The sequence below is a fragment of the Neltuma alba genome, unplaced genomic scaffold (assembly GCF_004799145.2).
Source record: "Neltuma alba isolate B1F8T4 unplaced genomic scaffold, ASM479914v2 tig00006401_pilon, whole genome shotgun sequence".
In the NCBI taxonomy this organism is placed as follows: Eukaryota; Viridiplantae; Streptophyta; class Magnoliopsida; order Fabales; family Fabaceae; genus Neltuma; species Neltuma alba.
The window spans coordinates 24,786-96,874 of record NW_021634452.1 but is presented as its reverse complement, the minus strand read 5'-3'; the positions used below and the strand labels follow the sequence as shown (position 1 = coordinate 96,874).

Here is a 72,089-nt window from a genome sequence, read left to right as displayed (position 1 = left end):
TCCACTTTATGCGGTTGATGATCCTTATCAACCATCTTTATTTATTCCCAACTGGATCATCATTTTTGGACTGTAAACTCTTCTTATACTTAATTCAATCTACTATAGTGGTAATCAGTACTTTGTGCCATATAAGGTTCCACAAAAAGTTGTTTATATGGTAGAATAGTAGCTATTGTCACAGGTAACATCTACCTTTAGCAGGCGTATTAGCATCTTTAACCATTTTTCTTTTTGCCTTAAAGGTCTATGTTCCTACTTTCCCTTTTCATTTTACCATTAACTTGCCTAGATGCACACGGTTCTAGACTTACAGCTTTTGGCCCAATTTGACAACAATGGTATTTGTGGAAAAATCAAGGGTACTCTCTCGGTACTAGTTAACCACTGGAGCAAGTTTTTGTATCTTAAACTCATCCCTGGTCACTATCAAGCCTTATGAGAAATCACCCTCACGGCTTTAATGTATCAGGCCTAACAAGGAATCACCCTCAAGGCTTAGCGTGTCATCCCATGCTTATGCGGTGAGAGGTACCGTTGCCTCAGCTTAATGTGCAACCCCTTTCTCACGTCTCAAGAGGTATCATCCTCTCAGTTTAGTATCTTCCCTTGAGGCTTGGTCTACCATGACCTTAAGAGCCACTGCGCTCCTTCATAAGCCTCTTTAGGATCTACTATGATCTTGAAATATTACCATTGCCAACTTGCCATCTTAAGATCTTTAGAAGATCTTAAACTACGGCACTGAGTAATAAAATAAGTCACCTCTACTTCGTGGGTAACTTGACTGATTATTCCCCAAGATTGATCACAGACACCCATATTGTCTTCTTGGAATTTGCTAAGCCTTTCCTGTCGACTTTGGAATTCTTAGGCCTTTCATATTTCCTTAATCCTTGAGGTGGTTACTTTAGGTCACTTCCCTTTCATGAGTCTCTAGGCACTATCCCTCCTCTAAAGTCTATTAGCTTGTCATCATATTAATGTCAATCTATCTTGTTTTACGACTCCGCAGTCCTTACTGCTTCTTCTCAACTTAGACAATACTGAGAGAGGGTTTATATTATCACGATCTCATTATCTGTCATGATGCTACGGTGCCTGTTATGTTTGAGGAGTCACACGCATTTACCTTATAATACCTTTCTAATATGCTTGGCTAGTTTCGCTCTCCTCAGGTAAGATTTACTCCGCACTTTGGTCTGGCAGCTTCCTGTTATCCTCACTGGAGAATTGGCCCTCGTGGGCAAATGCCTTATTCGTGCCAAAGAAATTAGCCGTTCACCATTTCTAGTACCACTGATAGAGGATATATCACTATCAACTCCATTTAGGTGGTTACTGCAATCCTTGCTAAGAATGGTTTGCCCTCACGAGTGGAATATAACTTCTGCGACGGAGTATCATGCCCACTTTTAGAGAAGTACTTCATAGCCAAGACTTTCCTGTGCTCAAGTCCCGTTAGGGTACACTCCTGGATTCCATATCCCTATTAGGAGGGAGCCTCTCCCTTAAAATTAATGTGGTTCCATAAGCACTGGCATTCCTTACTAGGAACCTCGTTTCTCAAAATTTCACGTTAGCCTGGGTGCCATGGTGATATACTCTTAATTGTTCCAAGGATACCCAGGGGTACTATATAGTCCTTAACATTATCAACTATCTAAGCATCCTTGGGCTTTAGGCACCATCGATAACTCATTCGTCTTTCCTTTCCTATCAGTTCATAGTGTTACCATTAACCATCATATGCTCATCTATTTCTATCCATCTCTATCCTCAAGAAGGATCCTATCTGACACAACCTTTTTAACTTCTTTACCTTTCTGGCCAATTGTCCCCATGGTCAGCTATTAATTATTATACATTAGTCATACTACATAACAATAATTTAACTACCTTGTTGTGTCATATCCAATCAGGCATCTAGCTCATTATTTGTTCTTCACTTAACATTATTCAATTTCTATCCTTCTTGGCTTACTATTCCTTAGGAATTTTACCACTAGTCAGGGGTTTAACAACCTCAAACATTTTGTCCTATTACCTTGCCTATTTCGAGGTTATATCGATTAGTTAAAGTTTGAATTGTCACCCTATTTTCTTATTAGGGTATAGGCTCCTACCTTCTTCAGACCTACCCTATCTTAGCCATTTTATTAGGAGTTGTGTAGATGGGAGTCTTTGAAAATCAAGCCCCTTTTTGGCATCCTCTCAATCACAACATCTACTTTCTTTGTTCTGGTGGAGGTTCATTAATCTCATATGGGAGTTTCTTCAAATATTCTCTTATCAACAGTGTTTTCTCTATTTCCACTTCTATTTTTGCCTGCACTAAAGAGTTCTCATGACAGCATACTTACGTCACCATACTTACCTCGTCATAGCATATATTCTCAATCTAACAGTGCCTACGTCCTTCATCCAATCATACACATGTTACTCATCTATTAAAACAATCAGTAATACTTGCTTCAAAGTAGGCTTGACCGAGTTCTCACTGCTGGTCCATGATTCATTACAAACTTATAACGAAGTTCAATAAAATACAACATAACCTAATACATTGTCATAAAATCTCCATGGCCTCACTAGCTCACACCAATTCTTTGTCCTTATCCATACTTGGTCCACTCCCTATTGTTACATAATTTAACATAAGGGGGAATGAGATTTCATAGAAATTTCAGTAGCAATGAACTATAATCATCATGTTAATCAAGTAGTGCATAATGTGATTTGTCATAAAACTTTAGACATCCTCAAGTCACATAAAATCACATTTTTCATCAAATCAAGAGAGGAATCAAACACACTTTCACATTAACATATTATTATGCATTTGGCCAAAGCATATCAAATGTCATGAAATCAACAATGCCACAAAATAAATTCCTTACTTCAAGCAATCCACAAAAGCACATTACACAAGCAAGATAAACAATCAAATTACAATTCAATGCTACCTTTTATCACTTGATTAACTTGGTCTCCTCAAGGAACAATGATTCTCCTTGATTCCTCATCACAAAGCCTATTAGTTCAAGCATAAACATAGGCTATATTGATAACCAAACGACTTAAACATAACACTTTATTTTTAACTTAACAATTTTTCCATTTTTCTTAGATTTTTAACAACATAATTCCTCCTTTAGAATCAATAGCCTCATGACTCATTCCGACACAATTTTTCATGAGGAATCCAAATATAAAATTAGATTTTCAAAAATCAAACTCCTTCCCCTTCAAGTTGAGTTAGCCGAATAGGGGGTATTTATTTCCAAAAATTTCATTTTTGATTCCAACAATTTTAAACACTTCCAAACAATATATCCTTACAAAAAAAATACATTCTCAACTCATTGGAATCATCAAATCAAGTCAAAACAATTTCCTTCTGCATGAACAGTGCTAGGCCGAAACACACATATATAACCCTAGGTGGATTTTCTTCCAAAAATTAATTCATACACAACTTATACATACTTATTCCGCTTGGTATTTAAAGTCTCTATCCTTCCCTAAACCTTCCATGGTCCACCGAAAATTTGGCAACATATACCCTTAATTTTTCAAGCCAAAAACTCTTACTAATCAAGCTTGAAACTTAGGAATAAGAGGGCTTAAGCATACCTTAATGTTTTCTTGATGTAAGTTGGATGATTTCTTGTCCAATCTCCGGATTTTTCCAAGCATTTATCTCTTAATTTTGTATTTATTTTAATTAATTCTTGGAGTAACCAGAAAGCAATGAAATTGGGCTCTTATTGGGCTTAATGTGGGCCCCACAAATGGTTTGGGCTGGTTCAAAAAGATGGCGCACAATCCAAATCAAAATCTCAAATCAATTTGGAACTTTATTAGTTACTATTCACTAGTAACATTTTATAATTTTTTTAGACCTCTAAAAATTCATTTCTCTCCATGATAATTCACCTTTTAATATAAGAACATGATCTGAAAATTTTTAGAATTTTTCACCACCTCTAAATATTTATTTTGAATTTTCTTCGATTAGACCTCTATTGGTGTCACTGCGGGAAAATAAATTCCTAAGCTTCCAAGGCCTAAAACCAACTTTATAAATTCAAATAAATATTTAGATGATTTATCTATCTTTATTTCAAATTTATTGAAGCCTCTAACTAAACTTTTTGGTGCCCAATATTTTTTGGAGTAAATTTTGCTGCTAAAATTACACTTTAACCCTAGAATATATATATATATATATACACACACACAATATAGTGTTTTGATGCAAATTTTGAAGTATTTATCTTATTTAAAATTCTAAATTATGATAAAAATGCAACATGTTTTATTTTTCATTTTTTTAAGTATTTCTTTGCTTTCATATTGTCTTGACACATTTAGCACATATTAAGGAAATAAAATGAAATGGAAACTAAAATAATTTCAAAAATAAATAATAATTAATAATATATACGGAAAGTATTATAAAAGGGAAAAGAAGGATACGTTTTTTCTTTCACTACTAACAAAAAGATCTTTTACACTGGTTAGAATGGGCATTTGACATACGAAAGATGACTAGTGTAGAAATGGGTGGTGTTAAAAGTCTTCACTTTTTACATCAATTAGAAAACCAATGTAGAAAACTATGATTTTAACAGTAGTTATTATACCAACCGGTGTAAACATTAAAAATTTAAATAAAAAAATCCACTTCTTATAGAAATTCTTGAATGACAAATACTTGACAAAGTTCCTCATCTTGTTTAATGGACCAAAATATGGCACGATGCCTTAAGCTTTAGATAGCTTATTGCAACTTTTAATAGACAAATTAAAAGTTGAACTCAAACAGAAAGAGTCTATTGCTGTTTAGGCAAAGAACTCAATGAAGAAATAAAATAGCGATGATTTTACCTACAATGAGAATAGAACAGCAATGACAATGGCAAGTGGTGAAAGATGACCTGAGCGCACTCCACACCATTTCCATCTTTCTTTCTGAAAGCGTGCCTCTTTGTATTCTGATAAGACTGTGAATTGAAGGCAGGAGGGTCTGGTTGACATAAAAACTGGTGTTGAAAACTCATTTTGCGTTGAACATAAGATAACCGGTATAAATCTTAAATGTTACAATGAATTTGACTACACCCGACATAAAGACGCCTAGAAAATAACTAGTTACAAATTCTTCTCTTTCTTTACACCAGCAAAAAAAAAAAGACAACATTTTTATTAATTTCATGATTCATTGTTAAAGATCAAGAACAAAAAATTACATTAAAAGGAACAAACACAAGTGTAGAAGAACATCACAAAATATCATATATATATGTACATTTTTATTTGGTTCCGTACCCCTTTTACAAAATGTTTTAAGAAATACTACATTTTTACAATAAAAAAAACTAACAACCGGAGAAGGATGAGGCTTCTTCATTAGATGACGGGCAACAAAGGGGTCATCATGTCGTTATACTCGATGTGCCTGTCATCGAGTAGGAGGTTGACCTTGTTGTTGAGGGTGTAGAAATGAGACACTACATGGTGGAGGTTACAATCAATTGCCGCTATTCTTGAAGTAGCTGGTCGAAAGGAGGTAGAGGAAGGGGAGGCGAGGGAGGCGGGAGAGGATGGTGGGGAGGGAGAGGAGGGAAAGATAAAGGATGGGTTAGGACTGTTTTCTACCATTTTGTTGTTGTGGGGCTCCTAGCAATAACAGACAAAGACGATAGATAACGAGAAGGATAGCTGGCTTCTGAACTTATAGAGACAATGATAGAAAATGGCTGATGACCGTTCAAGTTTAGATTACTTTTGGGAAATGAAAAGGCTAGAGATAGATTGATGTAAATATTAGTAACAATGGTTGTTTACAATTACCAACATCATTTAAGTACCATTACATCGGTTGAGTCAACGTTTAATGTAAAAAGTAATAATGACACTAGTCGTGATAATAATCAATGTAAATATTGTATCGTTATTACAAAAATACCAACGCGTCATTTCTTACCCTGTTGGCATAGTAACCAACATAAATTAGGTCGTGTAAAAGGATGTTTTTCTAGTAATGTTTATTAACTTTGGGTAATATTGTTTTATTGGAGGCATGTTTAAAATATTATTGGATATTAAATGCAAGTACTTTTACCATGTTATAAAAGACTCATTTCTTTTGTTAGACCCAGCCTTGATTTATTGATAAGGATAGTCCACTCTTCTTGTATGATGCTAAATGAGATTTGAGAATTAAATTATTTTTATGTTCCACATGTCACATGTGGGTATGCCTCGAATTGCCTAGTCCTTCTAACTTTTTCGTGGATCTATTTAGGCATAGAATTATTAATTATTGAAAAAAAATTTAAAAAAAAACTGAAGTTTTATTTCTTCTTTGTTAGTCAAAAAATGTGTAATGTAAATAGGAATTAATTACCTATAAAAAAAATAGGAGTTATCAGTAATCATATCAATCAAACAAACAAACACTCTAATACTCAATATAAGAATCGATTGAGGAATTTGATTTGGCTTTGATGAGTGTAAATGGGTATGACTCGAATTGCCTAGTCCTTCTAACTTTTTCGTGGATCTATTTAGGCATAGAATTATTAATTATTGAAAAAAATTTAAAAAAAAACTGAAGTTTTATTTCTTCTTTGTTAGTCAAAAAATGTGTAATGTAAATAGGAATTAATTACCTATAAAAAAATAGGAGTTATCAGTAATCATATCAATCAAACAAACAAACACTCTAATACTCAATATAAGATCGATTGAGGATATTGATTTGGCTTTGATGAGTGTAAATTCTAATCATTTTATTTTTTGAATTTATTATTTTTTTCTAAATTCTTTTTATTAATTGCAATAGACTATAATATATGTCTAGTCGTCTAAATTACATCAATTTGCAGTTTAACTCTTTAAATTAAATAAAAAAAATATTTTTTAAATCATTTTATATTAACATTGTAAGTTCCATTTAATAGAAAATATTGATTCAATAAATATAAATAGTAATTTAGTAATTAAATGCTGACAAAATATACTCTAAATTTAATTTTTAATAAATTTTTTTTTATAAATGAGAGTAACCGTGTTACAATTAAGAGACAAAACACTTTTGATTTTATAATATTTTGGATTTTATCATTTATTACTATCTTTTAGAATATCTGCATTTAATTTTTTTTAATTATAGAATGTTCTGCTATTTGATTTTTAGGAGTAGATTGAGGCGTATAAATAGAGTCTTAACAAATTTGCTTGATACATCTTTGATTGAAGTTGATTTAAGTATTGCATTTGCCTCTCTACGAGTTTCTCTCTTCTCCTTTATCCTCTCTGTATATCTTCCCTCTATTTGTTCTCTTTCTCTACACGTATACTGCATGTGCCACATGTTTAGATTGTATTTTTTTTTGTCACTTTTTGCTTTTGCACTTGGGTTCTAACATTCTCACTGCTAGAAAAACTGTCACTTCACTTCGATTGGTTAGAATGGGCATTTGACACTAGAGTTAGGCTTGGTGTAGAAACAATCAATGTTCAAAGTCTCCTCTTGATACATTTGATACATCTGCAGTTTTGTAACTGTTGTTAAAAATGTCACTTTTAAGACCGGTTGTCATTCCACTAGTGTAAATATTGAAAATTTATTTAAAAAAAAGTTTCACTTTTTAGACTGGTTATGTTTGTTATAACAGGTCTAAGAAATAAACTTTTTTCAATTAATTATTTTTTCTTATACAAGCTTATGGTTCTTATGACAACTTTCAAGGTTTTTTTGCTTGGTTGCTCTATTTTGCCACCTCCAAGGTGGGGTTAAACGATTTTTGAGTCATGGATTTCATGGATGTAATTTAATCTAACATCTGCCTGCAATTGAAGCTCAATTCATTTTGCTTCGCAACTCTTAGACTGGGTGCTATTGATCAATAATAATAGATATTTTGATCATTGATGTTAAAATGGAACATAATTGTTTGAGGCTGCAAAAGGGAAGAATCTTATTTAATAAAAATTACATAATAGACTAGCTTCCAAATTGAATGTTTTGCATGATTGACTATGACCGAGGAGAGCAAGTTTGGTTGCCAAGGAAACCAAACTAACAATCTTGGTTTTCCTTTTTGTTTCCTTTACAATTAAAACCCACCCCACTCGATCATAATTCAATTATACGAAATGTCTTATTGCAAATCTGAAACTAAGTCTCTTATGCAACTTATATCTTTAAACAAGCAATCTTCCTCTTTGCCGCACCAACCAATAGTTAGAGACATCTACATGTTCTGGTTTAACCCTACAATGATCTAAATGCCTAAGATTAATGAGCCTAGAACCCAACTGGTAGCAACATTTTAGTCTTAGTGATGCTCGCAAAAGGAATTGAACATCTGCTGCAAGTAGATTTCATGCTTAAATTTCAATTCACATACTCCCAACACTCATAAAAATCACTCAAACCTCTCTCAAGTTAGGGATAGAGCAACCAAACAAAAAAACTTGGAAAAAAAACCAAATATAATGCAACTTAACAACAAACTAGTATTCTAGACCATAATGCAACTTAACAAAATATAATGCAATGAACATAGAAAGAAGATGCCAGCAATAAGTAGGAAACCCAATCAAACTGCAAGCTATTTCTTGTCCATAAAACCATGCTTCTAACAACTAAAGCAAGATAACACAATATTAATCAGATGAGGCTGATAATAAACATACAAACATCAACATTAGATCTTAGGGTGAGCTTTATAAATGAAGAAATGAGTTACCTAAGCCAAGGGAGTGCATTATACGGTCGATGAGAAAACCCCTTAACATCGATGACGATATAATGCACTCCCTTGAGAGGAGAGAACGTCGAGAGATTGTTCTACAAGAGCACAAAACTAGACATGCAAGAAACTGTATATAACTAGGACAAACTTTTAACACTAGTTAAGCCTAGAAACTAGTGTGCATATTACATGTTATACTGGATCTCTAACTACATGTAAATTTTTATAATACATCAGAAGCTACAAAAAATAGAAAATGAAAAATAAAAAAAATGCACAAAGATCATCATAAACAAAAAATATTTGTTTCACTAATATTTATATTTAGTAGGGGGCTCAGAGGCTATTACAAAATATTAAAAAAAATTACATACCAAATAATAAACAAAAAAACTCATATTTCTCGTTAACCGAAGGAATAAAAGGAGAAAGGGGCTTCTTCTTCTTCTTCTTCAGAGGACAAGTAGAAAAGTTGTCCGAACATCATACACCATTTCTCGTTCATCAAATAGGGAATTGACTTTGTTGTTGAGGGTATGGAAGTGGGTAGTGACTGAAATAAGACTTTCACTTACACCTTGAAGTCAAATTCAAAATTAAAATCAAGGATTGTACTATAGGCACAACCTCAGGTCATCTCACTTGTTAGAGCCTTAATTATTGATCCTAAATTAACTAAATGTCATGATAATGTACACTAACTAGCAAAAAGTTAGGGGTTTTCATTAAAATTATTAATTGAGATGAAATGTAATATAAATATATTTTTGGATTTTTGGGAAGTTAGGATGGAAGATGGAAAATGAGTTGAAAACAATTGGATGAAACCTCTTGAAAATAAATCTTTGGCAATCATAGTTTAAAATAATTTTGGAAGTGGAAATCACTAAGTTTTCTAAATAGAAAACCTTAAAGTACCCTTTAAGCCTAGTATCTTAATCAATAGTCACACATCTTATAAAATCCTATTAGGCTCACTTAATGTGTGTATTAGGATTAATTAATGCACTTGGTTTGATGCAAATCCAGATTAACTCAACTATCAAACAATACCATGAAAGAAAAAGAGTATCAAAAGAATTGTATAGAAACATATATGTAATCACATATATTGAAACTCAAACTCAACATCAATTAATCTAATACACAAGATAATCATCCAAAATTGATTACAACCATAATCAAAATGGTTCAGTCACAATCTACAAACCCTAAGACCTAGGAAGTCAAAAATAAATAACTAGAACTATGGATGAAGCTAACTCCCCTTTAAAGCTCTTAGAACTCATGCCAATCAACCTATCTTCAAGAAAACAAAAGCTTAGCCACACATTGGAGTAGAAAGCACCATTAGTAGCAATAATTTTGAGCTACCCAGGGTGGAAAATGAAGAAGAAATGAAAGAAGATGGAGATTTAGTGAAGGAGAACGAAGAAGATGAGAGAAAACAAATGGGAGAGGTTGTCAATGAGTGAATGTGGCTAGGTTTTCAAAAATACAATAGCCTTAGGGTGTTCTAGCTGGGTCTAAGTCGGATTTTGAGTGGGCAAACTGTTTAGAGTCGGATCTTGTAAGTAAAATGTGCAGCTTCATAAACGTGCCAAGCACTATTGCAAATGTGTCCATCCACCATGGCGGATTTCGCAGAACTACTCTTCCTCCATTTAGTGCTAGGTTGTTTTTGGTCTTTGATCTTGGCTCTATTTTTCTTGTGTTCTGCAATCAAAATCAGTCTAAATGAAGTACTAATTGTCTTGGAAATTAATTAATAATAATTAATTGCTAATTATAACAGTTTTGAGCCCAAAAGACATTAACTCTATGTAAAGGCATCTAAACCATATCAAACACAAATTTGTACAATTATGCTTGTAATAACCCATAACAACCCATGAAATGATATGAAACAATACATAATAAATAGGTTAGATTAGTGACACGACATAGGGTGCCTTCAATGATAGCTAGTTGATCTTATGGAGGCAGGGTAGACAGGTGTGTAAAAGGAGGTAATGGAGGACGCATTCACCATTGTGGCACTACTGGTGATGAAAGAAATTGATAGTGGAGAAGAATAGTTGGGTTTTGAGCTTAATAGACGGTAACTGACCTTTGAGTTTAGACACATTACTTCAGGAGAACAAAAATGAAAGAGATAGGCTTGTTTCTTCGATTTCTTATTGTTCATATTGTTAACAGCAATTATTTACCATAACCAATGTATATAACCTATGTTTACATCAATTTTTTGAATGCCTACTGTAAATAATTATTATTATACTTGGCGCATGCAAAATTGGTGTAAACATTATATCATTATTTATAAAAATGCCATAATCTTATTTATTACATCGTTGGTGCAATAATCGATGTAAATAAGGCAGTGTAAAAAGTGATTATTCTATTAGTGTTTGGACTTTCCTCAAGACATGAATCATCAAACAGAAGCATATTTGGTGTAAGTTCTTGGCAAAGTTGTTGGCAAATTTGGATATGTTTGTATTGCAACAAGTATGATTCAAAGGGAAAAAGGTTTGAAGATTTCAATATGACAATACAAGCTGAAAATTATCAAGCAAGAATCAAGGATTAATCAAGGTATGTTCAAGCTTTAATTTGGCTATGTTTCTAGCTTGTTTCAAGAGGAGTTTGGTGGCAAAATTCCAATTGTATCTTGCTGTCCGGATTTTAAAATAATGAGAATGGATTAAGGTCAAAGATAGAAACCATGATTTAGAGCTTGGAATAACTTGCTTGGTTGATGTTTGGATTGATTTTTGAAAGAATTCCAAGTTCCCTAACTATTGCAATAATTCGGCCACTTCAAGCTCATGGGGTTAGAGATTGTTTTAGTTTAATTTGATGATTCTAATGAGTTTAAAATGTGTTTTTGTGTGGGATTATGTCAAGAAAAAGTGTTTGAAGGGATTGGAATCAAAAATGAAAATCCTAACCCTAAAAACACATATAATTCGGCCAAGAGAGAAATGATACCCTAGGGTTTGATTTTTATTGTTTTGATGCTTCCAATGGATTTAGAAGGTGATTTTTGTAGGCATATAAGGAGAACATGAGTTTGGAAGCATTAAAATTGAAAGTGAAATTTTGAACCCTAAGGTATCGATTCGGCCAAGCTCATATGGATAGGGAGGAGTTTGTTTTTGTTAAATTTGATTTGATATTTGAATTCTACATGAAAAATTGTGTGAGAATGGCCCAAGAGATTGATCAAAACAAAGGTGAAAATTAAAGTCAAAAAGTGAAGAGAGAGAGAGAGAGAGGGTTATAGAGTTATATTGATACCTAACGGTATTTTATGTGTTATGGTTGATAATATGGTATGTATTTATACATGGATTGATAGGAATTGAGCAAGAGAACAAAAAGGAACATTAAGGGACCAAGGAGGCCGAAATTCTTGGATTAGAAAGAGGTAGCATGGAATTTACAATTTTTAATGTTAACTTGCTTGATTATTATAGGATATTATCCTTTGAATATATGTCACATGGTATTTGAAATTGTGTGATGGTAATGTGGTTGATTTGTTTGTATGGTATGCCTTGGCATAATGCACTAAGATATTGACTTGGAATGATTTGATATGGTTTTATATGGCAAAGAGGTAGAAAAATGTTTTATGAAATTGATTGTAATATATCTTGCATGTTTAACATTATTGTTGTAATGTTTTTGCTGCTGAGATTTTTTTTTTCAATTTTTGCTCAAATCATTCTATTAGAATATGTCAATGTAATGACCAAAACAATGATATAATGCTTATTGGTTAGAAGAAGCCATTCAATTTGGGTTGATCTTCTTCTTGGCATTTGTCATCTGAATGTTATGTAAAAAGAAAAAAAGAAATATTGTTACAAAATTTTAAGTTTTACTCATGCCCAAAAGTGGATGTGCATATGTAAAGTCAAAGATGTTAAATATTAAGCATAAACTTCCATCATTCATTACCCAAGCAAACATACTAGATAGTGTGCAAAACTACACAAGACACAAAAATAAAACCAATGACATCTTTGTAACAATATGATACACATAGGAAGTTATTGACCAAAACACGTTTATAAGTGTTGCATGAAAATCTGTTTTCCCTTATTACCATGAAGCAGATGAACAGCATATACTCAATTGTGTAATGGGTCAGGGGAAGAGGGAACTTCTCGCTCAATCTCTGCTGAAGAGTGTCCCCCTAGTCCCCTCCCGTTGTGTATGGGGTCAGGCAAAGAGGGAACTTTTCTCTCAATCCCTGCAAATGAGCCTCCACTTGTCCCTATCCCGTTGTGTATTGGGTTAGGAGAAGAGGGCACTTTTCTCTCAATCCTTGATAAAGACCATCCACTTAATCCTATCTTGTTATGTATGGGGTTTGGCGAAGAGGGAACTTTTCTATCAAGCTCTTGAAAAGAGCCTCCGTTTGGTCCTATCCCGTTGTGTATGGGGTTAGGCGAAGAGGGAACTTTTCTCTCAATCCCTGCAAAGGAGCCTCCACTTGTCCCTATCCTGTTATGCATTGGGTTAGATAAAGATAGGACTTTTCTCTCAATCTCTACATAAGAGCCTTCACTTGTTCCTATCCCGTTGTGTATTGGGTTAGGAGAAAAGGGAACTTCTCTCTCAATCTCTCCTGAAGAGTGTTCATTTATTCCTATCCCGTTGTGTAAGGGGTCAGGCGAAGAAGGAACTTCTCGTTCAATCTCTGCAAAGGAGCCTCTATCTGTTCCCATCCCGTTGTGTATGGGGTTAGGCGAAGAGGGAACTTTTCTCTCAATCCCTGCAAAGGAGCCTCCACTTGTCCCTATCCTGTTGTGCATGGGGCTAGGTAAAGATAGGACTTTTCTCTCAATCTCTACATAAGAGCCTTCACTTGTTCCTATCCCGTTGTGTATTGGGTTAGGAGAAAAGGGAACTTCTCTCTCAATCTCTCCTGAAGAGTGTTCATTTGTTCCTATCCCGTTGTGTAAGGGGTCAGGCGAAGAAGGAACTTCTCGTTCAATCTCTGCAAAGGAGCCTCTATCTGTTCCCATCCCGTTGTGTATGGGGTTAGGCGAAGAGGGAACTTTTCTCTCAATCCCTGCAAAGGAGCCTCCACTTGTCCCTATCCTGTTGTGCATGGGGCTAGGTAAAGATAGGACTTTTCTCTCAATCTCTACATAAGAGCCTTCACTTGTTCCTATCCCGTTGTGTATTGGGTTAGGAGAAAAGGGAACTTCTCTCTCAATCTCTCCTGAAGAGTGTTCATTTGTTCCTATCCCGTTGTGTAAGGGGTCAGGCGAAGAAGGAACTTCTCGTTCAATCTCTGCAAAGGAGCCTCTATCTGTTCCCATCCCGTTGTGTATGGGGTTAGGCGAAGAGGGAACTTTTCTCTCAATCCCTGCAAAGGAGCCTCCACTTGTCCCTATCCTGTTGTGCATGGGGCTAGGTAAAGATAGGACTTTTCTCTCAATCTCTACATAAGAGCCTTCACTTGTTCCTATCCCGTTGTGTATTGGGTTAGGAGAAAAGGGAACTTCTCTCTCAATCTCTCCTGAAGAGTGTTCATTTGTTCCTATCCCGTTGTGTAAGGGGTCAGGCGAAGAAGGAACTTCTCGTTCAATCTCTGCAGAGGTGCCTCTAGTTGTTCCCATCCCGTTGTGTATGGGGTTAGGCGAAGAGGGAACTTTTCTCTCAATCCCTGCAAAGGAGCCTCCACTTGTCCCTATCCTGTTGTGCATGGGGCTAGGTAAAGATAGGACTTTTCTCTCAATCTCTACATAAGAGCCTTCACTTGTTCCTATCCCGTTGTGTATTGGGGTAGGAGAAAAGGGAACTTCTCTCTCAATCTCTCCTGAAGAGTGTTCATTTGTTCCTATCCCGTTGTGTAAGGGGTCAGGCGAAGAAGGAATTTCTCGTTCAATCTCTGCAGAGGAGCCTCTAGTTGTTCCCATCCCGTTGTGTATGGGGTTAGGCGAAGAGGGAACTTTTCTCTCTATCCCTGCAAAGGAGCCTCCACTTGTCCCTATCCTGTTGTGCATGGGGCTAGGTAAAGATAGGACTTTTCTCTCAATCTCTACATAAGAGCCTTCACTTGTTCCTATCCCGTTGTGTATTGGGGTAGGAGAAAAGGGAACTTCTCTCTCAATCTCTCCTGAAGAGTGTTCATTTGTTCCTATCCCGTTGTGTAAGGGGTCAGGCGAAGAAGGAACTTCTTGTTCAATCTCTGCAAAGGAGCCTCTATCTGTTCCCATCCCGTTGTGTATGGGGTTAGGCGAAGAGGGAACTTTTCTCTCAATCCCTGGAAAGGAGCCTCCACTTGTCCCTATCCTGTTGTGCATGGGGCTAGGTAAAGATAGGACTTTTCTCTCAATCTCTACATAAGAGCCTTCACTTGTTCCTATCCCGTTGTGTATTGGGTTAGGAGAAAAGGGAACTTCTCTCTCAATCTCTCCTGAAGAGTGTTCATTTGTTCCTATCCCGTTGTGTAAGGGGTCAGGCGAAGAAGGAATTTCTCGTTCAATCTCTGCAAAGGAGCCTCTGGTTGTTCCCATCCCGTTGTGTATTGGGTTAGGCGAAGATGGTACCGTTCTATTAATTTTGGCGAAAGAGCCCATATTTGTCTCTTTGTTGACGATTTTTATCCACCCATGAAATTCAAGTACATGCTGTTGCTCCTCTTTTATATGCCGAGCTTTTGAGACTTTGTGGTTTAAACCTGAGATAATTAAATATATTAGCAAAAGGACACATCATTTGAATATTTTGAAATATGCACTTATCCCCCCTCAACCTTAAAATACCATGCGGATTCACCTTCTGAGGTAATTTAACTCAAACACTGATGAGAGAAATTTTATACTCCACATAGCGATTGCAGCGACATACACATCGAAGGAGCAATCTCAAACCTATTTTCCATAAATTATTTTGCATTTATTCTTCTATCTTTCTCTTTCTAATACATTGAACAATAGAAGGGATTGAAAATCAAATCCTAAATCATAAATTCATAGCTGGAATATGGTTCATTGATGAAATTGAAATTTCAATAAGTTGTTGACCAAAACCATAATAAATTGAACATTTGCCTATCATATGCCTTTTACTGATGCAGTAGTTTTCTTATATACCCCTTCTTTATATTAAAGTTCTTCTTTTCATGCATGACTTCTAGTTAGGTATAGTGTTGACATTAAATGACAGATTCATCTTGAATGAGTTGAAGCATTCAAATTCTAGGAAGAGTGAGGTGACTATATGTAATCGAGAATAAATACTTATAAATTTACCTGAGATCACAATGAGAAGAATGAAGATAGTTTGTGTGAACGTTATCTTGCTCATTTCTAAATAATAATACGAAACAAAAACAGTGTCACAAATCTCAACCTTTGTGGTTTGTGTATGCAACCACATGGAAGCATAGGTATATATAGGATTCCATGGTAGTTCAGTATGTTAATTTGTTCTTCTTCTACAACTGTCACTTCTCTCGGAAAACATATTTATGCTTTTAATAAGTATTGTTGTTAATTTTTTCAGTTCAACAAGCTATATTAATACTTTCTTGTTATTAGATTGATGCTTTTAACTATTTGGATGTCGTTTAGTTTGTTAAAAATAGAATGCAAACCAAAATCAGTGAGATCAGACACGTTTACATCTTTGATGTCACTCTATTTTTTATTTTTTCCATTTTTGGTTCCCCAATGCAAATATTTTCAAAATTACATGTAGAATTAACGCAGATAAATTTAAAAATAAGTCCAACGCAAAAATTTGCTCATCCGATATAGATTCAAATCACAGTCTACAAATTGTTGGCAAACTTGCTAAGCAAATTATTGAACTACCATGTCGGGAAATGAATTTGAAATAATAGAGTAGACATCGATTTAGAGACAAATAAATACATCTGAAAAATAATCACTTCAAAACTGTCTCTAAAACATTCTCCATTACATTTAATGATTTTTAATTGATTGAGACAAAAAGAAGTTAGCTTTTATATTTTGATGAGAAAAAGGAAGGTGTAAGGTGAAAATTAGAAGATTTGTTTTGAAGCAAATGTGAGTCAAAATGAAAAGGATTTGAAGATTTCAATATGATAATCTACGATAATGAATCACCATGTTTTGATGATAACAAAATAAGAGAAAGATTTATTTGCAAGGTTCAATATAAACCTTATAGCAAAATAATCAAGTTGAAGAGATACAATTAAAGACTATGAGGGATTTGAAGCTTTAGGATTTTAATCTTGGAGTCTTAATGTTTTTTTGTAAAACAGTCTTGAGAGAGCTTTGTTTTGGCTCGAAATTTTGAAAATGCCAACTCAATAGTAACTAAGGGCACTTTTGTAGAATTTTTAAATCCAAATAGCTGTCTTTTAATTTGACGTGGTGAGATGTATTAATATTTACTAAATACCTTTTGATATGTATTGATTTCTTTCAAAATATGGGTTTCAAAGTATTTTGTGGTTCTAACAACTATTTAATCAATCAACTAAAAGATATCCTAAATAAAATTTAAATCATATTATGACCCAAAGAAATTTAAAGTATGTTATTTTTAAGAGTTTGTCGGAATAACAGAAAGATTTTATGGGAAAGCTATCTTAGTGACTTTATGAGATAACTTTGAAATTTTCTTTAAATTTAAAAATTTCACATTTCTTTCTACTTATAATTAGGAAATCCCACAAAAAATATCTTTGCATTTTAAAACTATAAAACAGTCTTGTTTGTTGATAACATTTAAAAAGTAAATGACAACATATTTTTGTAGTCAGTTCTGATTTGTGATTTTAAAATTTTAAAGGTATTTTTTTTGAGAATTTTTCATTACAATTTAGTTTCTTTTAATTTTTTCCTCCCTCTTTGAATTATCACAATAAATATGTAAATATTGTTAATTCACAAAAAAATATATGTATATATTCTTATTTTCTTCGCTTCAACGTGCTATACTTAATACTTTCTTGTTGTTAGAATGCTTTTTACTGTTTGAATGTTGTTTAGTTTTGTTTTAAATTGCAATGCAAACCAAAAAGATTGAAAACCAACATATTTATATCTTCAATTTCATAATATATTTTTTCCATTTTTATTCTCTAATAAGAATATTTTCAAAAGTACAAATATAATTAACATGGTTAAATTAAAAAGTAGATGTCGTAGAAAAATAACTCATCAAATATAGATTCAGATGGGGTCTATAAAACTAATGGCCAACTTTCGTGGCAAATTATTGATCTCTTATGTCCAAAAATGATTTTCAAATAACAGAGATGAATTTAGAGACTAACAAATTCTCCTCTACAGTATTCAATTCAAAATCGTCTCTAAAACAGTCTCCATTACATTTAAAACTAACTCTTTGCTGATTGAGACTTAACGACATTAGATTTTTTGTTTTGATAATAACAAAACTAAGGTGAAAAAATTTGTTTTGCAGCAAATGTAATTTAAAGTGGAAAATGTTTGAAGATTTCAATATCATTTTTACACGGTTTATAACAAATCTTATGACAAAATGATCAAGTTGAATGGATACTGCTAAGCAAACCAATGATACCAAGGCATCTTGTTAATCAAAGAACCAATCTTTACAAGGGAACAAATCAACCCTTGTAAAGGAAGATTTATCTACAACTCTCGGGCATTACAAAAAGAGATGACCTATGTTAAACTTTCTTTTATTTGAAGCCTCAACTATCCTTCACACCTTAATCCATACACTAAGACCTCTATATATATAATCATTAACCTTTTTCTTAACTAATGATTTTAATGTCTCCTACACTCTAGTTGGTAGGTCTAACACTAATCAAAGTGCCAACTTGCAACATAAATAATATGAAAAAATGATGTTGGAACTCGGAATGCTTATCCAGCCATAAAAATGAATGAAGCACAATTTTGGTCAGTAGAAGCCTTTCAATTATGCAAAGCCAAAGTCTTCTCTTAACCTTCTGCCTATCTGCTAGATTCAATTTTCCTGCAAATCTCCCGTCTCTCAACGTTAATGTGGAATTACCAACTTCCTTCAATTTTCCATTCTTGAATGATGGACCATATATATATATATATATATATATATATATATTAAAGTTTCTAATATCGGAGACTCATCCACAAGCAACTTTAGCCCTGAAAAGGATATATGCTGGGTAGCAACATGCTCCAATAATTTCTTCAACCATCCTTCTTGTTCACTGAAATTCTCAATTTCCTCATGCTACTTTGCTGCACTGTCCATTTGTCCAAGGGGTTTTCTGCAATGGACATAACGTTGCCTTGTTTGGATTCAAGAGCTTCACCATTTTTCAAGAATTTCTTCTGCCTTCTGTGACTAGAAGTCTCCTCCCTCACCTCCTCCTAGCGCAAGAGCATGAAGGGCGATCTTGCAGCAGAAAGGGAGGTGAGCTTGTTTCTTCCTTCATGGCTGAAACGAACAGAGAATCCGTCACCGTCTTTCAAGTACTTCGACGACGCTCTTCGACTGGGCGGATTGAAACAGTAACAAAGACGAAGGCGCAAGAGGAAATGGGTTAGGAGAAGACAGAGGGTACTTCTCTCAATTTCTGCTGCATCCATTTGTTGCTTTGCTGCTGTGTATGGTTCCGGAGAAGTCTGTAAGTTTCTATCGATTGTGACAAGAGACCCTATGTTTGTTTTTTTTTTTTAATCTCTCCACCCATTAAACTTGATTACATGTTCATGCTTGTCTTTTATATGCCAAGCTTCTGATACTTTGTATTTATAACTTAAAAGAACTAACAATATTAACAGAAAAAGACACCCCATTTGAGTATTTTCAAGTTTACACTATTCTCCACAACCGTAAAATGCCATAAGCATTCATCCTTTGATGTTATTTCGCAGAAACGTTGATGAGAAAAATCTTATATTGAGTGGTGGTTATTATGACATACATACATATCATAGAAAAAATCTCAAACCTATTTTTCATAAATTGTTTTCTTCTTATCCTGGTCTCTCTCTAATACATTGCAAAACTCGAGAAATTTAAAATCAAATTTTACAAGTAGGAATTTTCTTGCATGCTATCCTTTACATTAATGAGTCCCCCCCCCCCCGGGTATATCCATAACCGCTCACTGTTTATCTTGTGGTATTAACACCACAACAATAAGGTTACGATAAACAGCCGGGCATTCAGATTTCATCAGTCATTTTCCATTTTCAAAAGGTTTAACTAAAACTGGTATACTACAAGATCAGTGTTGCCAATAGCAACTAGGACTAATAACTTCTTTTATCCTCGTAATTACGGTTTCCTTTACAAGAGGTAGCTAGCTATGTTTGAAGCTAAAGGGTCTCAGTTGCAAGAACGAGCAGACAAAAATCACATATTATATTTCTGAATATAACAAGAAAGGATTATCAACACCTAACTAGTTGTTATCTGAGCATAAAGATGGTCATATTTTCACAAACCGAACATCACTCTGACCAAAGGCAGTCCCACAGGCAGGGCACTTGCGATGACGGAGTTCCAAGTTCCTTTGAATACAAGGATTGCAGAACAGATGATAACACTTCACAATCACAACCTGCCCAATAAAAGATCAAACTCAATAGGTTCTCCATGGAAAAGAAATGAAAGTAAAAAAAAAAAAAACGAAAAAGGAAACACAAAGTAAATTCTACGAACATTCTCTGAACTTTGTTAAAATTACATAAAATTTGTAATTTGTAAAGTTTGAACAGCTCACACTGTAAAAGAAATATACATAATTTTTAATTTTGCTAATGTTACACAAATGCTGTCTTCTATTTTGAAAAACATGCACAAACCTTCGTTGTTAAAAAATGAGTAAATCATACATATAGAGTCATCCTGAAATTGCACAAATCTCATAGGGGAAGTAATCAGAAATTTAATTTATTTTTTATTTCATGAGAGGTTTATGTAAGTTTTAAAAATCGATGAAAAGCATGCAACCTGAACAAAACTCAGAAAAATTGCATTGGTTTTAAGATAGAGGGCACTCAACATTTTTGGGATCTTTTGGAACTTAAGTGTCATTCCCCCTTTTTATTATTAAGATCATTTTCCAATTAGACTATAAAGATGTATTTTGGTCATTTCCCCAAATGCTAACTTAGATATTAGCATCAGGAGAAAATGACCCAAATACCATTGCATTTACTAAAGTCTTGAAGTGAATGAACAAAATGCTTTTTCATCAAAACTCCCTTGTAAAGAGGTTGCTGACCCCCACATCATTGTCGTGGAGATATTCTAGCACACACCCGCCCGTAACAAAGTTTCCTGGTGTTACCTCCTTTGGACGATCAGAACAGACAGTGCACTTGATCATGTTCTTGCAAACCCTAATTTCATCTTGTAGTTTTTGTATTGCTGTCTCTCCAGTTTCGGAACTGAGCTCATCAATTTTGCTGTTTAATTCCTTGAGTTCTTCCTCAAGCTTCTGTTTTGAATTCCTGTATGACATGGTTGATTCAACCTCATATGTATTCAGAAAACTAATACTCTGTTTCACGAAAGATAATCATTTTCCCAAAGTAAACCAGCCTATCAATTGCACAAACTCAACATATATTGCGCTGAATATGTCACATGTACACTATAAACTTGATAAACCCAACAGGAAAAAAAAAAAGTTCCAAAGCAGAAATGACACTATCATTCTTTTATAGCACTACTTTCCACCTAGGGAAAGGATACCAGAAGATAGGCATATGGAATCATAAATTCTATGCATCAATGGATCATGAAATTTGAGTGAATGATCGTTTAGGCACCAACCCCATCTTTTCACCAGAGCTCATTGTTCGGTTGTTATCATTGGAAAGAGATTCCCATTGTATTGCATGGAAAATGAGATAAACAAATTCTACAACGCCCTTATCAGATCATTATATAACAATAACTGTTCTATTAATTTATTTACTCAGGTGTACGAAAGAGATTTCCTATTTACAAAATAAGTTTCCATTTTCATTCTATTCCATTTTACACACTTACTGTGAAGAGAAAGCAATGCTATTAAGAAAATAAAGGAGGAAAATTAAAAGTTTGTTACGAGGTTTTCAAAAACAAAACACACAAACAGACTTTTCACACAGTTCACCAAAGTAAATTGTGTCTTCCAAAAATGACGTTCCAGAGGTTATAATTTTATTGGAGAACTTGATAGTGAAAAGGCCACCTGGATCTTGACTGAACTATAATAATTGATACGTATTATCTGGGTCCAATAGATGTTTTAATGCTGGAGTAAACTCCGCATAGAATTTGTTTAGCAGCTGAAAAGGAACAGAAAGGAAAGGAAACAAGAGGAAAGAGAACAAGAGAGGATAAAGGATTTATTGGTTCAATCCAAACATGTTGTTTAAGAATATCCTATGCATAAAGTGATAACAAGGTTCGTTTCTCTAGCTGTTAGAAGCATTGAAGCATTGAATGGCTAGATTCAAATCAGTAACGACATATAGGTTAAAGATAAAAAATGAGTTCAGATTCTGGAAACCATTCAGCTTCCAGTGATTATCTGGTTCAGACATTAGTCTATTCTGATCCATTTGACTGCAAATCACGCCGCATCTTATGGTTTCTATTTCCAATTCTTACCCCATAATTGCTTATTTTCTTTTGCAAGGATAAAGCTTCCAACTAGTGTTTGGAATATGAAGATAAAAGCATAAATGTCAAATAATATCTGAAACAATCAATTTGAGGGTCCCTAGTTTTGATATTCTGAGTTTTCCAAAATAAGGAGGCGGCACCTAAATTGTTGGCCAACTTTGAGTTTTCCAAAACCATTTAACAATATAATCCTGCGAAACCCAGTAACCCAAGAAAAGTAATCGCTGCATTAGAAATAAACCATATACCAAGACATGTGAGTTCTAGACGACTGTAATCCATAATAATTTTATTCAAGACCACCCAGAATCATTAAGCTACAAGAGCACGTGGTTAATAACCAATGTAGATGCAGATTACGCAACTCACATGGTGAGCCAAACATAGCTTGGCGGACCATTTTACAAATTAACTGCACTCTAGTTTTAATAGAAAACAGAACGCAGCAACGAATAAGAAATAGAAATAGGACATGGGACAAATCAAGAGAAGTTAAAAGTTCCACTATTTAAATTGAAATATATAATATTGACATAAATCTGACACCGATCCAGAATAGAAACAATGAAGCTTCTTATAAAGAAAAATACCTTTCAGCATCCAACTCAATTTGGATAGCTTCCAAGTCTTTCTGAATTTGATCATACTCTTTCTCAGAAGAAGTAACGGCAGACCTAAGCCACTTCAGCTCCTTTTCAGCATCAGCCAATTCCCACTTCGTAGATTCCAGGGTAACTGCAAGGTGTTTTTCCGCTTGAGTACATTTAATGGCTTCTGATAAAAGAGCTTTCATCTGCAGGATTAAATTTCTTAGTCATAAGTTGTAACAATGTAAGCATCGAAGTTGTTCGCATAATGGCCGAAATAAATAAATAAGTAAACTGGCAGGAGGACCTGGTCTTCACTGTGTGTAATCCTCATCTTTAAAGTTTCTATTGAAGTGTTAATTTGTTGAAGCTGCTTTGCTAAGGCCTGCTTCTCAGAAAGTAAAATGCTATGTGCCTGTTTTGTCTTTACGCTCTCTGATACAAGCTGCATATAAATTGCAATATGATAAATAAAAAAACCTAAGCACCAACATTATTATTCGTTAATGCTAATGCCCAGTCGGAGGTGACAATTTTTAGGTGCAAATAAGACCGACCTTAATGTTATAGTCATCCCTCTCAGTCACCTGCTGTAATAGATGTTTGTTCTGCGTCTGCATATCTTCATATGCTTGTCCAATAGTCTGCAGGAGATGAGAAATTTAACACATTTAAGAGAGACCAAAAGCCGCACAGTAACTTCTGAAACTAATAGTTAAACTAGAAGGGGGAAGTAGACACAAATCAGAGAGGCAACCTCAATTTCAGATATATAAGCCTCTGACTCAGCATCTTTGACTTTAATAGCCTCAGTCAGCTCCAAAATATCTCTGCAAGAATGGATCCAGAATAATTAACAGCATAATAAACAAACCAAGTTTGTGCAATCTTAATTGCATTCGTCTAAAGGGAATGAATTGCGACAACATAGCAGAAGGCAAGGAGAAAATGTGTCTGTATCTATCCTGAAACATACTTATGTTTCAAAATTTACAAGATTATTAACAAGAGGGTGTGTGCTATGAGTGGGGAAGCGCAATTGTTGGCCTTAACGTAAAAGTATAAATAAAAAATATAACAAAATATTTAAGGAATATTTATTAAGTTAACACTTAGCTCAATTAAATCTGCAGTAGTTGAGCTCAATCCTCCACATCACACGGCTACTATTGCAGATTACGCATCACTTTTGGTATAACCAATCTATTAATTTTGTTTTCCAGTGAAACCGAATCTAATATATACTAAATTCTATAGGAAATCACTTTAGCCACTCAATGTTCATAATGTCCGTTTTAGGCTATGCGCCCTTGGTATGTGTGTGTGTATGTCATTTCAAAATTTCAAATTAAAATTTTCCCCCATATTTCCAAAATTTCACTTTAGCCAACTCCTCTTTCTTAATTTGATTCTATCCAATTTAAGCGTCCCGTGCCATGCACAAATCAGAATTCTACTCATACTAATGTCTAAAATAGAGGATGTGACAGGAAATAGATTTAGAATTTTTAAACAAAGCTATTGTAATTATGATAGCTAAATTAGCTTTTAAATAAATTTAGGTCAGATTAGGATTTATCCCATTATCTTATCACATCTAGGATAATCTTATCTCATCTAGGATTAGTTTAGACATCATTTTAAATAATTGTACTGATGGCACTGTAAATAGCCTTAGGTTATGTTTAATATTTAAACCTTTTAAATGATTTGAAAAACCTATGGAGTTTGTCAACTACTCCATCCTTTTCTCTCTACTTCCCCCTCCTTTCTTTTCATTTTTCCCTTCCAATCTCCTTCCCCCTTCCCTCTAGCTTGTATTACATCACCTTCTTTCACGCCAAATCAGTTGTTATTTTTATGATTTCAATAAACTATTGAATTAGTCATCGTTTTCTCTCTACTTCCCCTTCCTTGCTTTATGTTATTTCTCCTCCTTTCCTCCGCCTTGGCCAATATCAATATGGCGAACTTTTCTAGGGGGAACAATGAATAACTAAAACAAATTCTTTGAAAACATTCATCAACTCCCTCACATCCCCTCAAAAGAAACCCCACCAAAAATAACTGTTAGTTGAAACAAGGGGATTCAGAATTAAGAAGGTCTGGCACAAGCCTAGGTACAATGAACCAACCAAACACACACAAGTTTCAAAAGACCACACATCCACCAAGCCCCGCATCATTTGTTTTACTTCGAAAGAATAGGAAGCAGATGAACATAAAGTGCTTCAATGCATCATGACAGACCCCCCAGTATACCAGAACAGACTCAGGGTAAGCACATATGCATCAAGGGCAGCATAGTAAAATTAAAGTGACAAATCTCATGCTTATATCCTTAAACCATCTTCCTTCCAACTCCTTATCACCAAAAGCTTCAATACCTTCCAAAACAACCGCTTAGGAGGTTTTAAAAGGGGGAAAACAAAACACTTCATTAGTTTGACATGACAGGAAATTTAAAGTTGATAGAGAAGCATTCATAATTACAAACCTTTCAGAAGCTTCCAGCTTCGACCTTAGATCTTCTATTTCAGCTTCTGCTGCAGAAAGCCTTTGTTCATAAGCAGCTTCAGCTTCATTGGCAGCTTTAACCCTCAGCTCTAAACTATGCTCATCTAAAGCATTTTTCAGTACTTCAGCTTGAGCGAGAGCTTTACTTTCTGATTCTCTGATTTCTACCAAACCTCTGAAATAAACGTTTTGTACCACATCTGGAATGAATCATTCAAACGAACATAGAACAAGAAAACTTGTTTTAAAATTTTTGAATGCAACAGAAGTTTTTTCTTCGGCCATCATCTTATTAACGTCAGATCAGCATACCTTTTTTCATGATTCTCCTGTCCATACAAGTCCAGAAAGAATTGTAATTCCACTTTTTCCTTCTGCAGCTTTTCAATCTGCGGCAAACAATAAATAGCTTCTAAAATAAGATTAACAAATAAAAATTCTAGGTAAATGCTAATTGTGACAGGGAACACTGAGCAGGAAAATATTCTACCAAGAAATAAATACTTCACCTCTGGTCCATTTTTTAATAGAGAAAAATTCAATGAAAGAGAAAACGACCCAAAAAACAGGAAAAAAAAAAAAAAAAGAGAGCATAAAATATTCTAAATGTACAGCTAAATGGGAAACAAAAAGCAGATAAGGAAAACAAAACATATACAAGGAAGGACTTACCAATGTTTTTAAAGACTTTATCTCCACAACCTGCTCGGAACATTTGTTTGCTAAGCTTTTTATTTCACTTGTCTGCATCAAAAAGAAGAATTAACCATCCTCAGTGCCTACAACGTACCCAAACAAAATCAATTATAAACAGCACAATGGAGAACAGATCATGAAGAACTAAAGGTAATGGGAGATTGGCAAGATAATGGAAGCTATGGTTTTTCATAGAAGTAAACTACAGAACTCAGATACAAAACCTTTATGATAGGATATAAGTTGGCAGTTGGGCTTAAGGTCAGGCTCTGGCCCATCAGTAAGACTGTGCTTTAGACCAGTCGTGCTTGGTCAATTATCTCTTTTGATGGTCAGTTATATATGAAGTCATGATTATACTTCAGATTGATCAATACAATTCAATTGCATTGGAACTCCCGAACACAAAGGCACAACGCCTGTGGCCAGCACTGTTTGGTGTGGTGTATGAGATTTTGAAGGAAGTAGCACTGGAAGTAAGGGTGCAAATGGGTTTATAAATTATGTTTGGTTGTTGTGGAGACCTCGTATAAATTTTAATTAGCATACAAATTTTATTATGAAAAGACAAAAATGCCCATGCTAGAAAACAAAAATTCCTTCCCCCACTTGGCATCACCCAAGAACAGTTCACCATCCAATCATCCACCATGGAACAGCGGCCACAGCCACCACTAGAGGAACCACAGTCGGAGAACACTCCATAAATCATTACAAAAATCAGAACACTTACATCCAAAAAAGAAACCACAAATCAAACAAAAGAAAACCCCATAAAAGCACTATATAGATAGACATAGGGAAGACCCTCCATTGCACAATGGAATTGAGTAACCCAAAAAGACTATCAATAGTCACTGACAAGCTCCCAAGTCACTAGTGTTACCACGCCAAAGGGCAAATGAGTTAATAGGTAAAAGTTCCATGGAATTGAGGGGAGTTCCATGGGGCGACCTAAGGAAGTCACTTCCATCGATTTTGATGGAAGTGGCTTTCTGATGTACCAAAAAAGTCAAAAATTGGACTAATGGGAGTTGAGTCTTACAAAAAAAGCTAATATCTCACAACGTGACAAACCAAGTTTGAATCCCCTCTAAGAGAAGTGCCCACATTTAGTACCCAACAGTGCCTTAAATATGATTGCTTCCAATAAGAGGATACCTATGCCTAACCAAAAAAAAAAAAAAGGTTAAAATTGGAGTTCTATCTAGACTTCCACCTCCTTGGTTTTAAGTTCCATGCTACCAAGCAGGCCCTACAGAACAAATTCTATCAAAGTAAGATTGAAAATACAACTCAGTTTATTCTATCGCAATATGGCATTTTATTGGAGAAAAGCTGAGTCCAAAGTGTCCGACTTTGTCATCATATTGTTGTTGCACATCCTATCTTTAAAAGAGAGAAATGAGAATATGCAGTCTCTCAAAACCCATCTTGAGAAAGCAAAAGCCCAGATGAAAGAACAAAGAGAAGTTGAGTTTGAGGTGGGAGATAAAGCATACTTGCGTATTCAGCCCTACTAACTAAAGAACTTGGCCAGAGACAACATGAGGAGCTAGCTCACCATTTCTATGGACCCCATGAAGTGACATTGCAGATTGGAAGGGTGGCTTTGAGACTGAATTACCACAGGGATACATCCCACTTCCCCATGTCCCAGTCAAAAAAATACTCCTGCCAACTATAATCATTGCCAAGTCTCTTGTCTCAAGATTATCATTTACAAGTGCAACCCAGGAATATGAAGGTGAGAAGGATGCCCAGTCCAAAAAAAAAAAAAACTCCTGCCAACTATAATCATTGCAAAGTCTCTTGTCTCAAGATTATGATTTACAAGTGCAACCCAAGAATATGAAGGTGAGAAGGATGACATATGGAATTCGGCAAGTCTTCATGTAGCAAGATCTTCTAGACTGTGATAGTACTTGGGAGGATGCAGATGAGTTGGTCATTCAATTGCCTACTTTTGCCCTTGAGGACAAGGTGAAACTCGAGAAGGGTGATGAACCCACCAACTTTGTGGGCCAAACCTACACAAAGAACAATGCCCAACATGCTACGTGTTTAAATTTACCTCCAAAACCATGTTTTTGTGGTTTTGGACATAAATCCAAAAAAATGCTAAAAGCTAAGAAGAAACATGCCAACGAGGCCCAAAAGGGCAGTAGTTTTGTAGATAGCAGCAAGAACATAGTAATCATATGCATCAAGTTTGTTACATATGCAGTTGATCTAAGGACCCTTGAGAGACTTAGTAAATATGTCAGCTAGTTTAGTAAATACATCAGCTAGTTAGCCATTTGAATTGACAAATTTGGTAGCAAGACACCCAGATTGAATCTTCTCACTAACAAAATGGAAATCACCTTTGATGTTCGGTTCTTTTATGAAATACTCAAATAGAACTTATATGCCTTTACTGCTTGATTATGAAAAATCAACTCTATTTGGTATTTATACTTCATATCTCGATTCCTGAAGTTCCCTTGACCATATAAGTTACAATCATGACATGATATTCAGCTCCTACAGCCCAAGAACCAAATCTTCCAATGCCAAAAAGATATCCTATGCAATCTTGCGATTATGTGACCAAACACAAGAACTGTGGCAGGCCCATATCTAATAAATAAACTCTTATAAATACACTCCAATCTTTTCTTCTTGCCTCTCTCTGAATGCATCACAGGAAGTCAATTTTGTGAAGGATCCAAACTTTTGAATTACACTTTGTTTCATACTCTTCCATCAAAGTAAATCACCCCTAATGAAGACACAGCTTGCACACAAAAAAGGTCTTTCCCAAACCCTTTCCATTATATGTGTGTCAAAACTATGTTGGTTCTAATTTATTGAGAAATTGGTAGTTCAGAATGTCCCCTCAAATGAAACAACACACAATTTTCAGCAAATATCGATGATAGTGTAAGCATGTTCCTTCACTACTAAAATTTTTTAATATGTAAAACTGGACAGAGCTAGTCAGACAAACTAGACGCATTTAAGGACCTATAACAAGATTAGGGGAAAGTAAATTGAAACGGCATTAAAACTTGGATAATTTTGGGAGACAGACCTTCCCATTTAACAAAGATCTTAATGAATGTGCTTTCTCACGCAAGGAAACTGCCTCATGAGCTGCATCCTTCCATCGTTTCAATTGAGCTTCCATCATACCCATTTCCTTAGATAAGGCTGAAGCCATGACATGAAACTCAGAATTAATATCTTTTCTCCCTGAAACATGTCACATCGTTAGAAACTAGAAGATCCAATCCCATGCTTGATGCATCTAAACAGATAGCAGGTAACGTGACCAAACCAGTATCCTGTATAGCTTCTTCCATCTCAATTTCAATGTCATTCTTTTCAATAGTACACTTTTGCAGCTGAAGCTCTAGCTCTTCAATCCCACAGTCAGAATTGTCAGCTGTAAGCCTTGCAGTATCTGCAGACTCTAGTTTTGAGTTCAGTTCCTTTTCCCATTTCACGACATGGACCCTTTCAGCCTGATTTTAATCAGCAAAAAAAAAAAAAAAAAAAAAAACACACACACACAAGGACAAGGTAAGTGAAGGGCCAAATACAGCCATTGATACACCTAAAAAGGGAAAGAAACAGGAAAATCACTTTTAACCTGCAGAGACTCTGTCAATGCTTTATACCGCTCCAATTCAGTATTCCAATGTTGAAGCTGATCATTTACCAAAGAATATAGTCGAGATGAACGTACATACTTGTCATCAGTCAATTCATTCTGAAAATAAGAAAATAAGAACATAAGTACTTTTCTGAAGCGCAGAAGTAACTTTCCCCTATACTTTTCAAGAAAACAAGATTAAACTAGATGGATAGTCCAATCTTATAAACCTGAAGGTCTTGCAAATGCCCTCTTAAAGTCAAATTGTCTTCCTGTGCTTCTTGAAGCTCTGAAAGACGGTCAGCTGCCACTATCTAGGACATTACACAAGCAAACATTTCCATTAGCCTAGGTAGAGAATAAGTAAATAAGTGCAAAAGAAAATGCCATGGCAGACCTTTGCTTCCTCAATGGAATCTTTCAACTCGCGCAGACCCATTGTCTTGTCTGAAGGCTTTTCAGGAGACAGGGTTCCATTAACTGCATCTGAACGAGGCGACTGCATCCCTATTGCTGCATCTTTCTGCATTTTCAGATTGACTAATTTTCTCCTACTCTCTTCAAGTTCAGCCATGCTTTCATCAAGTTCACCTTTCAGCACAAACAGAGGGCACCATCAAATGACAATCATAAGTCATCAGCTCAAATGATTGCATAATCATCGAAGTGAAATCTTGGAAATGAAACCAACAAGCAAGCATGAGATATCTATCAGATAACTATCAAGAATATGACTCAAACTGCATCTTTCAGATATCTAATGGTAGATTTTCATCTCTCCTAAAATTTTCAAGACCGACCAGCTCTTTTGTTATTATATGACTTGTCATCAGTTAAGAAAATGCCCTTTGCTACTCAAGATTTTATTGAAGCAATGCTCAAAATCCTTACTTCTGCTCCAACTTAATACTGAAAGCTGACACTTTGACCCATATTCACAACTGAATTTATCTTATAAAATATTTGAGTAAAACTTCAACTCAAAAAGTTGAAATTATTAAGTTAAGGCCTATAAATAGAGAATTATTATAATCTCTAACAAGCATTTCATATCACATGAAATTCCATTGGACTTGAACTGAGGAAAGAGCTCGGGCTCAACAGACCTTGTTCTGAAAGAGAACAATAGGAAACAAGGGTAAAAGTCTTGACCAATTGGTCATGGGGTTTTTAATACGATGATGATGCTGATGGACAAAGTGAACTGCAGGGTAGGACTTGCGCTAGAAGGGCCAAGGTCATGAACAAGTATGCTAGGAAGAAAGGGAAGTCAGCCCAAGACAACTACAATCAAAACTTACGCTGTTGATTGATTGCTCATGAATAACACCACTGAAATCCTCAATAAAATGCCACAAATCACCAACAAATAAGATGAACCAAATAAACAATGTTCAATAATAAATAGCGAAAATTTACAATGAAAAATAAACAAATAGCATCTTTATAACAAATGCTGACTGTAAAATTAAAGTAATTAAAAATTTCCCACAAAATCTGCTGCTGCAGCTTTTACCATTTACTTAAAATTCAAGCATATCAACAAACCTAAAGAGAAAACCTTGCTATACAAATTTTTGTCTTATAGTAAAACAGGAGAGAAGTAGAGTTATGCAAAATTGCCCCATTATTCTCAGAATCAGCTAAGCTTATACAGAGACCTAAACCAATGAATTGCCTCAGAGTATTCCGTCTAGAGTGTAAAAGAGGCACAAAAGGGGAAAAATTCATTAACAATAGAACAGGAAAGGACATCAGATTTTCACAATACTGCCATGGGTCTTGATCTTCAGTCAAATCAGGATAATAAGTTATGATTTTAATGGAGACAGGATCTAAGGACTCTTTTACTCAATGAAAATATTCATAAGCAAGATTTGCACAACATAACCCTTTCTTTTTATTTTTCCAAAAATGGGAATAAGTTATATCCTTTACAAAGAAAGAGTTACGGTTGCAACTTCTTGCTAAGCCCAATAATGGGCCCAATATTTTCAGTTGACTAGCTGTTTAAATTACATGTTATTTGGTGCATAATCTGAGGTGCAGTGTCATAGGACCATAATCCAGTTTTCATTATGCTTTACTTTGCTGATTATTTCCTCCATGATATTCAGATTAAGCGGCTAATTTTGTGGCTACTACACCAGTATTAGTTGCTGTATTCATTCAATATGGTAATACAGATTAATAGAATTTCCAGGAATTTTCAGTTTATTAATTCCATTTCAGGGGATATTTTCAGGCAACGTGGATTGTAGTCAAACTTAGAGTTCAAACTTATCAACTGAAAATTTATCCACAAAAGTTGAAGACAACAGTAAAGGAAATTACAAAAAAGCTAAATACACCAAGGCACACGCAGAAGATAGAGATGTTTCAAAACCTGCTATGCGTTTAACCTCAAATTGATCATGTAAGTGGCAGCTGATATAATTTTCAATAGCAACAACATAATCTTTATGCTTGACATGGAGAGCATCAATTACTTCACGCAAATTGTTTGCCTCCTCTTTCATCATATCATCAATCTTAGACATTTGAATGATAGCATCTGCAAACCCCAAAATAAGTGGTTAAAAGCTAATCATACCTAGTGGGATAAGGTTTGTTGTTGAATATGAGTGTTTAAAGAAAATCAAATTCACTAGCAACAAGCAGAAAAGGTGAACGGCATTGCTTGGCAACAGGATAGCAGACAAGAAAATTCTGACCTTCTGAAGTTGACCCCTCCAAACCCTGGGTAATACAGTAAGTTCTTTCAATTTGAGCATCAATGGTATCTTCAAGAAGTTTCAATAACTCCCTTGTTGATGACTGACGCAGAGCAAGTGCTTCCTCAACAAAGCTAATGACCTCATCATGATTGTTGGTTTCGATGAAATCTTTCTGTACTAATCTGGAAAGAAAGATATCCTCCACCGGACGCAAAGAAAGTGAATCTAGAGAACAACTCAAGTCAGTCCCTTACATTTTCTTAAAAGTAGCCTAACATTAAAGAATTTGGAATAGAAGAATGTTTACCACATACACACCCAAAGAGGTATGCATAACTATGAATTTACCTTGAGGATTACCAGGGTGCTCCAAATTCTTAAATGCATTTTGGCCTCCCCCGGCTCGTATCCCAAGAAGGATCAGATCATCAGCCAACTAAAATGGAACATAAAAAAGTTCAACCAACATGTATTTTGTACATGAATGAGACAAAGAGTGACTTGTCTTCCACCCCCACCACTTAACAAGAACTGCTATATACGATAGTCTAATTGAAGAGAAAATTTACAGAATCAAAAGATAAATACAAAATGAGGCTAGGGACATGAGGAAGAGGACTATGGAAGCATAACGGCAGCAAATAACCTGACTTCCATCCCCACCATCTAAGATGCACTGCTAAAGCATACTTTTAAAAGAAAATTTAAAGAATCTAAGATTAGCATGGACCAAGAGTGGAGACATGAGGAAGAGAAGCATATTGGTAGACATTAACCTGATTCCAGAGTTCATTCACTGCAATTATCATGTCATCATATGAATTTTCCCTGTATTTTAGATCTTGAATTTTCACTTCAAGGTCATGCAATGCTTGTTTTTGGAGCTCTATCTGTTGAACAAGCTGCTGGTTCTGAAACTGCAAGACTCCCACATCAGCCTGCAGATACATAAGCTTTTTTTTTTAAACAGCTGAAACTTCCAAACAATTTAATGAAAAAGAGACTCAACACATGCAGGACAAATGGCACAGCATAGACAAAAAGAAACATTTAAGGGAGCAAAGGTTATGAGTAGCTTACAGGATACACATGTAATGGATTGTCTTTTTTTGCCCCTAAAAAACCCATAGGAACTCAACGCCCATAAAACCTTTGCTTGAACCTTTTAAGTATGAAAAATATAGCTAATGTACAGCCGTGTGATTCTAAGATATAATAAAGCTCAAAAAATTATAATGAATTTGGATTTATATTAATTGCAAAAGCATGCTAGTGGAGCTAAAGAGACTACAGAAAACAATGGGCCGACTGGGGACACTGTGAAATTTTGTTCTATTTATTCTCATCTCCAACATGCAAATCAGAAGACACCAAGATCATCCTTACTACTACTCACGATAGCCCAAATCAGACTTCCCCTAAGCACATATAAGCAGCCATCGTCTTTCAAGGCTTGCTCACATACAAATGACCATGCAATTTTGCTTCTCTAACAGGAGACAGAGTTTGATGTTTCCCAATTTGTGGTTCATCGTCATATGTGGTATGAATACACATATGCCGAATGTGTGTACCTGTTCTTCCATCAGCCATTATACACTCAATTCTCTTATTCAACACTCTCTCTCTCTCTCACTTCATCTTATTCAACAGGCCAGCACTCTTCCTCTTCCTCTCTTCAGTTCTGTTTCATCATTGTCCAATTGTAGTTTGCAAACATATTATAGTTCTGTACAGACAACCGCAAGAAGGATTTACTGGAAAGAAGGGTGATTTAAACAACATTGACTTTTTTAGATGGATGTTATTGAATTCTATTTCTATCTCACAAAATCAATACCTTTTTTTTTTTAATAACTTTTTTTACCTAGAGATACCAATATCATTTTTCACCCATAAAACATCTTTGTGCATTTTACTAGGTGAGCTCTCGTGAGAAATGAGCCTCTTAGCAAGCTGCTAAATAGTCCAGCTTCTTATAGATTTTTGCAATATATAGACACACATATAGATTCTTCCATCTATTTTATTCTATTTATGCAAACCCGACCGACCCTTGGCTACAATGCACTAGTTTCACCTATCTTGCATTCCTAAATAGTAAATACTGAAGAATGAAATCGTATTACCTCACTCTGCCAGACAAAACGGCAATAAGAATTAACTTACACGGCAGAAAGGGGAGTGTCTTACCCATGAACCAGCTGAAAGCAAATCACAAAGTTCGAAAATACCATATATATATATATATATATATGTATATAATATATACATTCAAAATAACGATGGGACTTACACATTTGTTGTTGGTAGATGGATTGGTTGAATTCAGCGCCATGGGTGAGGATACCGAACTCAAATGCGGCCTCTTCTTTTCGGGTTCATCGGAGTCGACGTCCTCCATTCTGACATCAGAAAGAAAGCCCAACAGAGGCCATTAGAAATGACGAAGTGCCACGTGGCGAACCCGAAGGCGTGGTAGCCCAAAATCCGATCATCAAAAGGAAACATTGCTGCCAATTTTTCACGGCTACTGATGGAAAGAAAGAGGAAAAGAAAGGAAAAAGATGAAAACGAGGAAATGAAGAACCTACCTATTGAACACGAGCTTTCAGTTGTTTCTTAGTTATTCAATATATAGTAGTAAACCTCGAGCTTCATTGGGGAGCTAGAGTGGGCTTCATTTTCAGCGAAGCCAGCACTTGTAGTGCCGAGAGAGGTTAACCTTGATCAAGCTCTACCTCGCCGAGTGCTCAATTGTTGATTCTTCGAGTTCTTCGGTGTTCAGGACAAAAGCTTCTGGTTTCTCGATGCCCTCGTATGGCAGTGTTAAATGACCCCGCCGTGTCTCCAAATGCGTGGCCGCGGCATTTGCAACTTCTACTCTGAGCAATTTTTTTGGTTACTGAACTTTACAAAGGTACGGTATGTGTTTAAAATCATACATTTGAAATTGTTTTAAAAAGTTGGCCAAAAAACTTATTTTAAAAAATTAAACTTAATATTTTGGTATTTAAAAATATTTGATTAATATTTAAGATTACAAAATTATCATTTTTATTAACGGTTTAAAAGTTAGAGAACTAAAAATATATTAACCTTTGTAATTTAAAAATTATCCATTAATTAATAATTTAACATTTAACATTTAACGACTTACAAATAAAAAGTGAACAATTAACAATAACAATAAGGACAATATTTACATCAAACTTCTTATATTCATTATGTCAAGTTTTCCAATTACGCATGATCATATGTCTTTTTTTAAAATATGAACATTTAATAGCATTTAATTATAAATTCATATTAAATAAAAAAAGACACTATAATTGATTGTTTATTGCAAAAATAATTAATAATTAATTTTAACTCGTTAGAAATATTATAATGTTCATAAACCTCTTACTCTTGAGATTAATATGTTATCAAAATCCTAAAAATGATTATTTGGATGCAATTAAGCTTATAAAGGATGGAAATAATGATCTTCATGCTAACTAGAATTTAATTCTAAAAAGTCATGCAAAGCTTCAACAATAATGATTTGCTGATCGTCAACACATTCAAAGATAGAATAACTCTAAAGCTGATATGCTCGCCAAGTGTGATTTAGTAATGTCCCTTGAATTTCATTTGATTCCATTGCATAATTTTCGTTTATTTATTTCTTTTTTGTATTGTACAGTGGTAATACAGTTTTCTTTTACTATAAAAAAAATTATCAAAATCTAACCTAAGTTGACCACTCAAACTAGTATGTCGTTGAACCAATTTTCTAGCCAATCTAATCAAGAGTTTTAAACAGGTCAGCTAAGTTGAATTCTATATTTTTCACTCTTCTTTTTATTAAACCTAAAATATACTATCGTTTTATGTTTTGAGATCAAGGAAAAAAAGAACATGATGAGATCTGTGTTTTAATAAAAGGAGAATTACAATTAAGTCTTAAAGAAAGCAAATAATTACTCCTTCCGGTCCTAAATATAAGACCCATTTTGTATTATAATTTATAACACAAAATGGGTCTTATATTGAGAACCGGAATAGTACAAAACAAGTCTCAGAAGTTTTTATTATCTACTTTGAAACTTCTCATTACAGACTACTGAGATTATTATTAGAACTTTTTAGTAATTTTTTTTAGGGACTTGATTATAATTCTCCTTTTAATAAATCATGTATAGTTATTTTGGTTGTGTCTGGTTTGTTGTGTTTTGTTTGTAGGTCCTCTAGTAGTTGCATGTTTTATATTGCACCTTTTGTTGCTTCATCACATTGCAATACTGCCGATGCTCCACTCTGGCTTCGCTCAAACATCATAGTTATAAACATCATGAAGTATCCAGTTATGGAGGTGCTTGGTGGAGGCATTTCTTATTGGGTCTTCTCTGTTTGGCTCTTCAGTTACCATCCGGCAATGTCCTATTTTCATTGAAGATGGTTGCATCATGCATGGTGGGAGATTTGGGCTATGTCCTATTTCGTGGTCACTAACTCTCATATGGAACTTCATTTGATAAAATGATATAAGAAACTTAACATAAGTATTATCCTGTTGTTATTATACTTCTCCTTAGTTAAATAATAAAACTGTCTTTTTTATCTAAAAAAGAAAATTTATCTATAGTTTATACATAAATGTGTATATTAACATCTTTTTTATTTAATATTATTTTGATATTTTAATTATAAATGATCTAATAGCAAGTTGATCCTGATTTGAGTAACTAACCCCTGAATCATTTACCATCCCGTTTTTCAACTCTTTGAATCAAATACTTTAATCTTTCCAATTCTTCTATCATTAGCAGCCCTTATAATTCCTCTTGGCTCTTGAGAGGCTTTATTCAAAGTGCGGACTCATCTTGGAGTGACTAGAATGGAGAGTAAGAAATGGTTCATCAATCCCTTTTAACCGCCATCTTTGGTGGTCAATGTAAGCAAAACTTGTAACTGTTCGACTGTTTCACTCTATTGCAGGTCTTTACTGCATAGCCAATTCTCTTGGAACCTCATCCATTAGAATGTTCCTCTTCTTTCGTTATTATATGCTTCAAATATTGCTAATGCCATTTTGAACATCCTACTTTCTATTACTGATCAACTTGATTCTTTGACTTGGAATGAGAATGCCTCAAGATGTTGCTCCGTCAAATCTGGCTTCAAACTTCTTATGTGTAATCAAGATCATCACTAGCAATATCTTTTAGGAAGTTCTTCTGGTCCATAGCTCTGTCTTATAAATTTCCTTTGGATAATCTGAAAGCTGTTACATAATGTGATTCTTGCAACTGATGCTTTAACGAGGCATCACCTTACCCCTCGTCTGTGGGTTCAGCTGGCAAAAGGGACGGACTTTCTCACCAAAAAGGGGGAGTTCGATCCTGAGAAGTATCACTTTGTTATGGCTCCAATCGCGACGCTGGGAGAGGCATCTCCACAGTGTAATGAAGCTGGATAATTCCTACCTATTAGGCCGGGGGGGAAAAAAACTTGCTTGTCATGCTCATATGCCCGTAGGAACAAGCCCCAGTGAATCAAACGTTAGATGCTCTGTCCTTGAATCGTGGGTGAGCCCAACCCCTTTCCTAAAATTTCTGTATCAAAAAAAAAACGAGGCTTCACCTTAATGCAAGTGGACAATGCTTGTTTGGTTGCCATTGTGATGAATCTTCGGAACAAATTTTCATCTCTTGTCCCTTTACCCATGTTGTTTGGTATGACTTTCATCTCTTAGCTTGGCATAACTCTTCAAGTACTCCACCATGACAGTTTTCTTGAGTTATGATGCGAGGAATTATCATTCTTATTAATTTTATTTGGATGAAGAGAAATATTTCCTTAAATCATGGAAAGAATCATGATCTACAGCAAGTGATCAAAGGAATACTTCATGCAATCAAGTTCACAAATCTTGCCTTTCAGCAGGACTATCAGCAGGATGATTGTCCCAATCAGGTTATGAGGAAGACTCTAGTCATCAAACTAAACTACTTATGATAGCTTGTAAATGACATGACTTCATATCAATTTTAGAATCTGTATTATGTCCCTATGACTTCCACACACGAATGGTGCCATCCACAGAAGAGCTTATCATACAGCTTTCTCTCGGATGATAGCTCACGCTCGTTACCTGCCAGAAGATCACTGATCTTTGTAAGATGCAATAAAAAATATTATAAACTGAAGAGATTAACGAAGATAAATCTAAATCGATTCAGTTTGATACATCTAACAAGATTATAAACTGCTTTGTTTGATAATCCATCACCGATTTTTATACAGATACGCTGTTGCCCAACATCAGGTCAGAAGATAAATCTAAATCTAATAATCAATTACTCTTGCAGGAGATCTTGGACAAAGAACCTTCTTATTATTTCAATTATTAAATCAAATGTTGGATGACAGTTTTGGTGCAGTGGTTTCAACAAAACGTAGAAAAGTTGGCTCAATCTTTCTCCGTTGGCTCAACCCCAAGTCAAATACTGCATACTATATCAAACAATTATTGTGAACAAACAGAGAACAACTAGACAACAGCTCAATAAACCACCAGTAAGAGGAAATGGAATGTTTATTGCTATTGGAGCAGAAGAAGGAATTAATTCTTTTAAGGAAGCCATACTACATTACCAACATATCTAAAATAACCTCCTAGCACTATCTTAATGCGATTTTCTTTAGGCATGCAAAAGGCAATCAAAAACTTTACCACTGAGGTATGAGCTCTGAATCTTGACACAACTGATGCATCAACAAGATCCCAGAAATAGATGAAGCCATCCTCAGATCCACCGGTCACATGGGCATCCGTATTGGTGAGGCAGCAATCCAATTTGTAAGACTGAGAGCAACTCAAAATAAATGACAATATTCCATAAAATGGTTCAGGCAAAGGACCCGTATGCTCACAAGTCCAAATACACAGCAAATAACTTTTCCTTTTTTGGTTGGATGACCAAACAGGAAATAGCTTTAAGATTGAACAATTGCATTCAACCGAACAAACCAAATTGCACATCTGATTGGACAATGCAATACAGAACATCAGAAAGTGCTAAAACAGTATTTAGGTAACTAAAGAAATACCTTACAAGTATGACCTTTGTATTCTTGCAACAGTTCACCTGTCGTTCTATCACAAGAAAGGACATTAGAATTAATAAAAGCAAACAGCTAAGTTTCCATCCAAGTTAGATTAATACCTGTCCAAAAGTCGAAGAGTAGAATCTAAACAACTGCCTAGTATGCAATTACCATCATTTGACATTGAAATACAGTTGACAGGTTGCCCCAAGTCATCAGATATTTCTCTAGATAATATGAACAAAAGCATTAGTAGTTTCATAACTTGAACATATCGTAATGCAGCAACAAGCATGTTTTCAAATTTAGAATCTCATCAAATGAGCATTACTCAATGAGTTTCTAAAATCAACTAAGGAGCACAATCTATCGTGTTGTGGTCTGGTAAACTACATACCTGCCAATACGGATGTCAAATGTTCGAACAGTTCCATCAACACTACCACCGATAATTTCAGTTTTTGTCAAACAAACAGACATAACACTGTCTGAAAACGTGTCAATAATCTGCCCAACAACAGTAATTCTCGATTGACAAGCCAGTACAAAGGAAAGTAGTGACTTGGGCCACATTGATCATCATCATAAGGAAAACAGGACAAGATAGAAACTCGCAAGTGCACCTGAATCGGCTCAGTGCTATGGGATCTGCAGTCCCAAGCACGCAATGATTGATCATAGCCAGCTGAAACTACAACAGATGCATGCTCATTGAACTTTACAGCATTTACCTAAATAAGAAATGATGAACCAGAAACTAAGTGACAAAGTGGTGAGCATAAGAAGAAAACGCTTTGGGTGTCACATAAGAAAAGTAACAACCATACCTCACTATCATGGCCCCGAAATTTTCGAATTACACGTCCTGTTGCCACATCCCAGTAAAAGATCTGTCGATCTCCACCACAAGAACATAACTTGGAGTTGTCCCTATGGGAAATGAGAATGTTAGCATTCAAGCCAGACAATGCCATGAGAAGTAACATAAAATCAATAGCACGTAATCATGTGATTACATTTTCAATTTCCTCCCATTTCATCTAATGATGAACTATATACATGCATGGCCTTTAGGAAAATCTTTAAACTGCATACAAGTATAACACCAGGACAACAACTCCCTGCGGCTGGCACTAGTGAACTTCTATGACAAGCACTATCAAGAAAAACAAAAGTTGAAGGATCATTTTACATTTTCTATCTAAACTTACCCATGTTTGTGATCCTAAATCACAACATGCATAATTCCCCTGTGCATGTTCAAAAGATTTTCCTTTTCAAATGCAGTATTCAGCGATAGGGCTGGTTTTCAGGTCAGTTAAGGTAACAGTACCACCAATTCAATAGCCAGACTGGAAAGATTCATCCTAGAGCAGATATAAAGAGAGAATGGGAATAAGAAGGTACAAGGTGACATGGACATCACGGACTTCACGGCCATGAGCTTTGTAGGTCTTGATATGAATACCACGGTGAGGATTCCAGAGACGAATGGTACGATCTTTGCCGCAACTCAAGCAGTAATTACCGTCACCATTGAATCTTGCCGCCAGCACGGCACCCTCATGCCCTTTTAGCACGTTAACCTCCTTCTGCGGCAGATCCGCAACACCCATTTTTTGCTACAAAAATGGATCAAGTGTAGGAAGGAAGGTTAGAGTATCCTGAAGTGAACAGCTATCAGCTGTTAGATCTTGTGAACAAACCAAATCCTTCCAATGATGATGATGATAATGCAGAATTGAAATCACTTCACAATTATTATTTGAATTAGGTATTGCAAAATTTTGACATATTCTTTCCTTTATTTTGTTATTTTTGAGTGCCTTTTTTTTTTTTAAAGAAATAACTTCATAAATAACATGCTCCACTCCTTTAATCTCCCAAACTTCCTTATATCACTTGATAACGATTTTAAACGTAGAAAAGTAATTAATTCTTACATTATAATTTCACTGAAAACTAACATCATTATATTTCATTCCCAAATTCATAAGGTTTCCTTCTCAAGTATTAAATCAAACACTTCAAGTGCATTACACAAATTAACTCATAACAATTGAACCATCTTAATTCAATCCAATTCCTCTTCTACACAATGTAACCAACATCTCACGTGCGTCTTCAAATTTATTCATAAACAATCACTATGACCACAATTCGGTGTAAAATTATAGAACTCCCAAATTTTATCACTACACAAGATTTGCATCATAATCATACGAAATAGGATGTCAATTCTTCTTCACCATTAAGATACTTTGGAAATATACTTTCAATTAAGTCTCTTCTCTTCCAAACATTCCATCAAACACCTAGTGGGCACTCAAGATTTTCTCAAATCCACAACTGGAATCATGATATTTTAATCCTCTCTAGTTGTTCATTTTAACTTTAATTCTCCCCTAATATACATTTTATCAAACATCTATCATACATACAAATGAAATTAGCAAAATAAAGTTCCTCTTCTTCTTCTTCTTTTTTCCCCATTCTCAGACTTATTTTGAATTGTAATCTCCTTCCTATATTCACCCACAGCAGCTGAAACATTAAGAAGGGTTATATTTAACACCACCCACCCAGCAACAACAAAGAGGAAACCGGAGGCAACTTCAGTCTATACACACAGCCACAAAAGTTCAGGAAATTGAGGAATTTGAGCTCACCCAAAACTACACTTGCAGCAAAGTATGGAAGAAGAAAAGAAGATTCATTACAGCACCCCACACTCAACGAACAGATTAGATGAAGGCCGAATTGAAGAAGCAAATTCAAGGAAATAAGTTTACAACCACCACAACGTTGGCTGAGGAGAACAGAGGATAAGAACGCCGAACAGAGGATGAAAAGAAGCAGCAATCCGAGATATTGAGCGTAGGAGGAGAAGATGGCGGTGGTCCCTGACACACCGGCGACGACAAGGAGACCGGCGAACGACGGACAGGAGCGATGGAGCTGAAGAGGTGTGAAGTCCCCGGCAAGGGAGGAGGAAAATAAAATCATCTGATGCCCTTTGCCTTTTCTTTTTCTTTTTTTTTTTAACAGTAAAAAAAAGGAAAAATCCCAAAAAAGCGATAACTAAATTTCAAAATTTCAAATCAGTACTAGTTACTACACTCATAAAGAAAATGACTACATTCAAAGAGTAAATGACAACACATTTTTATAATAATTTCTAATTTGGAATTTTGAAATTCAGTAGTCACTTTTTTAGGAGTTTTCCTAAAAAAAATTCCAGTACCAAACTACAAAGTTTTCTTTCTTACCCATCTGCATAAATTGAAATATTAGCTTATGTTATTTATGTATTTATTCATCTACTATGTCTTGATTGTTAATATAATAGTTATATAACTAACTTAAAATTTAAAAAAATTATTAAATTGGTTATCTCTAACAAATATGTATATATATTTTTAAGGGAAAATTACGTACAGGTCTCACAGAAGACAGTTTATTCATCTAAGGTCCCACGAAATGTCAAAATCACTAACAGGTCCCAAGGGACCTCAGAGTAATATATTCTACTTGTAAAATGACATTACTGCCCTTCACATTCCAAATTCACATTTGCTCTGTTATTGCGATTTACAACCTCAACAGCAACTATTAACAACCCAATGAGAGGGCGTTAACAACCTAAGCAGTATCCGTTAACAACTTACTTTATAGAATCATATAACCTCCACATAAGAGTAAATTATAACCAAATAGTATAATACAACAATTTTAACACTAAAATGGGAAGCTTTTTGATATCATTAAGAATTTTAACTAAATTCAATAGGATTATAACAACATTTTAATGCGAAGATCCATTTACAACCTCAACGGTGAGTATTAATAAGATAAGGAGAACTGTTAACAACCTTAACAGTGTCTATTAACAACTAACTTTATCAGATAATATAACTTCTAATTATAACTAACTAAATTATAACTAAATAGTATTAAAGTTAATCTTATATAGTTGTTAGAGGTTATATTATCTTATAAAGTCAGTTGTTAACAGATACTGCCTAGATTGTCAACAGCTCTCTTTGGGTTATTAATACTCACTGTTGAGGTTGTAAATGGATCTTCGCATTAAAATATTGTTATAATCCTATTGGGTTTAGTTAAAATTCTTAATGATATCAAAAAGTTTCCCATTTTAGTGTTAAAGTTATTGTATTATACTCTTTGATTATAATTTACGCTTATGTGTAGGTTATATGATTCTATAAAGTAAGTTGTTAACGCCCTCTCATTAGGTTGTTAATAGTCGCTGCTGAGGTTATAAATCGCAATGATAAAGTAAATGTGAATTTAGAATTTGAGGGGCAGTAATGTCATTTTACAAATAGAATATATTATTCTGAGGTCCTTTGGAATCTGTTAGTGATTTTGACATTTTGTGGGATCTTAGATGAATAAAATCTCTTTTGTGGGACTTGTACGTAATTTTTCCCTATTTTTAAACTATCTCATTTAATCATGTATATTAGAATTACCTTTTAATATACAATCAACAAGGATATTATGAGAAAAAACTTATAATTTTAAGAGATAAAATGAAGTGAGATCAAATATTTAGAACCAAATTTAACTTCTTAACTAATTTTTATATTAAGCAGCAAAGATATTTTATTATTATTATTTTGAAGGCTATTACAGATTTCCCCTGCATCTCGGAACACACTCTTAAGATCTCACAATCATGAATGCTGGCTCTAGTGTCCATCACTGTTGTCATCCACAACCTTTTTTTTTTTTTGCCCCCGCAGCTTACTAAACTTGAACAAGTCATTCTAACATTCAAACTACCTACCATATGAGCATCTGATGTCCTCAAGCATGGTGCATAAGTCACCATGAGGTGAGGATCCCTTTTGGGGTCCCACCTTACTGCCTTAGGTGACTATACACTGTTAGCATTCATCAGAATTTGCTGATTCTTGTTTCTGGCAGACAAAAAACAATTAGGTTCTTGGACATCCAGAACTCTGAGATCGTTGGTTCAGGAAACCTCAGTGTTCCTGCTTGTGCTCCCACCATGGGAACTGCATTAATCATTATGTTCTTTGTTTCTTACGAAAAAAATAATACATATCAATGTTGATATGTACGCATGTATGTATCTATATTAACATATAAACTGATATACGTGTGTGTGTGTGTAACACTGAGAAGTCCTGCAAGAAATACATGGCCGGCCGACCTGGACAAAAGCTTCAAGCATAACAAGTGAAGCACACATTTAGTTTATACAGAGAATATCTTGTACTCTCTACCACATGGTCATCTCGCATTAAATTTGCAGCTGAACAATGCCCTTTCTTTTGTATTCTGGCTCATCATGCATGCAGAGTTTCATGTATAGATAAAAACACTCTCGATGATGAAAACCATTAATTAAATTTGAGGGTTTAAAAATCTGATCAACCTCAATAAATTTTAGACTTGTGTGCGCGCGCGCGTGTCAAAGTATTGTAAGTTACAGTCATCCATGGCAGAAGTTTGGGATAATAGACTGAATCAAACATCACAGTAAAAATGGACTACAAATCCTTTTAACATCTGTCTAATTACATGACTAAACAAATTGAGAAACTTTAACTAGCCATTGGTGGTTGTTGCATAGCTATTAGTAAGATCATAATCGAAAAGCTCAATCACCACATGCAGACTCATAAACCATTTATAGCATAAAAACTGAATATTACTTCTTGGTTTGATGTTCCCCCTCCCCTGTCTCTTTTGCAGCTATTTTGGTTCAGTATGCAGAAAAGTAATGCATCATGGTACCAAATAGCATTTAGCGGGAACTAAAATCAGGAAAGTAATTTCCTATTCAAAATCTTGGGGTTAGCAAGCTATATATATGCCGAGTAAAAAACAAAGATATGAATCAACTAACCATATAGCACACCTTTATCATAAACAAAAGGCAGCTCACAAAATATTGAATTTCTCAATACAGCTTTGCCGTGGAAACAATAATATGTACAAATTATATCGGACATTTCGTCATAGTGAATATTTTGCCTTTGGGTTTAAATTTGACCATCACTCACAAGTCACAACCATTAAGTAGACTTCAAAATGCATAACTACAGAATGTAACCACAATGCAGAATTTCCAAAATTATACCATCATCATAGTTGCGGAGGTATGAATCAAGGACAATGATAATCAATTTCCAACTCCAGCTTTATAAACACCATAACTTATTCCTGAACTCCATGTGTTTATTCAATCTCAAAAGAAACCAAAAACTTGCTATTGCACAGGAATATCAGCAAAACCACGTTGCATAAATCAGAGTCAATAAAAGCTGCCTTCATGGAAATGATTAGAGCACTTGATGTTTTCTGCATTATTTATAAATGTTAAATAATTTAATGGAGAAAAACCAAATATAAGTCACGTTTTACGCTCAGTATAATCTAAATTTTCAAATTAAAACAACCTAAACATTAGTCAAGATACCATATCATTGTAAGTGCAAGGTACAAACAATGTAGCTAGGAACACCATAAAATAGTGCCAAATATAAGCTAAAAAACAGACACTTTGCTGTCAATGTTTGATTTCTGATAGAGGACTCATCACAAAATGCTCAAACATTAAGTATGATTAGATTGAAAAAAAAAAAACACACATAGATGCACAGTTAGCAAATAATGTAACTAAAACCACACCACAATAAAATGAAACACATTATTTAAGACAAACAAACAAATATTGACAGTATTTAGTATTTACAAACCACAGAAGCAAACTTCACATCCAGGACAAGAATGCACTCTTGATGCATTCATCTTGTCTCTATTATATCTTCTAGCCTTCTAGTCAGTAAGACAGGACACCGTTTTCTTTATTTATAAGATACAGGCTATCGAAATGACATCCAACAAAAGCATTGAAAAATCCACCAAGTCCCAAATGCTTCGTTGGTTCTCTCTTGGGATCCAACAAAACTATCGCATCACTCCAAGATTGAAGTACCACCTCCCCACTACTGCTGAGGGCTAATACTCTAGATATGCCCTCAAACCGACTTGAATCAAAATGATACGCTTCAGTCCATGATTCCATAACACCATATTCTTTCATCACCCAGATACTGAAAAAAGTTCCATCAAATTCCGCAGAGTCTTGCCTTAGAACCACAGCAAGGGAATCACTTCCTGCCAAAATTGATACCATGAAAGGTGACTCTTCCAAAAGTTTCGGCAACATCAATTCACCAAATGTGTCTTCGGCCAAGTTAAATGTCAAAATGCAATTACGTATCCCACCATTAGTTCTACAGTTGACAACCCAGTGTATTACACCATTCACAAACATCTGGGATGTCTTCCATACATTTGTAGAAATGAGAAACGGAGGAACTCTAGTATTGATGCTTCTCCAGCAATTAGTAGAAAGAGAATAAACCTCAACTTCTGGATTATCTTGGCGTTTGGAGCTCAAAAGCCTTACAACCTTGAAATCATCGTTCCTAGAATCAAATCCGAACCCAAAAAATACTCTATGATGCCTCTCTTCCCTGTTGCTTAAGATTACTCCGGGCTTGGGAAGCACCACATATTTTCGGATAGATGGGTTCCAAATAATCTGATTAGCACCATCTATCGCTTTATAGTCACCCAGACATACCAGTCCATTACAAGTGCCAATCACACGAGAATACTTTTCCAGGAACAGATGACTGAGAGGGAATTTGGAAATCGATAGGCGATCGACTTGTTCGTTATCTAAATAAACGGCGTAAAATTCCTCAAAGCAATTACCTGCACCTTCTTTTTCTCGACGATAGAGGTGAAGAAAAAGGGATCCATTGTTGCGATGATCCAGTTGGAGGGAACGAAAGAGGTAACCATGTATAAAACCTTGATGGGTGATGAGGGCCCTCCAAGATTTGCATACGCAGGTGCATTTCACGAGAGACTTGGGGCACAATCTGAGAAGAATTTCCAACAAGATTTCTGAAGGGAAAGAGTCGGACATTGCATGAACGATATAAGATCGAATTTTAGCGGGGGAATTTATGAACCTTTCTTTCCCTGTTCTGTCTCGGCGCTTTCACGTTCGTTTCTGATCACTTCAGACCTCAGCTTGATAGTACCTGGTATCGTTTAGTGAAAGCAACCATTTTCCCTGGTCACTATTGGCTTCACGATCGGATGATTCAACGATCAAGCCGTGGTTGACCTTCTGCCTCCCTGCGGGCAAGTGGCCAGTGCCCAGTGGGGTTGACTTTCTTTGGGAGAAGCCGGAAAAAAATCATGGGAAATTTCAATCTAGGACCGCTGAAGCAAATTTATTTCAGTCAACTCCAAAACAATCTGAAACTTCACCGCAGGACTTAGGGGAAAAGTAAAATTAATTCGACAAAAAAAAAACGCAAATATCCTTGTTAACTTTGCTGTTGAAACCGAACAGAAAAGGACCGAAAATCAGAAAAAACATTCATTCTACTCTTCTCTCTTTTACACTGAAATCTCTCTGGTATGCTCTTTCCTTTTGTATTTCAAAACTCATCATTCGTCTATTCGCTGTGGCACTCTAAAAAGTCACCAAAATCATCCAAGGAGATTCATTATCGTTTGTTATACTGGTTCTCTCACTCTCAAAACTCGTATATGGATCTATTATTAGGTTTGAATGGATCTGTTATTTTTTAAACATGAAAAGTCTATATTCTATGAGATACTTAATTATTGCTTGTTATAGTAATAGTGGGTATTTTGTCCAACATATTTGTAAGTCTGAGAATCCCGTTGCTTGAATGGGTGTTGTGAAAGGAAATTTGCAGAAAAATAGTAATTTGACATTGCTAAAATATATGTATTTGTATTATAAATTTGCAAATTCAAGTTGTTTAGGAAAATGACAATTCATGTTGTGAAAACTTGTATATCTCTTGCTAATCTGTAAATTTCTATTGTAAACATATACAATTAGGATATTAATAACAACAATTAGTGACTTTACAGCATGATGTTCTAGAATTTTACCTGTCATAGGCAAGGATGGTGCAGGAGCGTAGAGCATGACAAGTGGAGAAACACTTGAACTAAGTTCTGGCATATGAAGTTAGTTGCTATTGCAAAACTACTTCAACAGATAAAGACGCCACCAAAAAGAAAGTGATCACATCACAGACTGATAAATTTTCTATTTGACATGTAATTTAAGCTATTTGGAATTATGTTAAAAGTTGTGAATAGAGAATTTGAACAATTTTCTTTTTAGAAAATATATATTTTGCGTATGTTGCAAGTTAATTAATTGTAATTTTTAGTCTTTTCCTACTAATTTACAAGTATGTGATGTATTATTCACAATTGGAATTAGAAAATATGTAATAAGAATAAGTTGATTTGTTAGAGAAACTCATCCATTGCAGATGAGTTAATATAACTAAAAAGTTGAACATCATAATATAACAAGTCTAGAGAAATTATTCACAAGTGAAATTAGGAAATTTCCAAAACGGATATGCACATTAACAACAAGAACTCATCTATTTGCAAATAAACTAATATGATTAAAAAAGTCGAACATGTTGATTCATAAGTCTGGGAGGACTTATTTGAACTGAAATTATAAAATTTGCAACATGCATACATATATTAACAATAACAATATGCCCATTCACAAGTGATAGTTGAATTGAAGAAGTTGAACAAAATTCACAACTCTGAGATGGCCTATTTGCAATTGGAATTAGGAAATTCGCAACACGCATATGTATATTAACAACGTGTCTATTTGCAAGCGAGCTGGTTGAATTGAAGAAGTTGAACAATTCACAAGTTTGGAAGGATTTATTTGCAACTAAAATTAGAAAATTTGCAACAAGAATACATATATTAATGATAAGAACACGACCATTTGCCGGTGAACTAATTAAATTGACAAATTGATCACGAGTTTAGGAGCGAGTGTTCATTTATAACTAGAAATAGAGAATTTGCAACAAAAATATGTATATTAACAATAATAACACGTTCATTTACAAGTGAACTAATGAACTAATTGAATTGATAAGTTGAACATAAGTCTAGGAGCGAGCGTTCATTGACAACCAGAATAAGGAAATTTGTAACAAGAATACGTGTGTTGCCACTAGTTACATCTCTTCTATTCACAAGCAGAGTATTTAAAATAAAAAGTTTATGCAAAAGTCTGGATGTTTCATTTATAACCGGAATTAGGTAATTTGCAATAGAGATGTATATATGTATTAACAACAGAAATACATCCATTCGTAAGTGGACATAGTTTTTCATACATTTACATTGTTGTCAACCAATTTCAGTGCAGTGGTGAGGATAGCTTATTGTCTAGTACCGTCATAACATTTTTCAACTATCACATCATTATACAATATAGATTCCAATCCACCACCAAAAATATTAAATGGATTGTCATAGCTACTTCCCCAATCAATCCAAAAATATATATTGAGATTCATTCATGTGTAAAAGCGACTCTATATTAAATCAGAAAAGACTATTTTCGGTAATAAAATCACATAGGGTTTAGGGACAAGTCTTTCTAGTATGACTAATTTCACCACCTCTTGAGAAATTATGCATTTTCTTCTGCTAGAATTATGATTCAATCCTCCTAATTCTAAGCCTTCCAGGATGGTGAGTAATCAATGGTGGTTGCAAATTCTTCACAAATTCACCTCCCACATAGGAGATGCAAATTAATTGTTTTCCACTACTGCTAGCCTTTTGTTATCTGTAGCTGAGCATCATTCAAGTATCAATTTCAATCAACTTTCAATAATTAAACACATTATATATTTACAACAAAAATTTGTGAATTAGCAAGAGATATATAAGTTTTCACAACACGATTGCCATTTTCCTAAACAATTCAAATTTGCAAATTTATAATACAAATACGTATTTTAGCAACATCAAATCACTATTTTTCTGCAGATTTCCTTTCACAGCACCCATTCAAGCAACGGGATTCTCAGACTTAAAAATATGTTGAACAAAATACCCACTATTACTATAACAAGCAACAATCAAGTATCTCATAGAACAAAGACTTTTCATGTTTAAAAATAACAGATCCATTCAAGTCTAATAACAGATCCATATACTAGTTTTGAGAGTGAGAGAACCAGTACAACAAATGATGATGAATCTCCTTTGGACGATTTCTGCGACTTTTCAGAGTGCCACAACCAGTAGATGGATGGTGAGTTTTGAGATGCAAAAGGAAAAAGCACGCGACAGAGATTTCAGTGTGAGAGAGGGAAGAGTAGAAATAGCTGGGAATCAGGGCTGGTCCGGCCCTAGCCCTTCAGGGTTGGTGAGCTTAAAAGGGTCGGCCCTCCAAGGATGAAATTTCAAAAATACCACGATTTGCTAGGCCCGACCCAAGCTACAGGGCTCAGGGCCAGGCCGCGGGCTTTTGGCCCGTTTAAGAAAAAAATTGTTATTTTTTATATTTATCATCTTTTCATAAAAAAATAAAAATAAACCAATAAAATTATTAATAAAAGACATAAATATGAATAAAATTAAATCACAAATATAAAATATCCTCATATATAAATATCCATCAACATCCAAGAACATCTAAAATATTTATTAACAAGATAACAACATTCAAAAGTTTTATCTATAGTGCAATTGTATAATAAATAAACACTATTATTAATCTCTTGAAACTTCATCATCACTATAATTAATTACTCTTCTTCATAAGTATGTTTTTCTTTCGTAATAAAAATATCAAGTTTTTCTTCTTTATAGGAATTTTACTTTTAAATTTTTTAATCTAGATATTATTTTACTTTAATATGAGAAATATTGTTCTTGAAACTCATGAATTTCTAATTCAAATTATAGAATTACATGTTATATAAGTATAAAAATACTCTATTATCAAATATATATGTGTTAAAAATATCAACGCATATAATATAAATCAAATCATTATTAAAATCCAAATTAACCTATTTTTTGAAAAATTTAATTGGATAAATTATTCTCTAAAACTAAATTTAATTTTAAAATGATAATAATAACTAAATATTTGAAATATGATTAACAATGTAAAAAATTAGTAACATTAGAATTATATAAAAAATTTACAAAACAAAAAAAAATTATAAAATGGCTTAAACGGGCCGGCTCGCGGCCCTCTAGGGCCGGCCCTTTTAAGCCCTCGACCCTCCAAGGCCGGCCTTCAGGGTTTATTTTCCATTTGAAGGGAAAAATATCAAGCCTGGCCCTCATAATTTCAGGGCCTAAACGGGCTCAGCCCGTTTTCCTGGCTCTAAATAGAATGAAAGTTTTTTTTTTAATTTTCGGTCCTTTTCTGTTCAGTTTCAACAGCAAAGTTAACAGGGATATTTGCGTCTTCTCTTTTTTGTCAAATTAATTTCACTTTCGCCCTAAGTCCTGCGGTGAAGTTTCAGATTATTTTGGGGGTTGACTGAAATAAATTTGTTACAGTGGTCCTAGATTGAAATTTTCCCAAAAATAATAGCTGCTTTGCATAGTTATAAAAACTAATTTAGAGGGTATTTGGATAGAAACCAAATCATGGTTTTAGAAGTGCTTTTACGGATTACAAAGCAAATATGTGGAGGAGATTACCTCGTTTTGCGGAAAGCGCTTCTGAAATCGCAGTTTTGAGGATGCCAAGCACCCCCTTATAATTTAACTAGATTAAAAAATTTTATTAAATTAATTATTTATAATAAATATGTATTTTTTTAATGCCAACAAGGTGTCACAATGAGTCACTCGTTTAGAGTTCGGTGCGGGGATCAACCCCCTTCCTTCAGGCTAGTTCAGCCCTGCCCCTAGATAAGAAACCGACCAAAAGCATCGCAATAGACGCAACAGCAGCCTGCGCCCACTGGCACTTTCCACCTAGTTCACTGACCTCACAAGTCTTATTTTGCTCTCTATTGTCCACCAAGGAAACTCCAAACAACTCCATTGCGACTGAGCGATCTGACCTTCTTACTCGGTATGGAAGGACTCTTGACTTACTCAGAGACTCAGTCTTCTGGCTTTATATGAGGAGGAGGTCGAATCAATAGCTATAGTAGACACGCTACGATCTCTCTTTTCTTAAGAAATTACGGCTTTGTTCTCCTTTCAAATTCAAACACCATCTGCATCCACCGGAATAATAAATTTAGGAAAGGTCAACAGGATCTTAATCCACTATTTTTTAAAATGTGTTTGTTAATTATTTGTATTAACTAAAGATTTTTAACATGTGCAATTACCACAATAATTATTTAAAAAAATAGATAAATATGAGAAATAAAGTAGATTAAGATTTTATATTTAGAATCAAATTAAAAGTCAAATTAACTCTTACATTAAATATTGGAAGAAGTATTTTAATTATAAATATTTATTATTTTTTTTGGTAAAAAATATATTTGTTTTTCCCTGGTGCGCAGCTTTAACCAAAGCTTCCTGTTGTTGGCAGGAAAAAAAAAAAAAGCTTGGTGATAAATTAATATAAGCTGTATATTTGATAATTTTGTTTTGGTTATTTCTCTTTTATTTTTTATATTAAATTTTTGGGTTAAGGTTGATTTTTGTTTTGATATTATATTAAAAATGTTAAAAAGAATCAATTTCCCTCTTTTTCTTAAAAATGTTAATATTTAATGTTATTTTTTTGACCGACGATGTAGATTTTTTAACTAGCAAAGCAACATTATTTGTTTTTTAATACTTTCAAAGTGATATTGAATTAAAAACAAAATTCAGATACTTATAGCTCCTCATATGAATTCTTAAAAAAAAAAATGTTACAAATTCTCTATATAAAACTGTCAATATGAGCTGTGCCGTTCCTAAAACCCAACCAAAACGACAAGAACTGGCCATGTCTAATTGGTTCCCTGTTAAGGAACAAACGAACTGTTAAGTTTGTTTGCCACTTTGCGTCTGTGAACTTTTGTAAGGAACTTAGACTATGCAATTTCCTTATTTTTGCTATAAAAATTACTTTGATATTTAATTTGATTTTAACTATAATATTTTAATTCACTTTATTTTTTAATTTTTCTTTTAAAGATAGTCTTTATAGTAGTTGCATATGTTAGTAGTTTCTAATAGTTTTAACTGATACACATAATTAGCAAATACTACATTTGGTCCTAATTATAAGAGCTTGTTGATTAATTTGAGGAGATTAATAAGTTGAGTTAATTTATTTGTCCTAAATAAATGTTGTCTTTCCTAAAATATCATTGCTAATCAAGTATATTGATTAGAACTATCATTGTTAGAAAAGCTACTTTGAAAAAAAAATATAAATATGAGAGACAAAGTGGACTGAGATCTTATATTTATGATCAAAATAAAAGTCAAACAAGGTTTTATATTAAAAACCGAAAGTAGTAGTATTTAAAAAAAAACACTTATATTTATTACAAATAATTAATTTAACTAATTTTTTTAATTTACTTACATTAGACAGTTAGTTTTTATATTAAAAATTAAAGATAATATGTAACAGCACTTTGTATCTGTTTCTTTTAATTTGTGCGTATAATTTGTGCCTGAGGTTATTTTGTTCCCATGCAATTGAATCGATCGTTTGTGGTTGGCGGAGGAGACGTCCGCAAGGCAGCGAGCCTCCTTGTGCGTTGGCCCCGAAGTGTTCTTTTACACGCGTCAACATCTTAAATAGCCTAATCCTAAATTCTAGATTAGAATATTCGACGCACATAGAGATTAGAAAGCTAGTGTGGCTGGTAGAGTCTAGTAGCATATCTTTCATCCAACACATTTAAATTAATTTTACTACATGGATCTAAATAAACTCAAAATCAGCCAAATTACGTAATTCTTTATTTTTATTTTGATAATAAATAAATTTAATTTTATTTCTTATAAAGTTTCTATTTTGTATTGCCTTCCGTCCTTAATATAAGACCTCATTTGATTTTTATTTTGGTCCTAATTATAAAATCTCAATCTATTTTATTTCTAATATTTATGCATTTTTTTTCAAGATAATCTTTTTAACAATGGTAGTTCTAGCCAATAATACACTTGATTAGCAATGATATTTTAGGAAAGATAACGTTTATTTATTACAAATAACTAATTTAACTTCTTTTCTTAATCTCCTCAAATTAATCAACTAACTCTTCTAATTAGGATCGGAGGTAGTATTTTGTGACAACTTATATGTCATTTAGTTAGCATTAAAATCAATCCTAATTAACAAGTTGAGTGTATAGTTTACCTGTTGTCGGAGAGACTAGAATGACGCAATAAAATATTCCCTCCAGTCCTTTTTATAACATTCCAACATTAGGGCTAAATATTAAATATATTTTTATTAATTTTGCCAATAATTAATTTTCTATTCCCACTCATCATTTTTTCACTCCCTCTGGCTCTTTTGATAAGAGCTTGAAATTTAAGTTACCTTAGTCCATTTTATAAGATATTAATTAGGTTTGTCTAAATATTTAATATATTTTTATTATTTTTGCTTATAATTAATTTTATATATTATATTAATTAAAAGGTTGGCAACTTAACATACTACATTCTCTATCATATTTTCTCTCGTTACTATAATATTTCTCTCTCTTACTTGTCTCTTATAAATAAGGTCATACTTGGAAAAAAATATTTTTTTACATATTTATTATTTTTAATTAATTTTAATAGTTTTCTTAAACTGTATAAGTTGGTTATCAGGACAAAAAAGAAGGGAGGAAGTATCATACTACATACTTTTTTTTTTATCATTTATTTAGTTACTGGTTTTTTTTCTTATTTGTTTTCTTATTAAATAATAACATACTTAAGAAAAACAATGTTCAATTTTTACATATATATTATTTTAACTAATTTCAACTGTTTTTTAGACTCTGCAACTTAGCTAAATTTTTTTGCAAAAAGCAAAAAAATTTTGCAAAAAGCATGGGACGAAGTATAAAATATAAGGATTGACTAATTAATTTATCTACCAAATTATAAATAAAGATTCCGTAAATAATGTGCCTTGGATGCCAAGATATGGACGGGGTTCTATTGTGTGAACATTAACTAGCACTCCTCTTTTCCGTATCTCTAATGGATGAAGCCGTATATTTTCAAAATATTTACGCTCTTAAGTGTCTAGTGATTGCTGTCCGCCAATCGCATCTGACAAATGGAATATCTTTAAAAAGATCGAAGAACCCTTTTTTCCTCTTCCCGAAGGTGCGAGTTCCGATTTGCGCTTTCTGTACATCTCTTTCTGGTTGCACTCGGCGATCCAATCGCCGTTGGATCCTCCGGCGGAAAGTGGATCTTGAGTTGAATGAATTATGCAGCGGCTGCGGAGTTCCGGGACCTCCATTTTGGGTTCATTTTCAGCACCCAACGTGAAGAGAAAGGCCCAAAATTCATGGGCTGCTGTGCAGGACACTTTTTTCTCAACCAAGGTACTCTCCCTTCCCTTTACTTTTTCCGTTATTTCTTAAAAGTTTTTGTTCAATTTGTTGGCAATAATTTGTGTTGGATAGTTGTTTGTTTGATTTCGATTGAGAGAAAGACTCAAAATTCATGGGTTTTGAATTGTTTCTCTTTTCATATTTACTTTTAGGACACATTTGAGAGGCATCGGGTGGTGTTTACAGTTGGGACTTCCATAGCATCAATCGCCACGGCTTGGATGGGTGTGTTATCTTCATTGTTATTTCTTTATCCATGTTTGTTTTGTTTTTGTCTTTTGGGATGAATATGCAATTTTTGACTCCGTATAATAACATGTGCTTTTCTTAATGCACGCCATTGATTCCTTGACTTTAGAAACGTTTAAATTAAACTGCGTTTTACCCTTTATGAATGGAAAAGGGAAGATAAATTATGCCGCTGAAAGCTTTTTTTTAAAGAAAGCACACCCTGATGTGAATTCTTTTTACTAGAGAGTGCGTAGGCTTTTCTCATATTTTGGATAAGCTAGCATTGCAAATTATCAAACCTTGCTACTGCCAATGACTTGAATATATTCCTGTTTTATATATCTTTTAAAGCTGAAGCAGAGGGTGAGTCAAAATGAACCAAAATTTCAATGACACTTCTAATTGCATTTCAGATAATGAGACTTTGGACTTGCAAGTTGAAAAATTGGTTGATAGCTATGTTTTGTTGTGAAAATCATGCAATCCTGAATAAAATTACTGTGAATAGGTATGTTATGGAATACGATTCCAGTGAGGAAAGTTGAAACAAACCTGATTTCAGTTTTGTGAACTTGTTTCTGACACTTTCGATCGTAAGTGACATGTTCGTAGTTTTGAGGTATTGTTGTCCAGAGGATTGTAGGGCATCTATTTTCTCATCAAAGAGGGAAATCTGAATTGGAAAAAAAAAAAAGGGGGGGGGGACAGAGAGAAAGAACAATGACAAAGAAAGGAAGTCTGAGAATCATAGAGATTTAGTTTTGAATTGTTTCTTGAACTCCTAGTGTTATTTGATGAATAATTTATTCTTATTTTTTATTTGAACTCTGAAGAACTAATTAGATGCATGTATGTAATTACTCAGGGTATAGTTTACGTCATTTGCATGACAGCAAAGTTGATCAAAGGCTTGAATCAATTGAAAGAGCTGTGAGTATTTAATAGATTAATGTTTTCTTACAAATTTTGATATACCCTAGATGATACACCATTTGCTCCTATGTGCAATTGAATTTTCTATTTAGCTGTGAAGCACATATTGCACTATTTATATCTTAATTTTCTCTTTAACATTCTCTTGTCTCTATTAGTTTGTCCTGGTTAAAAGAAATAAGAAAGATTAAGTTTTAGGATTAAGGTGTAAATTTATGCCGGAAGTTTTCACTCAAGAGCATTGGACACTCAAAAGTTTTTATTGGGTGCAAATTTATCTCAAAAATTTAAAATCGTAGCAATATTACCCCCTGCTATTAAAATTGTTGACGGTCAATACTACTATTGTAACTGTCAATGTTAATATTTTAACGGTAGGGGGCAATATTGCCATGATTTTAAACTCATGGGGCAATTTGCACTCAAAAAAACTTCTGGATTTCCAACACTCTTAAGTGAAAAATTCTAGAGTAAATTTGCATCTTAACCCTAAGTTTTAAGTGATAGAAGCTAGGCGAAGAATCCTATTTTTGTCATTGAAGTGAGATTTCCCTCTGATATCTGAACACGTGCATAGTATGTTTGTTATGAAGAGCTTTCATGATTAATTCTGGATAGTTAATTGATTGAAAGTCTTCCAGTGGCATAAGTAATCTGCTAGGTGCTACTCTAAAAAGAGTGAAGTGTATTTTTCTTGAGCATGTTATAAACTTTTGGTCATTCAGGTAATAACCTCAATCAGCTTGAACATTAAAGATGAAAAAGTCAAGATAAAAAATGAGCTTTTTGTTTCTTCCGTTTTGGCTTGCTGAACTTAGCATTTATGTGTCCTGTGCTTTCTTAAATGGTGAACAAGTCACCATGAGGTGAGAATCCCTTTTGGTGCCCTCCCTCATTGCTTTACTGCTTTAGGCAGCTAAACTTCGTTGTTAGCTTCATCTAAATATGCTAATTACTGTTTCTGGCAGATGAAAAACAGTTATGATCTTGGACAGCCGGAAATTCGAAAGATTGTTGGTTCGGGAGGCCTCAGTATTCCTGCTTGTGTTGCCACTGCTGGAACCACCTTAATTATTGGGTATGTTTTTTGTTTCTTAGACCTAACTGTTCTTAGATAAGAACTTAGAAATTTTGAGAAAGAATAAATTTGTTGCTTCTCAAAGTCCAGGCAACAAGATTTCCCAATCTAGCTACTTCAGAGCCCTAACCTCCTCTCTTGTCTTATTTCCATTCCCCTTGATAACTTCTTCTAGAAATTCCCGTCCATGAAGCATAATTATTACACGAACAGTCAGGCACAGCTGGGGACAATTCAATCTGGCCAAAAACAAATTAGAATGTATTAAAGTGAATTAAAAATTGAGCAGCTTGGTTCAGTTTTCCATTTGCGAATGAGTCAAACCAACAAACCAATATGTACTTCTATAATTTATAGTTCTGTACTCCTGCTAATAATTTTTTTGGTTATTTTATTTATTAGGCGTTAAGTTGTATATGAAACATGTAAACTTTCATAAGTTTGATTTATAATGCCTTTTTATATAAAGTTCGTAAAAATGAGCCTTATTCATAATTTAATGGAACTAAAGAAGGTAAACTGAGATTAAAAAACATGACTAACTGCCAAAGGTTTGGTTTGGCTCAATCAATGAATTTAAAAAAACTGAATTGACCTGCTGTATTACAATTTGTTTGGATCATTCAAACACGGATGCACTGAACTGATGAACACTCGTTGGTTACTTTTATTACACTAGAATGTTAGGCATGGAAAGATAGAGGAAATGAAAATATTACTGAAATAAATGAAAAATGACCCCTGTCCCAAACGTAGGAAAAGCAATAAAAAGATTAAAGAAACTCTGACCGTACAAAATGTATACTGATAAAAAGATTGTAATTTGTGTTTCCCTCACTCTTTCCACGTTGGAATGTATACTGACGGTGGCCTGGTTTTCCTGGGAATAATGGGCTTGTAATTGACTTGGTCCTCTGATCCCTCCTTGTAATCCCTGGGTTGTTCCTCCTCCTTGATTAAGGTGGCCTAGTTTTGATGTTATACTTGCTTTCTGCTCTGTTGCGGAACTCAAATAAAAGTAGTATTAGCATTGATGGAATAGGAGCTTACAGTTGAGAAATTAATGGTGAAGAATGTAACAAGTAGATAGCAGCCTTTTGAATATCTTGTTCACTGCAAATTATTTTAACTCTTCATCTGTTAGAAGTGATGCGTGCAAGTTTCATGGCTGATAAGATGTTGTTTGATAGAATCGTTTGTCTTTTTTATTTGTTTGTGTTTTTAAGGGTCAGTAATCATGGTTTGCTTTGTTATCTATTTGGCGTTGGCAATTACCGGCTTCTATGATTTCGATTCCCTGAAATACCTTTAACTAATTATTTAGTTGTCCATGCAACGTGAAGCCTCATTTATCGTTGGTCATAATACCTCTTCTCTCACCATGGTAACAAATCATAAGAAATACTTATATTCCAACTTTGTTTCCTTGCTTATCTTTTCGTTTTTTCATTCATAGCTATAAGGACTAGGACAACTGCAATGCTGAAGACCACGAGGAAAATTGTTCGATAAAATTACATGAACATCTTTCTTATTTTGCTTTTTATCATATGCTTTTACCTACCTAACGAAGAACTAACTTACAAGGGGGAAGGGATGGAAGAAAGGTGGGAATGCCTGCAACCAATGGACATGTCCAATATGATAAAAGCTCATTTTTAGTTAAGCAATAACAATTTCCTGATTTAGGTAGGATAAGATAAAGTGCATATACTGTACTATTCTTCTCCTAATTCTGCTGAAGAATGAACAACTTTCCTTTTCTTGCGGTCGATCAAATCTCCTGATCCTCAATAACCTTTTTTCCTTCTTGCTCTGAAAGTAAAATGGTTGTTTTCTACCCCGTATATACAATGTACTTTGGAATAGATTTCTAGGTCACTTCCTCTTTCTGTGATTAATCTTGACATGCTGTATGTTCTGATTCAAATGATGATTCCACACTTGCACTGAATCACGCAACTCTCACCTTCTTGAGGGATCCATATACTTAGACTTCTATTCATGTTGGCGATAAATCTTAACACATTAGTAAAGCTTTCTCTGGTGAAACATCTTTACCTGCATATATATCAAACTGTTTCTGAGAAACCAGCTGATATAAAGGATGACAAACGCTAATCTTCTCGTTGTCATCCCTGATTGTGATGTGCCTTTCTTATTTTGTTTGCTTTTCACCATGGCTGACATATGCAGGTATGGCTTGGGATGGCGAAGTGGTAGCTGGTATGCAAACAGGAAGTTTAGAAAAGAGCAGATGAAGATGCTAGGACTGATTAAACCTAGGAAATGGCAACTACTTGGGCAGATACAACCCAGAGCATTGCAATTCATTAGAAGACCCTTAAGGAGATCCAAATTACAAGAAACTCCAGTGGAGACACCTGAAACACCTACAAATGAGTCATCCGTTAAACTTGTCGCCAAATGAGTCACGTCAGTCTTCCTGGGAATGCGGCTGAAGTTGCTGGTTTAAAAAAAAAAAGGAAGCAAAAAATGCGGCTGAAGTTGCTGTATGGGCCTTGAATATTGGTAATATAGTTCCATAAGCTCTTACAGTTGGCACTGATAGTCATTTTTAGGACTCTGATTGCTGGGTCCTCACTTCATCCACTCTTCTTTCTGCATATGATGAATATTTAAGATATTCTGATAAGGCAGATCATGTTTTGGTTCTGATCATAAGTTTGCAATGAAACAAATGCAATGTTGTTCAGCTTTGAACTTTCGGCAAATCTGTATCTTCAAAGTTTAACATCAGCCTTATAGAAGAAAGTTTCTTTAGGTAGTGTTACTTGTAAATGACATTGTTTCTTCGGAGATTACAATGTCTCAAGGAAGTGTTAATGACAGGATAATGCGTTAAGTAGAAAATTACAATCTTAGATTCTTTTGGTTATTTTTTTCAATTCAAGAGCTATAAATGAACTTTAAATTTTGCAAATGAGGTGTTATTGAAAAGATTTGGAAGTATAGTTTTCAATAAAATAAGTTCCACATTAAAATGCAATGTATTTTATATATGACGGAAAAGGTAATCAAAGGTCAAGATTTAATGCACAATTCATATTTCAATATTCAGACTTTATGTTTGGAAAAGTAATAGAAAAATACTCCTTGAATTTCAAAAACACAAGTAGTCATGTTTGAATTTCAAAAAAACAAATAGGTCATGTTACCTACTCATATAATGGTTTGGACTATTCAAAATATGGTAAAATTACCTATTTGTCATTTTGAAATTCAACATGTATTTTTCTACTATTTTCTTTTAATGTTTTCATAATTTTTTTGGGGTAGAACTTTATTTTGAGTAAAAAAGAATGACATTACTCCCTAAATCATGTAAATCAAAATGTTAGTTAAAATTGATTAAAGACAATAAATGTGTAAAAATTAGAAGTTTTTTCCTCTTAAATGCCCCTTATTTATGGGAGTGAGTATAAAAAAAAGAATAAGAAAATTATTATAATAAAGAGAATTATGAAAGAAAGAGAATATGTAATGAAGAAATGATAATTTGAGAAATAAGATAATAAATATATTGAGTATTAAAAGTACACAGCTCCTAACAAAATATGTGCCTTATGAGTATTATACCAACGTGTGTACATTTATAAGCATGAAAATACATGTAAGAGTTAATTAATCTGTAAGTTCTTATAATTTCAACCAATTTTGAATCGGGTTCTTATAATTTTTTTCTTTTTATCAAGTCCTTATACTTTTTCCTGTTTTTAATTAGGTTCTTGTATTTATTTTTCTTTTTATCAAGTCCTTATAAGTTTGCCTTATTTTTAATTAAGTCCCTGAATTTTTTATTCTTTATTTTATAAATTCTAATAGTATTATTCTATAAACATAAAATAGTATATATTATTTAATATTAGTTTATAAACAATAACATTCTAGAAATAATGAATTATTATAATAATTTTATTTTTTTCAAAAAAAATAATTGTTCCAAAAAATTTTCCTGAATTAATTATTTATATTACTTATTTTATTATATAATTATTAATTTAATTTATTTATTAATATTTTATATTTCAGTATTAATTTATTTAATTAATTTTATATTTAATTAATAAATAAAAATTAAAAATACATGGACATTATTAAAAATTTAGTGAAATTATAAAGACTTAATAAAAAGAAAAATAAGTGCAATGACCTAATTTAAAACAGATAAAAATATAAGGACTTAAATAAAAAAAATTATAAGAATTTAATTCAAAATTAGTTAAAATTATAGAGAGTTGCAGATTAATTAACCCTACATATAATATTATATAGGTTCTATCAAACCACTTGTGTCTCCTTGCAAACCAATGAAAATCTCAAGATCTTTGGATTATATGAATTTAAATTTTTTATTGATTTTAAGTATTATAAGGATGCAAAATATCCACATAAAAAAGTATTATTGTTTAAAGGAATCTACCGGTTTAGTGCCTTTTGATATTTGAACATATTGGCCGCGTGCGCCCGGGGGAACGATGAACAGTTCCGATCTGCTCTGAGTGGTCTATGCCTCATTTGGAATCACATTTGCGTTTCTTCTTTTTCAAACAAAAATTGCAGTTCTAGAGGATCCTCGAGTTTCATGTTTACTTAGGAATAATCGCAACTTGTTGAGGAAAAGATTAGGAATATAAAATAGAAAATTAGGTGAGATAATAGAATTTGGCAAGTAAAAGGGATATTAAATAGTTTAACGAGTTCACTTGATCAAATCAGTCAAATAAACATTCTTTTTTGGTTGACGTGGTTTTCTAAATATATATAATGATGAGTAAAATAATTTTTACATAATTAAAACCCACGACATATTTTATAAATTTTGTCAAGTATACTCGTAGTCTATTCACAGCGTATGATATTTTTTATTATATGTTTAACTTAGATACTTGTACATTAATTACAAAAAAAAATATAATTATAAAAATGTTCTGTTTTTTTGTCTGTTTCTTGAGTACGTGTGTATATAAAGGAAGTATTGATATAATTTGAAGCTAACATAGGAAAAAACGGCATGGCCAAGATTTCCTTAATCTTTGTCATTCTATTTTCTCTGTAATGTCTAGCAGCTTGCTTTAGAAAAAACTCGACAACAATCATAAGTGAAGATGCTAATCCTCCATCAGAAGTAATGACAAATGGAGATAGTGTTTTCTCATTGCTGGTGTAGAAACAAGGCTATACTTGTGAAGAACTCTTGGTGAGAATAATATATATAGCTTTATATCTTTTTCTTCTGTTCTTCATTTCCAACAATCACAAATTATAATACTTCCTCCAGTCTTGCACCACTCCGGTTCTTAATACAAGTCGCTTGTGAGAAAAAAAATTTTGTTCTAAACATAAGTCACTTATAGGGTATTTAATGATTATTTTTCAATTTTAATCTTATTTAATTCTTATTGGAAAGAGAAAAAGATGAGAGAGGGGTGAGAATAATTTGCAAATACAGAGAGAAACTTTTAATAAGGGGTAATTTTAGAAAATTTTATCAATTTAATGCATTTGTTGATATGTGAGAATGAATTACAAATAACTTATGGATCGAAGTGGTGTATGAGAAAACTTCTCTAGGGATATTCTATTTCTATTTAAAAGGGGCACTAATTAATAACCTGTTTGAAATTTGGAAAAACAGCAAAAAAGACTGTGAAAATCACAAAATTACAAATCAAGAATTTTGCAAAAAATGTGTTGTCATTTGTAATTATTTAATTATTGTCAAAACTCATAAAAGTATTATAACAGGTCTCAATTTGATTTTGTAATTTTAACGGTCTTTTTTTGTGATTTTTCTTTAAGATGCTTAGTGTCATTTTTATTTTTGTAGTCTCATCATGTTGATTATTAATTTGTTCATTCACTCTCACCGGTTCTCTCTTTTTCTCTCCATCCAGAAATAATTAATTTCTTTTTTTTTTCACAAATTCATTGTCTTTAACTATCTTCTTATTTACATACACAAATCGGTTATTTATATCTTCTAAAAAAGAACTAAACGGATTACATACATTGGACTTGGAGAAACAACTATTAATTGTTGTTACTGGGATTAAGTAATTTGTGTTTGCTTCATTACTTGGTTTTTAGGTGACCACACAAGATGGCTATGTTCTTAGCATGCAGAGAATTCCGGTGGGACCATGAAACTCGTCATTGTCGGAAAATAGGCCGCCGGTTCTCCTCCAACACGGGCTTTTCATGGTAAGTTTCATGTAAAAAAAGTGCACTTTTGATACGTGAAAATTTCAGTTTTCTAACGTTTGAAAATTTATCATCATAAAATATTTAGGTATATTGCCCTCGTGAGGGCATTGAAGTTTGTTTAATCCGTAGTGTATTATTGATAGCAAAAATATTTAGGTATATTAAATAATAAATATGATAATCTCTCTTTCACACACACAAACAAAGCCACAACAAGCCGTATCATTCGACGTTGTAAACGACGGTACTGATTGCACCGAGTTTTTCAGTTTTCTGACGTTTGTACGAGCAATAGAAGTTTCAAAATATATTTTAATAGTTTAATTTCTTATATGCATATGTGTGTGTTTTAACTTTTAAACATCTATCAAATAAGTTTCTATGATATACCAAGAGATAATTTGTTAAATTATAGGTTACTATAATTTTAATCCCTTGATTTTGCACTCATTTTAGCAGTTTTAATCTCTTGAGTTTCATATCATAGGTTTTAATCGTCTTTCAAGTTTCTTTCCATTTAAAATATTGGGTCCCTATAATTGAAGAAAAATTTGTATCATTTTAAAGATCAAAATTTGTGATTTAAAAATGGAGACATTAAAACCAAAATTTGTACAAATTTGAAGATAAAAAATTATATTAATATTTAAATTATTCGTGTATGCTTGTTTAAGTTTGTAATTATATTTAATTTTTTATTCAGTTTTTACAAATTTAAAAAAATGAATGAATTTACAACTTGCTATTGTTTTATATTTTATCTCATCTCATGTATAACTTTTGTCAGTTAATGTAACCAATTTATGGTCTTTTTAAATTAACTTGAGATGATCAAGCAGGGTCAAATCAACCGTTTATCTCAAGTAAAGCTGCTAAGAAAAAATTTATTATTTTTTTGGGTGGCTAATAAAATCATTCAAGGGGTCTATATTAATCTGATGATTATTATATTAAAAATTAAAACCCTAACAATATAAAAAATGTTATCAGTTTGCTGGGAAAGCTTAACTATTGAATGATTACCTTTTTTATAAGGAGGAAAACCTATTGTGTAACAATATTTGGTAAAACTGAATGACTTAACTTGTATTAATGAGAGAACCGTATTTATACAAGGAGAATGATGTATAACAACTTGACACTAATAAATAACAGAATCAGTTAATATAACAAAATTGTTAATTCTATGCTTCACACCCCCCGCAAGCTTGAGCATGGATGTTTTTCATGCCAAGCTTGGATATGAGCTCATGAAAGGGTCTAGGATGAAGAGGTTTGGTAAAGACATCTGCTAATTGATCAGCTGATCGAACAGGAAAGAGCTGGATAACTTTAGATTGAACTTTCTCTCGAACTAGATGGCAATCCAACTCGATGTGCTTCGTTCGTTCATGAAAGGTGGGATTGGCAGCAATCTGCAAAGTTGATTGGTTGTCACAGTAAAGAAATGTAGGATCAAAGTGTCTTATGTCAAAGTCATTTAGTAAGTACAAGAGCCACTGAACTTCACATGTTGTAGACGCTAGAGCTCTATATTCTGCTTCTGAGGAGGATCTGGAAACGGTGGCCTGTTTCTTGGCTTTCCAAGAGATGAGAGAGGAACCGAGAAAAACTGCATAGCCAGTAACAGAACGTCGACTATCAATGCAACTGGCCCAATCAGAATCACTGAAGGCCTTTAATTTGAGGTCAGAGATGGAAGGCAAGAACAGACCAGCTCCAGGAGAAGATTTAATGTACCGAAGGACTCTGTGAACAGCTTGTAAATGAATGTCTCTAGGGGTTGCCATGAACTGACTGAGTTGTTGTGTGGCATAACTGAGGTCTGGCCGAGTTGTGGTGAGGTATTGCAACCTACCAATGAGCTATCGGTAAGTTTTAGGATTGTCAAGCAGATTGCCTTTGGTGTTGGAGAGTTTAAGATGTGGGTCCATTGGAGTAGAGGCAGGTTTGCAGGCTAGATAACCAGTGTCTTCTAGTAATTCCAGAGCAAATTTGTGTTGTGAAAGAAAGATACCATCCTTTGACCGGGCAAGCTCAAGGCCAAGGAAGTACCGAAGGTCTCCAAGGTCTTTGATGGTGAAAGCCTGATCTAGTTGCTGCTTAATATGATTGATTTCAGCGAGGTCATCTCCAGCAAGTACTACATCATCAACATAAATGAGAATGACAGTAAAAGAGGAAGAAGCAACCTTAAAAAAAAGGGAGTGATCGGAAGCAGATTGCTTATAACCATAGGCCAGCAAAGCAGATGACAGTTTGGAGTACCATTGGCAACTAGCCTGCTTGAGTCCATAAAGTGACTTTTGTAACCTACACACCATGTCTGGCTGTGGAGCAGAAAATCCTTTAGGTAAGTCCATATAAACTTCTTCTTCAAGGTCACCATGGAGGAAGGCATTATTGACATCAAGTTGGTGTAAATGCCAATTTTTGGTAGCAGCAATGGAAAGAAGAAGTCTAAGAGTGGTCATTTTTGCAACAGGAGAAAAAGTGTCAAAATAGTCAAGTCCTTCAGTTTGAGTATAACCTTTAGCTACTAACCTAGCTTTATGTCTATCAACTTCACCATTGGCTTTCAACTTGGTTTTAAAAACCCATTTACATCCAATAGTCTTTTTGCCAGGTGGTAAATGTGTGAGGACCCAAGTATTGTTAAGTTCAAGAGCATTTATTTCTGCTGTCATAGCTTCTCTCCAAATTGAGTGTTTAACAGCTTGAGTATAATTTTTAGGATCAGAAAAGGAAGAGACAGTACAAACAAAGTGCTTATAGACAGGAGAAAGTGAAGAATATGAAAGAACAGAGGATAAAGGATATCGAGAAATACCATTTGTTGATGATTGGTCAGTATAAGTAAGTAGAGCACAATGATAGTCATGCAGATATGAGGGAGGGTTATGTGGTCTAGAAGAGCGGCGAACAGGCTGTGGTGGAGTAACAGAAGAAGGTGAAATAGAAGAAGAGATAGAAGTGTCAGGAGAAAGAGTGGGTGAAGGGGGTTGTGGTACTGAAGAAGTCGGTAGTAAAGGGGTGAAAGTGCTAGGAGAAATAGGAGAGTCATCATCAAGAAAGGATGGTATGGACTGGATGGATGGTTCAAGAGGGGTAGGAGAAACATTAGCAAAAGGGAACACAAGTTCATGAAACACAACATCTCTAGAGAGAAAGATTTGATTGGTGTGAAGGTCTAGTAAAATGTAGGCTTTGGAACCAGAAGGAATGCCTAGGAAGATACATTTTTTTTGCTCTAGCAGCAAATTTGGACCGATTGTGAGATAAGGTGGAAGCAAAACATAGAGAACCAAATACTTTTAAGTCAGAATAGGATGGGGATATTGAGTGTAAACGTTGAAAGGGAGTTGTATTATGTATGACAGGAGATGGTAATCTATTAATGATGAAAGTGGCATGCATAATAGCAAAAGACCAGTAAGAAAGGGGAATGTGAGATTGAAATAAAAGTGCACGAGTGACATTTAAAATGTGCTGGTGCTTTCTTTCCACCAAACCATTTGGTTGAGGTGTCTCAACACATGAGGTTTGGTGAATAATTCCTTTTGAATCAAAGTAGGATTTCATAGCAAACTCAGGACCATTGTCAGACCTTAAAATTTTAACAGATGTTGCAAATTGATTTTCAACTAAGATCAGAAAATTCTTAAGATGGGTTCTTGTATCAGATTTTGAGTGCAGAAGAAAAATCCAGGTATAACGAGAAAAATCATCAACTATAGTAAGAAAATAACGATAGCCTTGGACAGAAGGAACAAAAAATGGACCCCATATGTCACAGTGAATCAAGTCAAAGATTTTATTAGATGAACTTGTGCTTACAGGGAATGATAATCGTTTCTGCTTAGCAAAATGACAAGCATCACAGGGAAAGCTATAAGAAGTACAATGAATATCAGGAAAAAGCTTATGTAAGGTGGAAAGAGTGGTATTTGATATGTGTCCTAAGCGTAAATGCCACAATGTAGAATCAGAATTGGAAGTGTTGACAGAAACTATATTAGAAGAAACCGTATGGACTTGAGAATGAGGTGAAGGAATCATATCTGCATGAAGAATGTAAAGCCCTTCAAAGATTTTAGCTGAACCAATCATCTCCAAAGGATTGAGTGAGAGAATCTGGCAAGAATCAAAGAAGAAAGTAAGGAAACAATTAAGAGATACTGTTAACCGAGAAACAGAGACAATATTAAAAGAAAAATTGGAAAGGAAAAGAACATTGGTGAGAACAAGGGAAGAGGATATGACAACCGTGCCAGATATGGTGGAAATGGCTTGGGTCCCTGTAGGTAAGCTAACAGAGACAGGAGAAATGGAATGATATGAAGAAAAAAGATCAAGATTGCTACAAACATGGTCAGTGGCACTCGAATCGATGATCTAGGGAATGCAAAGAAGAATTGAGTATACCTTTAGGTGACTTGGCGGAAGCAGTGAAATGGTTGACAGAGGCCGAAGGTTGTTGAGGTGTGAGGAGAGTGAGGAGACGCTGGTATTGTTTAGAGGTGAGATGAGGTAAAATGGAAGCCGTGGAAGAGGAAGAAACCGGAAGAGAAGCAGCAGTATGAGTTTCTTGAACATTACTAGAGTCTTGAGTAGTGATACTGTTTACCGTGGCAGGGGAACGAAATTTGAAGCCGGGAGGGAAACCATGTTTTCGGTAGCATGTGGCTTCAGTGTGACGAGGTCGACCACAGTAGCTGCACTGTTTGATGGCAGATGCTGTGGGTTTGGGGCCAACCGGAGCAGGACGAGAAGATAGAGGTGGTCCTTTGGTAATTAGAATCTTCGAATCGAGAGGAGTAGTGAGTTCCCGTTCTTGTTGAATCACAAGGGAGAAGACCCGATTGATCGATGGTAGAGGATCAACCAACATGATTTGAGATTTGATAGAGCCGTAAGAATCGTTGAGGCCTTTCAGAAATCTGATTATGCGATCTTGTTCACGGTGATGAAGCGCAGTATCAGCGGAAGTGCAGGAACAGGGTTTTAGGGGGCGAATGTTGTCCAATTCATCCCACAGGATCTTCAGACGGGTGTAATACTCGCTGACACTAAGGCTACCTTGCTGTAAATTGTAGATGTCCTCCTGTAGTTCAGCGATGCGGAATAAATCGGAATGAGAGTAACGCGATCGAAGGTCGCTCCAGATATCTGAAGCTTTGTCAAACCAAAGGATGCTTTTGGCAATAGTTGGAGAAAGGGACTTGATTAACCAGCCTTGAATGAGGTTGTTGCAACGGTCCCAGGCGTGAAACAGGGCATCATCAGATTTCGGTGGAGTGAGGGAGCCGTCGACGAACGCGAGCTTGTTTTTGGAGAGCAATGCCATGCGCATTGCGCGAGCCCAGCTGTGATAGTTAGATCCATCGAGGGGAGGGGAAACCAGAACAAGGGCAGGGTTTTCACTAGGGTGAATGTAGTAGGGACTCTGTGAATCGATTAAGGGAGAAGGAGAAGATGAGGATGGTTCTGCGGCCATGGGAGGGTCGGTGAGTTTCAGGAAAGAGATGGAAATAGGAAAAAGACAAAGAGAGAAAAAAAAGGGTTAGGCTCGTGATACCATGTAACAATATTTGGTAAAACTGAATGACTTAACTTGTATTAATGAGAGAACCGTATTTATACAAGGAGAATGATGTATAACAACTTGACACTAATAAATAATAGAATCAGTTAATATAACAAAATTGTTAATTCTATACTTCACATATTGAATGAAGATTACTTGTAAAACATAATGAGACTTGTAAATTAAAACATGGATTTAGACTATAAAATTCATTTTGATAATATTCCATTTTTTTTTATATAATTTTGAATGTGTATGGTGCAGGATGGGGCAACATGGGTATTACCAGCTCCAAATGAATCTCTGGCATTTGTTTTGGCAGACAGTGGTTTTGATGTCCGGATTGCCAATACACGTGGCACAAAATATAGCCTTCAACATGCATCCCTCTCTACTAATTCTTCTGTAAGTTTATTTTATCATTTTTTCAAATTATGAGTTTGGTTGCATTTTAATTGGTACTAATATTTTACATACAAACTAATAATACTACCAACTAATCTGAATTTGAGTTAAATGTTAATTAGATTAGCTCGCTTAACATAATTCTTTTTATAACCAAACAAAACTCAATGTGTCTTAGCTAAGAGATGTTGGGTTGTTAGCACTTACTCCGTCGCTTTGGATATTTTATTTATATCTCATGTTCCATCGTTTCTCAATGTAACATCATTTACAAAATTGAATATACTCTAACTATCTCCTCATGGTCATGGACAGAATATATATGTGTGTCTATTCTATATTTCACCCTGTCTGAAGGTGATTCTGAAAAATTGTAAAAAATTTTTATATTCAATTAATTTTAACCATTTTCCTAATCTAAGTAAATAGTTAAAATATCCATAAAGGGACTAAGGGGAATGATTTGGAAGGTAAATAAAAAAATAAAAAAATAATAGAGAAAAAGGAAAAGGAAATAACAAACCATAAATTTAAAAATTGACAAGACTACCAACAGAGACTACCAACAAGGCGTTGATCTAGTAGGAGTTATCATCGCTTAAATATAAATGTAAAGTCTTGAGTTCAGCAAAATCTTTTTAAATCATTAATTAATAATACTTCCGATTCTTAATATAAAAGCTTACTTGATTTTTATTTTAGTCTAAAATATAAGACTCAATCCACTTTGTCTTTCATATTTATCCATTTTTTTTCTCAAAGTAGTTCTTGTAGCAATGATAGTTCTAGCCAATATATTTAATTAGCAAGAATATTTTAAAAAAGACATTACAAATAATTATATTATTTAATTTCTTTAATCTATTCAAATTAGTCAACTACTACATTTGGTCTTAATTATAAAACCTTGTTTATAATTTATAAACGAGATCTTATAATTATAATAAGAAGCAGTAGCTCTTATGCTACTATTAACGACCGAAGGTTGTACTACTTTCTTTCTCTACCGAATATTTGTATACGTGTGCGCATATGTATCAATCTTACACTTGTCAATATTTTTTTATTTTTTATTTTTTAAATTTAAAATGTTCTTTTTTTTTACAAAATAATAAAGAGTTTGTCATAAGAATCTTTTCGACGAAACTTTCTCAAACAAAAATTAAGAAAGTTGATAAATTTTAAGATAAAATTAATAAGATTTAAGATTTTTCTTATTTTAGTAAAACATATTATTAAGAAACTTATAAATAAAGTTAGAGGAATATAATAATATGTCATTTTCTGAATTCCATCCATGCAATCCATGAAAACTAATATAATATACACTTTGATAATTAACTATTGTGTAGGGAACTTTGATTGCATTGGCTGCATTTTCAAAACAAGAATTAGTGGAGAGCTTGAGATCAGCTTTTTTACTTAGCCCCATTGCTTGTCTTTCTCATATCACCTCTTCTCTTGCAAGAGGTCTTGCTGGAATTGATTTCGCAGAGGTAATAACTGTCCTTT

General features: G+C 34.1%; 4 protein-coding genes across 7 annotated transcripts; 1 reads left to right on the top strand and 3 right to left on the bottom strand.

Moving 5' to 3' along the window:
• Window positions 1-20,011: 20,011 nt before the first annotated feature.
• Window positions 20,012-35,421, bottom strand: LOC114750279 (E3 ubiquitin-protein ligase BRE1-like 2). The gene is made up of 20 exons (XM_028938853.1): window positions 35,155-35,421; window positions 34,857-34,965; window positions 33,337-33,498; window positions 32,909-32,996; window positions 32,558-32,785; window positions 32,230-32,397; window positions 30,241-30,434; window positions 30,074-30,157; window positions 29,841-29,960; window positions 29,526-29,712; window positions 29,280-29,440; window positions 26,180-26,251; window positions 25,820-25,896; window positions 25,488-25,682; window positions 23,748-23,820; window positions 23,548-23,634; window positions 23,298-23,435; window positions 22,994-23,196; window positions 21,076-21,238; window positions 20,012-20,343 (listed from the first exon to the last, which is right to left on the bottom strand). The coding sequence occupies exons 2-20, from the start codon at window positions 34,962-34,964 to the stop codon at window positions 20,212-20,214; spliced, it is 2,640 nt and encodes an 879-aa protein (XP_028794686.1). The 5' UTR covers window position 34,965; window positions 35,155-35,421; the 3' UTR covers window positions 20,012-20,211.
• Window positions 35,422-38,351: 2,930 nt separating this feature from the next.
• LOC114750268 (WD repeat domain-containing protein 83) lies at window positions 38,352-42,634 on the bottom strand. Of its 4 annotated transcripts, none has more exons than XM_028938842.1 (9): window positions 42,325-42,634; window positions 41,063-41,332; window positions 40,483-40,585; window positions 40,279-40,386; window positions 40,053-40,162; window positions 39,775-39,882; window positions 39,659-39,704; window positions 39,282-39,413; window positions 38,352-38,699 (listed from the first exon to the last, which is right to left on the bottom strand). In XM_028938842.1, exons 2-9 carry the CDS (start codon window positions 41,269-41,271, stop codon window positions 38,616-38,618), a joined length of 900 nt encoding a protein of 299 aa, XP_028794675.1. In that variant the 5' UTR covers window positions 41,272-41,332; window positions 42,325-42,634; the 3' UTR covers window positions 38,352-38,615. The 4 variants fall into 4 exon arrangements, with proteins under 4 accessions (XP_028794675.1, XP_028794674.1, XP_028794676.1 ...); XM_028938841.1 differs by having other exon boundaries at window positions 41,063-41,319; XM_028938843.1 differs by having other exon boundaries at window positions 41,063-41,277.
• Window positions 42,635-46,493: 3,859 nt separating this feature from the next.
• Window positions 46,494-47,654, bottom strand: LOC114750271 (F-box/kelch-repeat protein At3g23880-like). Its single transcript, XM_028938847.1, has one exon. The coding sequence runs from the start codon at window positions 47,652-47,654 to the stop codon at window positions 46,494-46,496; it is 1,161 nt and encodes a 386-aa protein (XP_028794680.1).
• Window positions 47,655-55,823: 8,169 nt separating this feature from the next.
• On the top strand, window positions 55,824-61,209 carry LOC114750277 (uncharacterized). Its single transcript, XM_028938851.1, has 5 exons — window positions 55,824-56,106; window positions 56,268-56,340; window positions 57,212-57,276; window positions 58,248-58,357; window positions 60,554-61,209. The coding sequence occupies exons 1-5, from the start codon at window positions 55,990-55,992 to the stop codon at window positions 60,786-60,788; spliced, it is 600 nt and encodes a 199-aa protein (XP_028794684.1). The 5' UTR covers window positions 55,824-55,989; the 3' UTR covers window positions 60,789-61,209.
• The last annotated feature ends 10,880 nt before the right edge of the window (window positions 61,210-72,089 follow it).

Excerpts from the sequence above, each read along its gene's own strand:
- LOC114750271 (XM_028938847.1), bottom strand. The coding sequence starts at position 47,654 with ATGTCCGACTCTTTCCCTTCAGAAATCTTGTTGGAAATTCTTCTCAGA.
- LOC114750277 (XM_028938851.1), top strand. The coding sequence starts at position 55,990 with ATGCAGCGGCTGCGGAGTTCCGGGACCTCCATTTTGGGTTCATTTTCA. Across the intron at positions 56,341-57,211 it reads AATCGCCACGGCTTGGATGG|GGTATAGTTTACGTCATTTG; the intron begins GTGTGTTATCTT and ends GTAATTACTCAG. Across the intron at positions 57,277-58,247 it reads TTGAATCAATTGAAAGAGCT|ATGAAAAACAGTTATGATCT; the intron begins GTGAGTATTTAA and ends TGTTTCTGGCAG.
- LOC114750268 (XM_028938842.1), bottom strand. The coding sequence starts at position 41,271 with ATGGGTGTTGCGGATCTGCCGCAGAAGGAGGTTAACGTGCTAAAAGGG. Across the intron at positions 40,387-40,482 it reads TTCGGGGCCATGATAGTGAG|GTAAATGCTGTAAAGTTCAA; the intron begins GTATGGTTGTTA and ends TTTCTTATTTAG. Across the intron at positions 39,883-40,052 it reads TTTGACATCCGTATTGGCAG|AGAAATATCTGATGACTTGG; the intron begins GTATGTAGTTTA and ends CATATTATCTAG.
- LOC114750279 (XM_028938853.1), bottom strand. The coding sequence starts at position 34,964 with ATGGAGGACGTCGACTCCGATGAACCCGAAAAGAAGAGGCCGCATTTG. Across the intron at positions 26,252-29,279 it reads GATCTTTGTTAAATGGGAAG|ACAAGTGAAATAAAAAGCTT; the intron begins GTCTGTCTCCCA and ends TTTTTGATGCAG. Across the intron at positions 23,821-25,487 it reads AAGCTGGAAGCTTCTGAAAG|AGATATTTTGGAGCTGACTG; the intron begins GTTTGTAATTAT and ends CCATTCTTGCAG.